Source organism: Adiantum capillus-veneris, chromosome 26 (genome assembly GCF_014529385.1).
Source record: "Adiantum capillus-veneris isolate H3 chromosome 26, ASM1452938v2, whole genome shotgun sequence".
NCBI classification, from domain to species: Eukaryota; Viridiplantae; Streptophyta; class Polypodiopsida; order Polypodiales; family Pteridaceae; genus Adiantum; species Adiantum capillus-veneris.
In genome coordinates, this window is record NC_140956.1 from 46,284,642 (window position 1) to 46,345,589 (window position 60,948).

General features: G+C 45.3%; 1 protein-coding gene across 1 annotated transcript; it reads left to right on the plus strand.

Moving 5' to 3' along the window:
- The first annotated feature begins 4,922 nt into the window (after nt 1-4,922).
- On the plus strand, nt 4,923-49,313 carry LOC147423367 (TLC ATP/ADP transporter). Its single transcript, XM_086501830.1, has 12 exons — nt 4,923-5,084; nt 5,421-5,585; nt 45,608-45,721; nt 45,819-45,881; nt 45,964-46,032; nt 46,104-46,200; nt 46,304-46,596; nt 46,688-46,801; nt 47,026-47,157; nt 48,223-48,303; nt 48,419-48,535; nt 48,679-49,313. The coding sequence occupies exons 1-12, from the start codon at nt 4,977-4,979 to the stop codon at nt 48,751-48,753; spliced, it is 1,428 nt and encodes a 475-aa protein (XP_086357956.1). The 5' UTR covers nt 4,923-4,976; the 3' UTR covers nt 48,754-49,313.
- The last annotated feature ends 11,635 nt before the right edge of the window (nt 49,314-60,948 follow it).

The window sequence follows — 60,948 nt, forward strand, 5'->3', positions numbered from 1 at the left end:
CCCATTCAATAATAAAACTGGTTTTACTCTGATCTTCATGAGCAATCTTTAGCTGATTATAACCACTATAGCCATCCATGAAGATATACATCTCATGGCCTGCAATCTCATCAAGAAGCATGTCTGTAAAAGGTAATGGAAAAGGATCCTTGATTGTTTGAGCATTCAACTTTCGATAATCTACACCAACCTTGAGCTTTCCGTTCTTCTTGAGCACAATCACAATTGGAAACAACTAGTCACTGCTGGCTACCTCTGTGATGAATCCAGCCTTCAGGAGGCTGTTGATTTCTTCTTTGACCTTCTTGGCGTAATTTGGATTCATTCTGTACCTTCATTATGTACCGTTGCAGACACATTGGTCTAGCATCTGGCTTCAAAGGTATTCTATGTTGACAGACCTCTAGATCTACATCTTTTAGATCAGTATGTTCCCATGCGAACACATCTTTGTACTTTTGGAACATGTGTCGAGCTTTTCTTTCATTTCTGGGTTTAAATGCTTGTTTACCTTGATCGATCGAGGATTTTTCTCAGAACCCAGATTCCACTCTTCGATTTCCTGGTCATCTGGAAGCAACCAGCTAGGCCCACCTCCCTTCCTTTTGGTTGACTCCTCAGCATAATTCCAGGACGATCCTTGTTCTAAACCGTCATTCTGAACTTCAGAAACATTTTCAGAGTGCATTTCTTCAGTGGCCACTACTGGAATCTAACAACCCTTCTTTGGAGTCAACTGGGCTCTTTGGCTGTCCAGTTAGCTAAACTGGTCTTTCTCCAGGATTCAGTTCAGTGAACTGATCTGGAAATTGTTTCCTTCGCTTTTCAGCTTGGTCCTTGTCAGATAATACTGCATTCAGATCTATCTCAGCCAATGGAAAACTATTCATTGCTGCCAACATTCTCTCAATTTTCTTTACCCCATACTTCTGACAAAGCTCCTCTGGTCACAATGCCTTCCTCCAATTTCTGGTGTTGTTTGTCTGGACCTGAATTCTTCAACTGGAACCCTGTATTGTCTGATTGGCATAATTGTGAACAACCTGTGTCGTTTGCAGCCACGGGCTTCCCAATAACATCCCATATGCGCCTTGCACATCTAGAACTAAGAAACTGGTCTTGAACTTTTCTTTTCCTACCCTTATTTGCATATTTTCGATCATCCCAGTTGCTTGCACAACTCTGTGATCGCGCATTTGAATATTGAATGGTGCTGGTTTCAAGTTTGTGATTCCCATTCTTTGCTGAAGGTGTGCCCCCAGGATGTTGACACCTGCCCCTCTATCCAGTATGACATCGAATAGTGGTTCCCATTGTTTCCTGAATTTGTAGTCTACCTGGATCACCGACACTTCATCATCCCTGACAGCTGCAAGGTCAACTGCTCTAGCGTCGGCTTCAGTTTTCCTTCGCTGTTTGATGAATTCTGCTGCTTCAAGCAAAGTTTTTTTGATGTCTTCTAATTCTACTGTTAGTTTCCGAATTCTCTCACAAATATTTACATGTATTTCCTCTCTCTCGATTGGAGTTATCCTCAAAACTTGAGGATACTGAACCATCTACACAGTGCCAATTCTCCGCTCTGATGTCATCTTTCCCTTCTGCATTGTTTCCTATTCCAGTTAGATCTTGACATTTTCTAGATCCTCCGACAGTCCTTGGACTGCAACTAGTATGGTCTCAAAAAGTCTAGATCCTAACTGATCTGGCTGTCCTTTCTTAGAAAACTAGGCTGGTATCTTCTGAATGACTCGAGCCTCATAACTTTCTGGTTGCTCTGGTAGCTTCTTGGCTAGATCTTTAGTGATCTTAGCCGCCAGTTCTCTCTGATCCTACCATTCGTCGACTACCTTCTCTTTGCCCTTTGCCTTCCATACCTCTCTATGCTGAGTCCATTTGCTAGTTTCAACATTGACTGGTTTTGCCTGCTCCTCTGGGATTTCCTCAAAGACTACCCCTTTACTGTGTGTAACTGCACTCACTAGAATTGGCTCTGGGACTTTTGCCTCAGTAGCCGCAGTAGTGGGTGTCTCTGGACATTGAGCCGCAAAGTGCCCATACTTGCCACAAGTATAACAATTTAGGCTTCGGTTTTGAAGATTACCACGACCCCGACCTCGGCCAATACCTCCCTGGTATCTGCCGCGCCCAGTACCAGTACCATTGGTACCTGATTTCCCTTCTTGGGGTACACTGGTTATCTCTACTCTGGCTGGTTCAACATTGGTAAATGCTACTACTGATAGATCCTTTTCCTTCTTGAAGTGATGAATGCGAATGCCACAATTGTTCCATGAATGACCATACGCTTTGCAATAGGTACATTGTGGACATTCATTGGAAACATGATCTTTAGATTTGCACCTTGAACACCAGGTTTCCATTCTTCTAATTGGTTGTCTGGTTTGGCTAATCTCAACAATTTGCCGAGCCATTTCATCAATCTTTCTAGTCCAACACTCCTTCTTGGCCTTGTCTTTTCTCTTTTCTTCTGAGCTACTTTCAAAGCTACTGGAGGTCTCACTGGAATCAAAATTCTCAGTGAAAGAACTACTACTACTTGACCTCCTCTTCTTGTGACTCCTTTCCTTCTTAGCCTATTGTTCAAGCTTCAGAGCTCGCTGCACCAAATCATTAAATTTCTTTGTTGGTGTAGGCACCTCTTGTTCTTTGAGCTTCTTACTACGAAACCCATTTAGAAACCATGCGCGTAGCCTCTTTTCTAATGGTGGCTCTTGCAACTGTTTGATTAACTCCTTGATCTTTTTAACATAACTTCTCACTGACAACTTCCCTTGTCCAATCTTATCTAGCTTGTAGAGGATGTCCTCATCACCCCTATTAATGAATACTCCAATCTGAAAGCTTTGAGCAATTTGTTGTATGATCTGAGTTGGCAGGCTGGGTAATGGTAGTACCATATCCTTGCTGCATCTTTAAGTGTTTGAGGAAAATATTCCCCCCAATCATCTTTATCAATATTCGTCAACTCAGCATACTGTTCAAAAGCTTGAATATGAACATCTGGGTCATCTTTCTTCCCTCCTTTGAACACTGGGAAAGAGATTTTTAAAGAAGTAGTATAATCATGCCGGACATCATCATCCCTGCCTCTTCTGTCCTTGGAAGTCTGACTTCGGCGAGAAGACTTTTTATAACGATCTGTATCAGCTTCCCAATCAACTTCTTCTTCAGTCTCAGTCACTGTCTCTTCTCTGGCCTTTCTACTGGAACTGTGACAACTGTCCTTACAGCCTTTGGCCCCATCTGACTTATGCGTGGACCGAGAACCCCTAGTTTTGGGTGTTCTTCTCGCTCAGCCCTTCTCCTTCTGGAATGACTGGAGTACTGAGAGTCCTTGGCCTCATCAGCATGACTTTGCTCCTCCTGAGCCTCAGTCTCGCTCTCCGAGTCTCTCTTATGCTCAGACTCTCTTTCTGAGACCTCAGGAATCAGGTCAGCGTGGTCGAAATCATTGCCTAACCGGGTTGATGGTTTACGACCACGATTGACTTGGGCGCCATGTGATCAGCTGAAAATTCAAACAGGGAGATAAGAGTTTACCGGTCAAAGAGCGAACATCTTTAACCACCGTGATCGCCAAAATGGAATTGGAGCTGATCTCTTCAGACAGCTAATTCCGGTGTTAGAATTTAAAGCTACTGGGTATGCCGTCAGTTCAGATAGTGATACTGGAACAGAATATTGACTGAACTGAAACAGATAACTTAACTGGAATATGATACTGGAACAAGAGACATAACTGGAAAACTAGGAAGAGTGTTGTCGATTCAGATTAATAGCTCAAGGTCAACAAGTACAGTGTGCAACAGTTCAAGCTTTGATGATTAAGAATAGATGATTACAAAGTGAAGCTAGAGACGAAGAGATCGAAAGTGCTAAGAAAGCTAAAGCCAAAATACAAACAGTTTGGAACCCGATTACAATGTAGCGGGTCCTATTTATAGCTCTCCTGAGGTACTACAGTAACTACCTGTGGTAATTACTGCTAGTCCGATTGCCTCTCACTAGCCGATCTTCTAAGGGATAGTTCCCGCCCGGCAGGACTGTCTTAGCCTTCTACACACCTTTTGATAGTTGTTGTTAATGTAAGGTATTCCTAATGGCTTCAAAACATATATATTCTCAAGACACTATAAAGAGAAGAAAACACTTAAGGAAAAATAAAGCATTATAAAAAAACAAATGTAGCGATGTGCATCCGACCCCCCTCTTTATAAAGACAAGAAAAGTCTTTTGACTTTCCACTTTCTTGGGTCTTTTTATTTCCTAAAGTCACCCTTCACTTATACACCTAATATGTTTTGAAAGGATTTTTATTTTTTTTGTGAGATTGGGGAGCCCAACCTTTATTCATTTGTATCTACAAAGATTCCTCCAAATCCTTATGCTTTGTGGAATGGCAAGCAAAATCCCCGTCAGATAGCAAGAATCGAGCTCTATACGTAATGGTGTCAAGCTCCCAATTAATGCGCTAACCAACCCAACCAGTTCGTTTAGTGGCGACGTAAGTCACCTCATTTATTTTAAAAAGAGTGTTTTTCTTGGCCTGTGCTCCTAAGCCCAACCCTGCGTTCTGTCAACTAGCTCTCCTGCAGTAGCTGTGTCTATTGGAGACCTTGCCGCATGGCTATGCTCTGTCGTCCCAATCCATAGCAGATGCATTTGCCGACGACCTCATTGTCATGGAGGCACTCATTTGTCACCCTTTTGTTTACTTCAGCACAACATCTGTTCAAGATTCACCTTCGATCTTTTTTACGAAAATGGGTATCACCTTATGCAATAAATAAATAAATAAAAGCTCTCCACTGGTGGGGGCACGCTCATGTCTTTCTTGACAAATCCAAAAATTTTAACGACCTATCTGACAAGTCGAACCCAAGACGTGACGCATTAAAGAGAAGACAAAACGCAAATTGTGTGAGAGGGGACTGATCGATCTGTGAAATTCAATGGGCTATGAGTTGAGGAAACGAGTTGAGACCCTTGTGGCACATGTAGTGACAGTGCAATCTGACGAGACTCCGACATTGCTGTATGCCTCTGCGTCTTTCTTTTTCGTAAGTCTCTCTCTCTCTCTCTCTCACACACACACACACACACACACACAAGAGCACGCAGTGGGTGTGTTGGATTGGTGGTGTAGGTATCCATCAGTGGCTATGCCAGTATGAGTTGGCAAATCGCAGTTATTTAGATACACAAAACCAAGAAGCATGATATTGATCTGATGGTCATGCTTGTCCTCATTACTATGCTTCCGGATGCACATTTATATGTGAAGTTTGTTTTCTACCTCATGTATTTAGTATTGGAGCCTTACCTGCTTATCAACGCACAAAGAAGTGATCTTGCATTAGCTGTTCTAATAGATTTTTCTGGTCAATTTTTGACAGCTATTGAGCGCTTATTTCATGGTCATTCCCTTTAGGGACGAGGCAGCCATTTCGTTAGGGACAGACATTTTGCCATTGCTCTTTGTTGCATCTCTGTTACTGACGCTTGTTGCAGCTCCAATTTGTTCCCACCTTCTCTCTCTACCTACTTTATCCAAATCAAAGGTATGAAAATTGCTTCTTATGCCACTTTCTTTGTTTCTTCACTTGGTAAAATTAATTTCTTGTTCTGGCCATATGCAAGAACATAGGAGTATAATGGGGTGTGAGTAATTTTGTGAAGAGAGAGAGAGAGAGAGAGAGAGAGAGAGAGAGAGAGAGAGAGAGAGAGAGAGAGAGAGAGAGAGAGAGGATCAGTCCATCCTCCCTACTTTCCAGAGATAGCTTTGTTCATGCATCTGGACCCTCCTGATCAACCGCCGGATATGTTTTTTCATGTGGATGATAGCACATGCAGGGTTGCCTGTTGGTATTGGGTCGGCAGTTACTTGTCATGATCTGGCTTGTCAGAGATGTACTTCAAAGCTGAGTCTTTGAGGCACTTTCTGGATTGGTCCTTGTGCGCAGCCAGTGTGGATGGCAGTTTTTTGTTTGTTGATTAGAGTGGGCATCCATGATGGGTTCTTGATGTGGGGGCAGCTGCATGGCTTTTGCAATTTCTAGGGTCACATACCTTTTTCAGGGCTCGCTAACAGATCCGGTCTTCTTGCTTACTCCCTTGGGTCATAGATTGGGCACTCAACAGATGATCCTGGTCACCCGTTGGATTTCTACCAACGAGAATTTTTCACCATGATATGCAGCATCACGTTTGTGGAAGGCTTGATGTGCCCACAGTTTGGGCTCACAATTTTCCCCTACGTCTACCATTTTGACCGGCATCTAGATAGAGCTGCTGCATACCATAACTACAGGTAATGACCATTTTCAAGTCTCCGTTCCCCATTTCCATTCCAACTTCTGGTTCTAGATCTTGGTTCTATGTTCGTGAGTATCTGAGACAGAGAATGGCATTTCATACCTGTTGTTGTTCCTCTTTCCCCGTTCTGAGAAACTATGCTGTACACTCTTCGTAGTCAGTGGGATTCTTCAAAGGCTCCTCCAAGGTATCGGAACAACGTCGATGCGTTTTTCTTCACACATGGGCGTCGTCGTCAGTTCTTTTCCGTTTGGATCAGGGTGACATACCAATACTCCAACGACCTTTAACCAAATGTGGGACAGGATTTTTAGAGAGTACAGATATTTTGTAGGCACTTTCTTTGATGACATTATTGTCTTCTCCAAGGATAAGGCAAAACATAGAGAACATCTGCTACAGGTCTTTCAGGCAATACGAGATCACAAGTTGGTGATTAATGCAAAGAAAAGTGATTTTTTCCTACCCGAGATACACTTTTTGGGACACATCATCTCAGTAGCAGGAGCGCAGATGGACCCGGCCAAGATAGAGACTATCCGTGATTGGCCCGATTTGAAGAATGTTCATGAAGTTAGAAGCTTCTTGGGCTTATGTTCTTACTACCGGTGGCTCATTCAAAAGTTTGCAGAGGTTGCTTCCCCTTTGCATATCTTGACACAGGAAGGAGTCCCTTTCTCGTGGGGACCCACAGAGGCGACTGCCTTTCAGACATTGAAAGAGAAATTGACTATAGGACCAGTTTTGACTTTGCCGGATTTGCAGAAGTCATTTGAAGTATGTTGTGATCAGTATGCCACGGATACAGATTTTGCAGACGTTTTCACACGGATATAGGATGGGGAGACAATAGCGGGATGTTCCATTCGGAATGGCTACTTGATAAGGAAAACCATGTTGTTCGTTACACAGCCGTTGAGGGAAAAGGTTATGACTGAATGTCACTGTCCGCCTTTTACTGGTCACCGCGGCATTGCTACCACCATGAAAGGGGTAGAGAGATACTTCTTTTGGTTGAGACTCAAGAAGGATGTGGACGAGTTTGTGCGCAGTTGCTTGGTATGCTAGAAGGTCAAGTTTGACAGGCATAAAGCATAGGGATTGTTACAGTCTTTCACTCGCCCCTTAGAAAGTATTGCAATGGATTTCATTTTTTATCTCCCGAGAACACAGAGTGATCACGATGATATCTGGACTGTTATTGGCAGATTTAGCAAGCAGGCTCATTTCATCCCAGTGAAGAAAACAGTCAAGCCGGACCACTTAGCGAGTCTGTTTGTGGCCCAGATCTTTAGATTACATGGCATGCCTGAGACGATTGTCTCCGAAGGGACCCCATATTTACGAGTTGTTTTGGAAGGCAATTTGGGAGAACATTGGTACGCGGTTGCAATTCTCATCGTCTTTCCACCCGAAGACTGACGGGCAATCTGACATTGCCAATTCAGTGGTTTTAGATTTATTGAAGTCTTATATCTCATATCAGAAGACTCAATGGGAAAAGTATCTACCTTTGGTGGAGTTTGCCTACAACAACACGATACACTCTTCGATGGGGAAGGCGCCATTTGAGATTATTGAACGTGCTGCGAAGGTTCCACCCTTCCTAAGCACGAAAGATAAGATTTTTGAAGCTGATGAGTATACGCGCGACTTAGACACGGCTTTTGCCAAGGTCCGCGAGGCTTTGCAAAAATCTCAGGGAAGACAGAAAAAGGCAGCGGATTGCCATCGTCACGATTTGAAATTGAAGGAGGATGATTGGGTGCTCTTACGTTTTGAGAAGGCACGCCTGTGAAAGAAAAAGGAAAAGGAGAGGCTTTTTCCAAAGCTTAGTATACGATACTACGGACCTTTCCAAATCTTCGAAAAGATCAATGATGTCTCCTTCCGACTGAAACTGCCTGACACTTGGAGGATTCACCATGCATTTCATGTACGTCAGACGTCTCTTGAAACCTTTCAAAGGTGATGCGCCTGATGATGGGGAGCCCGATGAGCAACCCGAAGTGGAGGAAAACGAGGAGATCCTTGTTCCTAAATAGATTTTGGCACATAAGGACACAAAGAATAAGGGTAAAGTAAGAAGGCGGTTCTTGGTTAAATTCAAGAACTATCCTCCATTGGATGTGAAGTGGATGGAGGAGGACCTAGCAGATACTCCTCAAATTGTGAACCTTTACCTTGAAGCTTTTGGTTTAGCATAGTCTATTCCAAATGGAACCCAGAATTCAGCTTGGCCACAGATCTGTGTAGTGGGATGCACAAGAGGGGAGTTACTCCGCTCCTTTGTCAACAGATACCTAGAATTTTTGAATAACTAGAGTCACTGATGTCTCTTTGAGCTTCAGGGATACTGAGAGTTGACAGTATTCTGCTTTATGACTTTATGAAATGGAATTTTTGAATATGAAACTGATTTGTTCTTTTGACTTGTTTTTAAGTGCAGGAACTGATAGACGAAATGACAACAATATTTTGGGGTCTGAATGATCTCGAATAGACATGGTTGTTATAGGGGTTAGTCAATCGGGCATCTATGAGGTCCTAAGTGGATCTAGATGCGATTGCTAACTGCATTGCCGATAAATCATGGTCTAAGATCTGAATGAATGTTGAATGTCATATGATGTCCTGTGATGTTGTATGATGTGATTGTCGATTGATACATGCTAGATGTGTGTTCCTAGTGCGTAGGTCATAGTTATCGGAGAACGCGTTCCGCAGGTCCTAGAAGGCCGGAACGCCGTTCCCTCCCCCTCTCCCAAGTTGGAACGCCCCGGAACGTTTTGCCGTTCCGGGTGACCACCTGATACCGGAACGGCTTCGGAACGGTCTAGAACGGCCTCGGAACGGCCCGGAACGGCCAACTCTCAAAAATGGGAAGAAATAGGCAGTTTTTTGCAAATTTGCAATGAACATTAGGTGTTTTTTTAGTGTGCAAGGACTCAAAAATTAAAATGCACCCCCTCACACCCATTCCCTTCTCAAGCATTATTTGGGTGTTTTTTATGCCTCCCGTTCCGTGCCGTTCCCGTTCCGGACCCCTGGCCGTTCCCCCGTTCCGCGAGGGTCCCCGTCGCCGTTCCCGTTCCGCGTTCCGGGTAACTCTGTCGTAGGTACTAACAGTCAGTGTCTGCTAAGGCAGTTTATGGCCTCTATCTGTTTTGCAGGCGTAATCGAGGGCGATTACAATGCTTTCAAGAGGGGGGTATGTCACAACTCTGTGACGTGGCATCCTAACACACACACACACTCTCGTGTAGGGGGGCAACTCTCGGAAACTGCGGATGTAGGCTGGCTGGACTGACACGTGGCTGACCTGAGATTGCTGACGTGGCTTATTGGACTGTCTGAAGGCAGCGTACGGAAATCAGTACGGCAAAATGCTTTTCAGCGTTGGGAAAGAAAAAAAGCTACGCAATTTTACTGGCAGCTTTTTGCTACACTGGCTGAAATTCTACGTCAGTTTTTGGCCTTTGCTTTAATTTACGCAAGTAGTTGAGAGAGAGAAAAACCAAAGTTGCTTTATTTTTAAGCCTAGTTTTAGAGGTAGTTCTTATGGGCAATTTTTAAGGAAGCTTTTGGGCTCTGCTTTTGGCATCCCTTGTACTCTTTAAATAAGCAGGCAGGGCCTCTCATAACTCAAAGCATCTGGAGGCAGAGTCTGAGTGTGAGCACTTGCCTGCACTCTTGTACTTTGAACACAGATTAATACAGAAAGAAATACCGAAAGGGACGCAAGTCTTTGGGGCCAATATCTCTAGGCACGGAACTCCGCCGGGCCAGTGTTGAATCAATTGTGAACTGTGAACTGTTTTGAAGTGGTTATTTGTGTTGCCGCGGTAGATTCTTGACTTGGAGTGTCCAAGTCTGTTACATGGTTGTCGATCCGTTATCCATAGCCACTTGTTGCTTTTGGTCGTTGTCGTCGTGTGTGCTCGAGCAAGGGGAGGCCATTTTGAAGTTGCAAGATCTGGTAATCGGGTACCTTCTCGCACTCCAAAAAATGGCCGTACAAACCAAGCCAAAAAAGATCCAAGCAGCTTCAACTCCACCGCAAAGGGAACTCCACACGCAATGGGCTCCGCACAATCTGCTATCCCTCTCTGAAATCTGAAACTCTGTCACCGATAGCCGCTTTGCACGTTTGCCTTGTGGTAGGCCTTGAACAAATCCAAAGCTCCACAATAAACTGTGCATACCAATGGCTAAGAATTCCATCCAAGCCGATAAAAATTCCCCAAGCCACTCCGCACTCACTGCAATCCGCCTCGATGTTGCCGTGTGGGAGCTCTTGAACCAATCAAGGCTCCACAGATCAAAACTTTGCCTCGCCCTCTCTGAGCTGCCAAGCCGGAACTCTTCTCCTCAAGTCCCTCTCTTTCCTTTTAGAGCCACCCCTCTTTGCTCACAGCCGTTGGCGTTTCAAAACGCAGGGGGTCGGGGAGGAGGGCTGTTGGCCTTGCGTTTTAAAACGCTGGCCTTATCTCCTTTGGAATTGGCAGACAAGGGTGCCACACAGGGCAACGTTTCAGAACGCCGCTGGCAGGGAGGGAAGCCGCCTAAACGCGCGTTTCAAAACGCAGGGAAGGGGAGGGTGGGGCTGTCGGCAGCAACGCAGTGGACTGCCTCTGTGGCGTTTCAAGACGCTAGATGCTGCGCCCAGTAGCACCACACTGTTGTGCAGCGTATTGAGACGCCCAACGGCAGGGGGGGATTGAAGGGGCTCGTAGCGTTTTAAAACGCAGGAGGGGAAGAGATCGTGGGCTGCAAAGGGACACTACCGACAGGGAAGGGCAGCGTTTTAAAACGCTGGGAGCAGAGGGGGGGGGAAGTTGAATGCGGGCCAACAAAGGGGGGAAACTCCTCAGCACTTCTCTTCTCTGGGCTGCTCCTCCACGCCAAGGCCTTCAAGGAGCACACAACTCTGATACCATGTCAAAGTCGGGGATGCAGAAGCGTAGAGACCAAGGAGAGAGAGAGAGAGAGAGAGAGAGAGAGAGAGAGAGAGAGAGAGAGAGAGAGAGAGAGAGAGAGAGAGAGAGAGAGAGAGAGAGAGTCTCCTGAACCAATCAATCTTGGCAATGAATAATTGAACGTGTATACAATGGAGGCAAGGGGTTGCTTATGTAGCAAGCCTAGTAAATTGCCCTACCCAAGACTTTGACAAATAAGTAAAATAAATACCTAAAAGCCAAACTAAATAATGGGATCACATTGGGCAGTTCACTTGAGATGCCTAAACTTTAACAAGTAGTCCCTGATTTTCTTGGGCAATCCGCAACAGTGCTTCTCAATCTGTTTTGACAATGGCACAAATCTGGAAGTGGTGACTGGCAACAGTGCAACCCAAAACTGTTTATCATACCCTTCCAGATTCGCACATTGTTTAGCATTCAACTCGTACCATTCTGTCATCACAAACACTTCAAAAGTGTTTGTCAGCCATGCAGGCACAAAAAGCTGTTTGAATTGGACCCATGTTGTTGGGGCTTGACCCTAGTTCAACAATGCGGTCCACCATTGAAGCGCATTCCCTTTCAAGAAAGTGGCAACCTTGCGTATCTTTGAAGATTCCGTGAAGTTTCCTCTAGCATAAGCTGCATCAAACTGCTGTATGAAGGTCAAAGCCTTCAGTTGATCTTCAGTTCCTCTGAAAGTTTCAAACTTCACTTCCTGCCCACCTTCCTTGTAATCCTTTGGTTGACTCAAAGGAGCCACGTTATCATAAACAGGTGCCTGCAAAAGTGGTGCTCCACGATTGCCCATTCCAGCACTCGCATCACCTGTTTTCCCTATCATATCTGCATTTTGGACGTATGGCTGCAAAAAACCAGCCATACCAAATTGTGTTCCAGGTACTCTAAATTGACCATAGGCACCCTGAAATCCTGGTTGGACACCCATGTTCGCGTACATAGGGTTACCCATGCCTGTTTGCATTGTCCCGAACACATTCCTTGGCATATAACCTGCGGCAGGTCAAGCCATAGCTTGAAACATTGAACCACCTCCAAAATAACGAGGATAAGTAATAGGTAATGGAAGGGTCTGACGCATAGCCTGTTCATTACTCCCTTGACCTTTAACAAACGGTTCCTGTCCAGCTAAAGCAAGTTGCTTTGGATCATTGGACACCGTTGGTTGCTCAACCAAATGGGCTTTCACTCAAGAGTCATGAGTCCTCTACGCATTGGAAATTTCCTTCTCTCGCAACGTCTCAGTCATGCCTTGTGTAGGAGGCCGAAAACCATGTGTCGGAGTGAAACCGGCCCGTGGGGCGGTAGGCTTTGGCTTTCACCCAAATTTCTTTACTTTAGACACACACACAGAGAACTTGCAAAGGTAACCTGCGATGGGAATTAACACTTAAGCACACACGGCTCGGAAGCTAGAATGCTCCAAGCAGGCGCCGACAACCTGTAGGCCCAAAAATTGGCGCTCCTTTCGGTATTTCTTTATTCTTTAAGAGGATAGATACAAAGTAGAGTCCTGGGAATTCTTTACCTGTATCCAGTTAGATACCACTTGTTTTGGCAAAATTTCGGCAGCATAACAGTCCCAAAACTTGCCCGAAACCAATTCCCTTGCTTGAACTCACTTCCATTGACATAAACCCTCTGATTTTTGCCCGAAACTGTAAATTCAGCACGCTGTATTTTGCCCTGTTTTCAGCCATAAACAGCACTGAAAACGCATAACCAGCACTGAAAACTCACCTGTACGGTGAGGTTATCACCCTCACTCGTGCCTGCGTTTGGAGCAGCAGTTAGCTACTCCTGTTCCTGCTCAAAGAGGCTCTTGCCTCAACAAAAGCGCATGTAACGACACAATTGTCCATGAGTCAAATGAAGAGTCCTCTTGTGGGGCATCACATTCATGCACGTAGGGGGGAGAGAGAGCAGTGTGAGATGTGCAGGACATGACTTCTTGCACCACATTGTACATGAGAAGGAAAGCTTGTAGTCAATAGCTCTTTACCTGTGACAGCTCGCAAATGAGCTCTCTCTCAGCCAGAAATCGAGCGTCCAGTTTTCTGCATGAGGCAAGTACACAAGAAGGTGCCACTTGGCACATTTACAAGCAGTTTCTCGCTTTGGAATTCCCGTTTAAAAATCTCCCGACTGGTTGCGTAGTAGAGCTCTAAAATGTTCCCCTTGTCATTCCGGAGATAATGACACGAATAGATTTATCATTTCGTGGCCCTAAATAGCAATTCCCTAAATTTTAGGAGATGCTTCCGTTGGGCTCTCACTGGTCTTCTGACCAACTATCCCCACTGGGACCGCATCCAAAAATGCAATATGGCCCAACTATCGGGTACTTTCCTTTGATGACCCCACCTTGGCACTGTGCCTTTATTGAGTTCACTTCTTAGTATCCACCAACTTGCTAAGTGTGACTGGGGGACCTACATGATCTTGAATTGAGCCTATACATCCTCTTACTATACGAATTTAGTGCCGACCAACTTCCCGTCTGCAGGTGAAACTACCGTTCACATTGGCCATACATTGTCTGACCATTTGCAACTTCAAAAAGAGGGTCTCAAAAATAAAACAAAAATCATTGGAAAGAAACCAACAACTAAGGTTAGCAGTTGCCACGTCCTCGTGACATGCAGCCTGAAATTCCCGTGTAGGAGCCTGTTAGAACTCCTGCATCCTTGGGTTGCTAGCCAACTGCTAAAACATGTCCATGCAGCAACGCAATTGAGCTCTAATCAATCTATCCTCTTCTTGAAGAGTTGAAGGAACACAACAATCCACGCTACACTTTTTGAAGAAAAAGTGACTATCCTGCCGATGGAACCATGTAATCGGCCTGTACAACGTAGAGGGAAGTACTATTTCAATTACCTGTTAACTTTACACAAAGCACTGTGAAGAAAAGAGAACACAGTTGCGTCTAGCGACTAGAATGTCACTGTGCACACGAGACCGACACCCTGTAGGCCCCAAAATTGGCGTCCCTTTCGGTATTTCTTTATTCAATTAACAATTGACGATTCGTACACTTAGGCCAAACTCTAACAAAGCTGTCCAAACCTGGCGAGGGCTGAAAACGCAGGTTTCTGACCTGATTTCGGCAGCACAACGGCGCAAAAAACCTGTAGGTCAAAAACACCTGTCTAGGACGGATTCCATCGCAATTTAGGAGCTTTCTGGTGAGCTGTCACAAAAATTCATCGTGCTATAGTTCTCTGTTTTTTGTTGTCGGGTGCGCAAAACCTTGTACACGCATCCCAAGGGTCTCATGGAGCTCCCATGGTGTTCCTCTCGCAGTTTGGGTGCGAAACCCTAAACCTGCAGAAAAACACAGCAGGCTGTAAATCTCTGTTTTGGATCGTTTTTAGCGGAGTGAACACGCCTACGCATGTCCCAAGGGCTCCTGCACGCAATGGGACAGTTCCCTTGTGAATTGGACAAGTTTTCACGCCAGAAAACTCTCCAAACTCGCAACCTTCCACTACGGAACTCTGCGTACCTGTGGGGGATTAGCAGTTCCCGTTCAGAAGGCTCTTGCCTTGGCAAACGCGCATAAACCCTCAGAACTGCACATATTCATCTGAGTAGCCCAACTAGTGGGGCATTACCATATATGCCAAAGAGGGGAGAGAGATGCACGAGAGCAAATCATCACGCTACATGAGACAGAGGAGAAGACAAGCTTTCCATTGAAGCTGTAGACCTGCACCCACTACTCACACACACATTGTAGGTTACTTTAAGCAAAAATCAGCCTCCTCTCTCAAGTTGGGCCCCCTCCATGCTGGAAGTGGCAAATATGCCTGGAGTCGCCATGTGTCCAGTTTGCCCCCTTTGAGTTAATTCTCTCGTTCCCACTGACTTATAAAGTTGTGACTTTCCGAGTGGTCCAGATTTCATTTGGTACGCACAGGCTTCCATACACATCAAAATTCAGTGCTAGCTGGCTCGACCAGTCCTAGACTAACCGACCTAGACTCTCGATGTGAGAAACCCGTTCGGCCACAGCCGTTTCACATTGGCCATGCAATGTCCACTTGCACCTTTTCAAGGGTTCCCGGGAAAACAAGTCAAAATAAAATAAATAAAAATCTATAGTATGAAAAAAACCACAAAGACAGGCGAGCTCGCTATTGCTGCCCACCTGCGCACGCCCAGCTTCACTCATCTCCCCCCCTCAGCCCGCTGCCTCTCCCCCCTCCCCCACTGCCCCGCTGCCTGTCATCCTGCGCCGCCCGCTGCCTGCCCTCCACCGCCCCCCCCGTCACCCCCTCCTTCTGTTGCCGCCAGCCTTCCCCTACCCCATCCACCCCCCCCCCCCCGCCTCGGTTTCTCCCCGTCATCCGTTGCAATTCGGCCTCCTCGGCATTGCTTCGTTTTTGGGGCAGTGTCTCCTGCGCCTGATTGCAGCGTTCGCCCGTCGACCTCTTCTTACGACACAGTAGTAGACACAGATGGAGGCTCCAACTTCCAGAAGCCCCCTCGCCCGACCCCGCTGAGCCCACCATTCGACTTGCTCTATCGCCGACAGAGCAAGCGAGCCTAGCCGCTGAGGTAGAGCATTTGCAGGCGACTTCGGTCATCTGCAAAATTCTCGGCACCCGTCCTAGCAGAGGAGAGCTGCGAGACCTTCTCCAGGCCCACCTTCTCGCAGAGGTGGGCAAGATCTTGAATGTCCAGATTCTCGGACGGGGGTACTACCAGATCGAGTTCGAAACCTCCGAGATGGCTTCCAAGGTCGTAGCTATGAGTCCACTGGCCATCTGAGCATCACGCGCCCACTTTCGACAGTGGCGACATGGTTTTGACCCGACTTCGGATGTGCTAGTAGAGGAGGCAGACATCCCCATCTCAGTCTGCTTTCCGGGTTTACGGAGGGAGTGCCTACCACTTCTTTCCAGGATTAGCTCCGCCATCGAGACTGTCTTGGAGACACCTTGTACGCCAGCATCAGTAGCTGCCAAGGCGGCTGGCATCCCCTCAGTTCGAGTTTTGGTCAGAGATACCCACACGCTCCCGAAGGTCATCCTTCTGCCTCGGGTGAGTGGGGGTTGGTTTAGACAGAGTGTGGAGTACTCGGGCCTCCCGAACCAGTGTTTCATTTGCAGACAGATGGGCCACCTAGCGAAGTCCTGTCCACGGAGGAGGCCACGACTTGCACCTCAGCCTCAGCCCCAGCCTGCCAAGGCTGGGCCGTAGCCGCAGCCACAACCACAGCCAGCGGCACAACGCAGAGATTCAGAGCCACCCTCCGAGCGTGGGGCTCCAGCGGAGGAGGGGTGGCAGCAGGCCCGTGGCCGTCGACGCCAGGGGCCACAGCGACAGCCTGGCACTCAGAGTGGCCCTCAGGTGCCTACTCAGCAGCAGTGGGTTCCCACGGGGAACCGCTTTGGTCCTCTTGAGCAGGAGGAGCCCCCTATGCCAGCCTCCACCTCCGCTTCACCCTCGCGAGCCGCCCCCCCTTCAGAGTTCCCCTCCTCCTCCTCATCCTCCCCCCCGCCCTCTGCTCCCGTCCCCTCTACCTCTGTCGCCTCACCCCGCTCCTCTTCCCCTCCGCGCCCCCCCCCCCCCCCCCCAGCTCCTTCTCCCCCCCCTTCTGCTCCAGTTCCACAGTTGACTCAGGAGACTGGTCCCTCGCCGGCGGCTAGGAGATCTCTTGGCAGCGCCTTTGCCACGAGTCGCCTAGCGAGAGAGGATCAGCCCTTCTTGCGGCCTCCTCTGCAGATTCAGACATCTTCCCTTGCAGCTATCCCTCGTGGTCTGACGAGCATTGACCTCCGACGCCACTGGGATTTCTTCGAATACGGGTTCACTCACTTTCTCCGCGATTCCGCAGTAGACCACGAGGCAGCCTGCTTCAAGGTCCATGCTTTGTTCCTCGCCGCTAGGGGGACAGAGGCCTTGTACTCAGCAATTGGTTTCTCCTTCCCCCTCTGTGGTAGGGCCGAGACAGAGTGGTCCCTCGACTCAGTGTTGGGATGGTTGCATACACAGGTTCTCGAGTTCTCTCACCACATGGGAGAACTTGGAGTTACAGATTTACTGCAGACTTTGTGGCCACTGGCCAAGTTTGCGGTGACACCCCCAGACTCAGCAGGATGTAGGCACATTGTGGTGTACTTTTTTGTTGATACGCAGTGTTTGCCTTGCTATGTATACATCCATGAGGACTCCTGGACAGTGGAGGTTGCACGGCTCGCTCTGCTTGGGCTTGGGCTAGGCACTCACTGCAGTCTCGCCTATCTAGAGGACGCTCAGATTACTCCCCATCCAGATTACTCCCCATCCAAGCCAGCCTCGAAGATAGCCCGTCTTGCTGCTGCGGCAGCATCTGTTCTCTCTCGCTCCCCATGAGGATCGTCTCGTGGAACGTGCAGGGACTAGGTGGGCCCTAGTTTCAGCGACAGCGGGGCCGATTGCGTCAGGAGCTTCAGCGTTGCCTTGTGGGAGGAGAGATTGATCTCCTTATGCTTCAGGAGCACCATCTGTCTGAGAGCCGCATTCGGCGATGTGGTCAGATTTTGTGTGGACAATATGATACCTTTTGGTCAGCTGCTTTTGGACCTAGAGGCATCCAGGGTCGGGTATGTATGACTATTGCGGACTCATTGCAGCAGGCCATTGTGGGCAGAGGGATTATTGTGCCAGGCAGGGCTCAGTGGATTACTATGCAGGTTCAGGGTGGCCTTGTGGGCTTCCTGAACATCTATGCGCCCAATGTGGCGAGTGCTCGTGCAGAGTTTTGGTCACAGATTGTTGAGTCTTTGCCACAGGCTGACCATTGGTGTGTAGGAGGGGACTTCAACATGTTGGAGGACCCGTCTGACAGGATTGGAGGCCGCCATGCTACTGTGCATGGAGTCGAGTTAGCAGCTTGGGAGAGGTTGTGTATGACTTTGAGGGTCTCATATACATGGCAGCACTCTGGCTTTGTGAGGCCTCCAGCCAGTCTTGCCTTCTCTAGATCGGACCGCAGAGTGGGAGGAGTGAATCTATCGCGGATAGATCGCTTCTACACTAGTGACCGCTTCAGTGACTTGGGGGGATCAGTGGGCATCCTGGCAGGGACATCCTTCTCGGACCATGCACCAGTGATCCTCACAGTGGCAGACAGGCAGAGGAGCGGGAGCATTATGCTTCGCATCCCAGAGCGGGTCTTGTTGGACTCAGCACTCAGAGAGAGGGTAGAGGCTCTCTGGACAGAGGGCATGGACAACCAAGCTCTACCTGCAGACAGAGTGGCCTTAGGCCTAGCTCAGCTTAGCCACTTTTTTCTCCAGGAGTCTCTTGCTCTTTGGGCTGCAGCGAGAGAGGAGGAGCAACGTCTCTGATGAGGCATTGCTTCACTACAGAGGATGCAGGAGCAGCATCCAGACAGTCCATGGTTGGAGGAGCAGTTACAGCAGGCTCGACAGGAGCTTGCTTGCACAAAGGAGAGGCGTCATGAGTTTGCTTTTCACCGACAGGCATCTCAATGGACTCAGGTGGGTGACAGAGTGACAGGTGCTTTTTTTTGAGACAGTGGGACCTCGGCACTCGCATGCCAAGGTCAATCAGTTGAGGAGACCCGATGGGTCAGTTGTTTGTGATCCCGAGGATATGCGTGCAGTGGCTACTGACTTTTACCGTGAGTTACTGTCGGTTGAGCCCAGTCAGAGCGGTAGGATGCATGCAGGGAGCAGGTTTGGGCACAGATGCCTTGTCTTGTTATTGAGGAGATGCGCCAGAGGCTAGAGATGCCACTTCAGCTTGAGGAGCTGCACAGAGCTCTTAGGGCCCTCCCTCGTGGTAGCTGTCCAGGTGAGGATGGGCTGACTCCCAGCTTCTTCTTGGAGTACTGGGACCTGCTTGGCCCAAATCTTTGTAGTGCCTTTCAGTACATTCTGCACACAGGAGTGATGCCGGATAGCATGAGTGAGGGCCCGATTTACCTCATTCCAAAGGAGGGTGGCTCGTTGGATGAGATTCGACAGTGGCGCCCCATCACCATCCTCAACTCAGCCTACAAAATTCTTGCCAAGGCTCTGAGTTTGAGGATTCAACCACTTTTGGAGAGCCTTATACATGGGACTCAAACAGGTGTTGTCAAGGAACGCAGTATCCTTGACAACATCTTCACTTTCTGGGAGGCTTCTGCCCCGGCACGGCTCCGTGGGGAGGACCTTGTGATTCTTCTTCTCGATTTTGAGAAGGCATACGACAGAGTTGACTAGGACTTTCTAGAGGGCACTCTACGCAGGATGGGCTTCTCAGATGCTTGGATCAGAGGGGTGTCAGCTTTGTACAGACAGACTCACAGTCAGGTGCTTGTGCCAGGAGGTAGAGGTGAGCGCTTCATGCTCACACGCTCGGTCAGACAGGGTTGTCCTCTTGCCCCCTTTCTCTTTCTGTTCTATGCGGAGGCGATGAGCAGATTTTTGGTGTCACAGCAGGTTGGTCTGAGGGGCTTAGCACTCCCTATTCGGGGAGATGAGCTTCTGTACGCTGAGTTTGCCGACGACTCAGCCTTGTACTTAGAGGGCCAGGAGGCCAATCTACACTGATGTGAGCAGGCTTTGGAGACCCTCTGTTGTGCATCGAGCACATTGATCAACTGGAGAAAGACAATGGCTTTCTTGGTTGGCAGTGCTCCTGTGCCAGATTGGATGCCAAGAGAGGGTTTCAGGTGGATTCCCCCAGGGACTGCAGTTCGATACTTGGGTTGTCAGGTTGGTTTGGACTTGTCACCCGAGCAACAGATTGCTCCTCTTCTCCTGTCCATCAGGAGAAAGCTGTTACATTGGAACTCAGCACGACTTTCGCTGGCTGGTAGAGTAGTAGTTGCCAACCAAGTGTTGTTGGCGACTATGTGGTACATCACTTCTTGTTGAATCTTCTCGAGTTCTTGTATCAGCCAGGTAGAGAGGCTGATCAGGAACTTCCTTTGGTCAGGTCGTGACAATCAGATTGCCCGACCAAGGTGGCTTGGTCGGCATCACACTTCCTTGTTCTCAGGGAGGGCTTGGGATCATTGATCCAGCACAGCAGAGCAGAGCCCTTCTTGGGAAGTTCGTAGTCAGAGGACTTCTTCCAGGAGAGGAGCCCTGGAAGGAGTTCTTGCTGCAGAGGCTTCGTGCCAGGGTGCCTCAGTCAGGAGGCCCTTGGCAACCTTCGACCAGATGGATCTTTACAGAGTTGCGCCAAGTTGGTTTGAGCAGGAGACTGGAGGACCGCTTCGCTGTGAGTTTGCTTCGATCTTGGGAGCTCTTACGGCGTGGCCTAGAGTAGAGATAGCTGACGTGCACGGAGGAGCGCCTACGGCAGCCCCTCGTCTGGAACCCCATGGTTAGCACTCAGAGAGGCCACTTGGTTGGGAGTCGGCCTCATGTTTCTTAGGGTCCCATGGCAGCAGGTCCAACACGCTCTCTAGGTGACTGGCTAGAGTTCACAGGTTTGTCAGAGGAGGTGGAGGGTTTCCAGCTACAGGGCATGAGAGGGGTGCAGAGCATGTGTCAGGACATCTTAGAGTCAGTTCCAGCTGAGTGGCTCACGCCTCTCGAGCCAATAGCACCCCGGTGGATGGGAGCCTTCACACGACTGGAGGTTCTCATTTCAGTCAGGGCCTGCTCAGAGACTGTCCCAGCCCTGTTCTTCGAGCTTCAGGGTGGGGGACGATTACAGCGAGTTGCAGTAGAGGCCCCGCAGGTAGCAGAGTGCTGTTTCCAGAGGATCCGAGTTGTGGGCATCTGTGGGAGGACTTGCGTCATAGACCCTGACCCAACAGCTCTTGAGACTGGACACTGGAGGCTATGGGCTTGGGAGTGTTGTCCATTGGCACGAGTACAGTGGGATCCTGGTGAGTGGCTATGGAGGGACCCCTTCTCTTCTGCAGACCGCCCAGGAGTCCCCTTCTTTCAGTACACTGTTCGGCTTGGACGTCATATACTTGCAGCACAGAGAGGCCCGCCCCATTGCGGCACGTCATTGGCAGGAGGAGGGCCTCACAGTCAAGTTCTTGGCAGCCTTTTGGCACTTCTTTTGTGGTGCAATTTCAATTGTAGGAAGGGTAGGGAAGGAGGGTGTGTGTGTTGAGAAGAAGGATTTTGTGTTACTACTGTGTATTTTTTTGTTAATGAAGTTTTGAAAGATTACTGTGTTTTCTCTGTGTAAGATGTTAGTATTAAAGTTGTTAGTTTTGTATAATGTAATGTACAGTAAGTAGGAAGTAGATCTGTGAGAGCTAATGAAGTGTGTTAGTGTGTAACAATAGGTGTATTAGTTGTAAGTAGGTAGGTAGAGTGTGTGTGTGCTCTTGCGCAGGCCGCGACGATCTTATCCTTTAAATATAAATATAAATATAAATATAAATAAATATATATATAAAATTAAAGGTAGGATCGGGATCGAGAATATCTCCCAGACCCAAGCCCAAGCTCACGCTCAGGCTCAGGCCTCGGTCACCTTTTGAAATTACGTATTTTAGCTTCACAAGTAGCTAAAAATCGACTTTTTTGAGGACCAACAGAGCTTCAGGTGTCCAAACGTTGTGCTGTAAAGCACACCGCGACCCTTTGAGTGATATGCTTCTTTCAAGCTATCACATACTTTAATATAAAAAAACCGATCATTAAAAAACATTAAAAGATATTTAAAAAAGAAACGAGTGAAAACGGAGGCCTAAAAAAGTAAGCGGTTAACTTTCGAGGTTATTCGCCGACGCTTGTAGGGTGCCAAAGGCACATGCATCTGCACTCTGGTCGTGTGCTAGAGACGGAGCAACTAGAGAGAATTTTGACTTACGTGAGTTCTCAATATCCACTTACCTTAGGTTCCGGACCCTCGGCGGGGACCCAAGGTAGTACAAACCAAGACCCGAACATAGCAGCGGCTAGTGACTCTTCCTCTGACTACGACGTCATGGAGGGTTTCCCAATGCCTAATCCCGATAGCTCAAGCCAAGACATACATGCCATGGACCCACGGTCCGGACCGAGCGTGCTTAGCCACTTGAAGGAAACCTTTAGTAGAGCCACTCGCTCCGAACATGGAGTTAATGATGTAGGGGGTGTGAGTGTATGTCTGGGGGCCAGCCACGTCACCAGTTTGTGACATAAGAATTGTCATCGCCCTGGATTACGCTTGCAAAACAGACAGGGGCCATAAACTGTCTTAGTAGACACTGACTTTTAGTACCGACTCACTAGACACAACACATCTAGCACATGTACCAATCGACAATCACATTACCGGACACCACAGGACATCACTGGACAAATCACATTCAAATTCATTCCAAATCTTAGACCATGATTAATCGGCAACGTATTTAGTAATCTCATCTAGATCCAGTTGGACCTCACAGATGCCCGATTAACTAATCCTTATTGTAATCATGTCTATAGAGATTTATGAGACCGAAATGCTGCAGTCATTTCGTCTTTCAGTTCCTGCACTCAAACATCAAGTATAAATCAATCAGTATCATTTTCATTTTCGGGAATTCCAGTTCATAAAGTCAAACGGCAGAAGAGTCAACCCAGCAGTATCCCTGAAACCCAAAGGGACATCAAAACTTTCCTCTTGTGCAAGCCCGTTGGACTAGATTCACCCATGCTGAAATTAGGGTTCTATCGGAGTAGACTATGCTAAACCGAATGCTTCAAGGTAAAGTTCCAAAATCTGAGGAGTATCTGCTAGGTCCTCCTCCTCCATCCACTTCGCATCAAATGCAGGATAGTTCTTGAATTTAACCAAGAACCGCCTAATCACTTTATCTTAATCTTTCTATCTTTATGTGCCAATGTCTGTTCCGGAACGAGTATCTCCTCGCTTTCCTCCACTTCGGGGTTGCTCATCTGGCTCCCCATCATCAGGCACATCGCCTTTAAAAGGCTTCAAGAGACTCACATGAAAAGCATTGTGAATTGTCCAAGTATCGGACACTTTCAGTCTAAAGGAGACATCATTTATCTTTTCTTTTATCTGGAAAGGTCCATAGTATCTCATGCTAAGCTTTGGAAAAAGCCGCTCCTTCCCCTTTTTCTTTCTTAGGCGTGTCTTCTCAAAATGTAAGAGCACCCAATCGTCTTCCTTCAATTTCAAATCGCAACGGTGTCGATGTGCTGCCTTCTTGTGTCTTTCCTGAGATTTTGCTAAAGCCTCCCAAACCTTGGCAAAAGCAATGTCCAAGTCTCTCGTGTACAAGCGGCTTCAAAAATCTTATCTTTCATGCTAAGGAAGGGTGGAACCTTCGTAGCACCTTCAATAATCTCAAATGGTGCCTTCCCTGTTGAAGAGTGGATCATGTTATTGTAGGCAAATTCCACCAAGGGCAAAAAAAATTCCCAGTGAGTCTTTGATAAGAATTGTAAGACTTCAATAAATCCAGTACGATTGAATTTGCTCTCTCCGATCGCTCATCTATCTACCGGTGGAAAGATGATGAGAACTGCAATCGTGTCCAATGTTCTCCCAAATAGCCTTCCAAAACAAACTCGTGAATTGGGGATCTCTGTCAGAGACTATTGTCTCAGGCTTGCCATGTAATTTGAAAACCTGTGAAATGAACAGTCACGCTAAATGATCCGGCTTGACTGTTTTCTTCACTGGAACGAAGTGGGCTTGCTTGCTAAATCTATCGATGACAGTCCAAACGCCATCATGCCCACTCTGTGTCTTCGGGAGAGAAAAAATGACATCCATAGCAATACTTTCCCAGGGGCGGGTGGGAATGGGTAAAGGCTGCAACAATCCCTGTGCTTTATGCCTGTCAAACTTGACCTTCTGGCATACCAAGCAACTGCGTACAAAATCGTCCACTTCCTTCTTGAGTCTCGGGCAAAAGAAATAACGCTTCACACCTTTCAAGGTGGTATCAATGCCACGATGACCCGTAAAAGGTGGACAATGGCATTCAGTTAGAACCTTTTCCCTCAATGGCTGTGTAACACACAACATCGTTTTCTTCATCAAGTAGCCATCCCGTATGGAATATCCCGCTACTACCTTCCCATTCTGTATTTGAGTGAATACATCAGAAATATATGGATCTGTGGCGTACTGATCGACCATGTCCTCAAAGCTTCTATGGTGAATCGTGGAAATTGCCAAGACTAACGGCTTTCGGGACAAAGCATCTGCCACCAAGTTCTTCTGTCCCTATACATGGACAATCTGGAAGTGAAACTGTGACAAGATGTTAGCCCACCTCATTTACTTTTCCGAAAGCTGCTTTTGTGACAAGAAGTAGCGTAAACTTTGGTGATCAGTGAAGACCGTAAAATCGGCTCCGAGTAGGTAATGTCGCCACTGAGTAAGAGCATGGATAACCCCCAAAAGCTCTTTCTCATAAATTTGTGCTGTCAATTCCGGCCTTGAAACAATCGGCTCCCATAGGCAATGGCTAAGACCGCGCCCAGACTATGACCACAAGCATCACAGTATACTTCGAATGACTTTTGCAAATCCGGCAAAGTCAAAACTGGTCCCGTAGTCAATTTCTCTTGCAACATCTGAAATGCAGTCACCTATGTGGATCCCCACGAGAAAGAGACTCCTTTCTGTGTCAGAATGTGCAAAGGGGAAGCGACCTGTGCCAATTTTCAAATGAACCGCCGGTAGTAAGAACATAAGCCCAAGAAGCTTCTAACTTCATGAACATTCTTCAAATCGGGCCAATCACGTATAGTCTCGATCTTGGCCGGGTCCATCACTCCTGCTACGGAGACGATGTGTCCCAAAGTGTATCTACGACAAGAAAAATTCACTCTTCTTAGCATTGATAACTAGTTTGTGACCTCAAAGACCTGTAGCAGATGGTGTCTATGTTCTGCCTCATCCTTGGAGAAGACTATAATGTCATCAAAGAAATTGCCGACAAAAGATCTGTACTCTCTGAAAATCCTATCGATCATTCGGTTGAAAGTTGTTGGAGCATTGGTAAGGCCAAAAGGCATCACCAAAAATTCATATAAACCGAAGCTCATCAATCCTGTTGAAACAAGAGGATCCTTGTAGTCGGTCAAGAATATCATCGATCCTCGGAATCGGAAATATGTTCTTGATGGTGATTTTATTGAGAGCTCTGTAATCATTGCACATTCTCCAAGATCCCTCTTTCTTTAAAACCAACAACATTGGAGAGCAGTAGGGTGAAGTACTCGGTTGGATAAGACCCTTTTCCAAAAGGTCTTTCACTTGGTTCATAATCTCTTCATTCTAGGCTCGGCTCACACGGTAAGGTGGCCAGTTTGGTGGTGTGCCTCCCTTAAAAAGACCTTCTTAAATGAAGAGGTTGGTAGAAAAGAGTACCCGAGAGGAGAAGTGTAAGGTGGAGCGGAAGTGAATGTTGAACTTTGCTCAAGATGAGTGCTCCGAACTGTGCTCAAGGGTTCCTTTTACTTACGGAAGGGAGAGCATTCCGTTCCTTTAGTGAGAGAGTGCAATGGACACAAACAAAGTGATGAACACTGTGAATGAAGGTGCTGAGACTGAGAGATAGAGAGAGAAGATATTAGAATGTTGTCAAACCCTCCTCTGAAGGCCCCACTCTCTATGGCGAGAGCGGTCTACTTATGATTGCACAAATCTCTACAATGCTTGGACTTGCGACGATGAGGACGACGACGAGACGGGCTGAAAACTGAAAATGCTAATGGTTGAAATCTGCAAATCTTTATCTGCTGAATTCTAACTCTATGTCGGTGGCGATGTCGATGACAACGATGTGACGACGGCCCTGAAATGCTAACTGCTAGGGGTGCAGGATCTGCTATTGTCTATGCTACTGAAAACGCTGGTTTCATGCCGTGCAAAATGCTGTATGGCTGGTTGTAAAACGCTGATTGATTGCTGTAGGAAAAGCTGGTCTTGGGGCTTGAAAAATGCTGAATTGAGAGGTTTCACAAACGCTGATCTAAGGGCTGAGAACGCGAGTGCACCAATGCTGAAAATGCTGAGGTTGATGGGCTGCTTGGTGATGAGACTGTCTGCTGAAAACGCTAGGCTTGCTTGTAGAAAACGCCAGGTCTTCAGGAGTTCTTGCTTGAGAGAGAGAGATATGCCTGCGCACACTTCCTCTTCTGCCAGAGAATCCTAGCGTTGGTTTTCTTATATATTGTCTTATGGAATTTGCCCTACCCAGTTTCCCACCAAAAGTCACTTAAATTTAATAAGTGAAAAATGCCAAAAATAGGGGAAATAGGTCTATGCACTGTAAAAATGCTCTTGATGGGTTCTGACTGAAATCTGATGATCATGCTGTGTGCAACCAGAGGATATGCATCTACTTTAAGTGTCTGTACATGCACGGTCTGCGAACAGACTCACAAAAGTGCCAGATCACTTCCTATTCTAGACTCATTGAACTGAAATGAACCCATGTCATGAAGTAGCTTGTCCACGTACACATAGGGTTAGATGTGCACGTGACATCCCCTCCTTTTCGAAGTGAGGTACTGGTACCGAACTGTATGGCGTCGAGGGAGATCGCCAACAGGGTCTGGAATCTTGGAAAAGACTCTTCGCCGGCCCACTCTGATGTGTGGGTCGTGCGATACTTAAACTTCATAAAGGTCTGCAACGCTTGCTTCTTTGGACCGCACCAAAAGCGACACAAAGTCATCTGTAGCTCCTTCAATGCTTCAACTTCGTCTATAGTCATGCGTCTACTTTCTCCAAGAATCTCCAAGGCTGAAAATTCTTGAAACCACTTCCAACACAAAAACATGAACATACCCATTCCATGTGAAGTGACTGGAAAAATTCTTGTCTTCTTAAAAGACTGTGCATGCAATGTAGATGAACATAGAGACGGAGTGCCAAACCGTTTATCAAACACACGCAAACAATGGGGTCGAATCTTGACTTTTTGATCTAAATCAATCAACTGTGGCAAATCACAATGGAAATGCCGATGCTTGATGCTCAATCCTTCTTGTTCTCTTTCTGATACTGTGTCATGCCAAGGAAGAGACATGGAATGTGAATTCCTTGTGTGCAAGCACGTCATCTTTTCATGAATCATCCGCATTCATGAATCTTCGCCACTCCCATGCTCACCACCTTCATGCGAAGTATCCATTCCGCTTCGGGTGATGACCATCCACTGAAGTCTTAGGTTCTAAAATTCACGAGGAACTTGGGTTCTTGTGGGTCTTGGGTTCTTGGGTTCTTGAGTCTTGAGGTTCCTGAGTCTTGAGGTTCTTGAGGTTCTTGAGGGTCTTGAGGTTCCTGAGGTTCTTGAGTCTTGGGGTTCTTGAGGGTCTTGAGGTTCTTGAGGTTTTGGAGTCTTGAGGTTCTTCTTTAGCTTGCAATCTGTGTTAGAGAAGGATCTTCTCTTCACCTGAGTTCTGCTCTTTTCTGCGTGCGCACCCCTTGGCGGCCTTGCGCTCACACCAAGGTTGCTTTTTCCCACGTCACGTCGATTGGCCGGCCGCTAAGTGCACGGTCCGCTCTCAATGAGTGAAAAGAGGCACAAGGGGAGGCTGGACAAGCCCTTCTTTCTTGGGTTTCCTGTCACTCTTCAAAAATACAATTAAAAATCGACACGCCCAAGAGGACTTGGGTTACGTGCGACCGCAACAAGCAAAAAAAATTATGTGGTTCTTTCTTTGAGTGATACAGAACACTGCCAAAGCTCTGATACCAATGTATGGTGGAGTAGAAGTTAATGTTGAACTTTGCTCAAGATGAGTGCTCCGAATTGTGCTCAAGGGTTCCTTTTACTTACGGAAGGGAGAGTCTTCCGTTCCTTTAGTGAGAGAGTGCAATGGACACAAACAAAGTGATGAACACTGTGAATGAAGGTGCTGAGATTGAGAGATAGGGAGAGAAGAATACGACACCAGAATGTTGTCAAACCCTCCTTTGAAGGCCCCATTCTCTATGGCGAGAGCGGTCTACTTATGATTGCACAAATCTCTACAATGCTTGGAATTGCCGACGATGTCGACGACGATGAGACGGGCTGAAAACTGAAAATGCTAATGGCTGAAATTTGCAAATCTTTATCTGCTGAATTCTGACTCTATGTCGGTGACGATGTCGTTGACGACGATGAAATGCTAATTGTTAGGGGTGCGGGATCTGCTACTGTCTATGCTGCTGAAAACGCTGGTTTCATACCGTGTAAAACGCTGATTCATGCTGTCCAAAAAACGCTGTATGGCTGGTTGTAAAACGCTGATCTTGGGGCTTGAAAAACGCTGAACTGAGGTTTCACAAACGCTGATCTAAGGGCTGAAAATGCGAGTGCACCAATGCTGAAAACGCTGAGGTTGATGGGCTGCTTGGTGATGGGACTGTCTGCTGAAAATGCTGGGCTTGTTTGTAGAAAACGCCACGTCTTCAGGAGTTCTTGCTTGAGAGAGAGAGATATGCCTGCGTACACTTCCTCTTTTGCCAGAGAATCCTATCGTTGGTTTTCTTATATATTGTCTTATGGAATTTGCCCTACCCAGTTTCCCAACAAAAGTCACTTAAATTTAATAAGTGAAAAATGTCAAGGGAAAATAGGTCTATGCACTGTAAAACTGATGATCATGCTGTGTCCAACCAGAGGATATGCATCTACTCTTAGTATCTGGACGTGCACGGTCTGTGAACAGGCTCACAAAAGTGCCAGATCACTTCCTATTCTAGATTGACTGAACTGAACTGAACCCATGTCATGAAGTAGCTTGTCCACGTACACATAGGGTTAGATGTGACGATGAGGACGACGACGAGACGGGCTGAAATCTGAAAACGCTAATGGCTGAAATCTGCAAATCTTGTATCTGCTGAATTCTGACTCTATGTTAATGACGACCGCGATGACGACGACGCACTGAAAACGCAGATGCTAAAATTTGTGCTGAATCTGCAAACTACGTTGGGTCTGACCGTGCGACGAGGATCTGTTGCGGGAAGGTGAGATCTGCGAGGTTTGGGACTTCTACTGCGGAGTCTTGACGTTGAAAACTGAAAACGTTGGTGCTATTCTTGGTTCTGTCGCGATGGAACTGCAAAACGTTGATCTGCTATGCTGCTCCAAAAACGCTAGGCTTATGATGGTCCTGCTGTCGCCAGGGAGACTGCAAGTGCAAACTATTGGCTGATTTGCACTTCTGAAAATGCTGGCCATGTCTTGGCTAAAACGCTAGGTCATCCACCCGGGGGGGGGGTGGTCTTGCTGAGAAGGTGTACTGTGGATGTCAGGTCCCTGCTGCCTCTTCTGCCAGAAAGTGCTAGCGCTAGGGTTCCTTATATACTTGACTTGCTAAATTGCCCTACCTAGTTTCCCAACAAAAGTCACTTAAAAATAATAAGTGAAAATTGACTAAAATAGGGAAAATAGTTCTATGCACTGTAAAAATTGCTCCTGATGGATTCTGATCAAAATCTGACGATCATGCTGTGTGCAACCAGAGGATATGCATCTACTCTAAGTGTCTGGACATGCATGATGTGCGAACAGACTCACAAAAGTGCGAGATCAACCTTCCTATTCTAATGACTGAACTGAACCCAACCGAACCCATGTCATGAAGTAGCTTGTCCACGTACACATAGGGTTAGATGCGCACGTGACAAGAAGCAATGGCCACACGCATCTCGAGTAAATCTTATCAATCGGGTAATTCTTCAGGTGTTTCGCCAACCTTGGGTCCTTGGAGTACTTAATCATTTTGTTCACACATGTGTCAATTTGCAGTTGACGTTTGTACTCCTTTCTGGCAAACTTGTCCGGGAAGAAAAAATTGCCCAAATCTTCATTCTTTTCTTCAGTTCCCGCGTCGGATTTTCAACTTTTCTTTGCCTTCCTACTAAGAGATGTTATCTCTGTCAGATTCTTCACAAGAACCCATGTGTAATCTGGGATTCTTTATGGCTTTATGTCCTATAAGACAGAGCAATGAAGATGGGAGTGCGCCCGATGCGCGATGTATGAAGGGTGGGAGTGGTAAGTCCGGGGTCAGGGCACGAAGATTCTTTCCCAAAAACTGTGTGCGTTGCAAAAAGGATCGGATCCTCAAGTCCAGGGTCGGGACACGAAGATTCTTTCCCAAAAGCTGTGTGCACTTCAAAAGGATCAAATACTCCGTAAAAGAAGAATCTTTTTGTGCTCTGATACCACTGTAACAAACTTGGACACCCCAAGTCAATTTTCTACTGCGACACAACGGAGATTCACTTTAAAACAGTTCACAAAGATGACATGGCTCGACGTAGTTCCGTGCCCAGAGATATTGACCCCTAAGACTGGCGCCCCTTCCGGTATTTCTTTTTATATTAATTTGTGTTCAAACTACAAGAGAGTCGGTGGGTGCTCTCTCAGACTTTTCGTCCAGATGCTCTGAGAAGTGAGGCCCAACCAACTTATTTATTGATACAAGGGATGCCCAAAAGCAGAGCCCCAAAAATCTTTTATATTAAAAGCTTCTCAAAATTAAAGCATAATGCCCAAAAGCTGGCCAGCATAATTTCCAAAATTCTGTACGGTCTGTCAGCGCAAAAAGCGGAGTGTCCGTACTGTTGTCCGTACAGCCTGCCACGTCAGCATGTCGGCATGTTTTGCTGTGTATTTTCCGTTGGCTGCCACGTCAGCCTATCAGCGCATTTCAAGCAGCAGGGTGCGTGAGTGTATGTCAGGGGCTTGGCCACATCACCAGTTTGTGACACAAACAATTGTCCTCAACTGTAGCGGTCCAAGTGAATTGCCCGGGGAGAACTTAAAATGGCGAGTTGAGGTCGTGCTTTCTCAGAAGAGAACTTAAAAATTTAATTGAACAGAAACTCAATAATTCAATACTTACCTTACCGGTTCGTGCCCTTGCTCCTATTACCTCGAGGATATCCTTCTTTCCAATAGATCGGAAGTTTCCTTATCCGAGAATCTATTCACGTAATCCGTGACTTGCTCGTGCTCCTATCGGGCAAACCAATCCCAATCTTCTTTTATGCCTTCCTTAAAGCGTAGAGGAAAAAAATTAATCGAAAAATTCAGCCTTTAATTGAATCCAAGTCTTGTTGTAAGTTCCTTGCAGAGCTTTGGTATACCACCAAGTACTTGCAATCCCCTTGAGGAGTTTGGTCACATGCCTAACCTTCGACGCTTTTGAGAAATTGCCGTTTGCAAAGGCAACTTGAAACTGTCGAGTGAAAGTGGTAGCTTTCGGAACATCTTCCCTTCCGTCAAAAGTATCAAACGTCACTGGAGTGTTCTAAGGTCTAGAGACCTTTTTCATATCCTTCCGAAATGACGGGATTTCTTGGCTATGGTTTTTGAATTGATGTTCATGGATAGCTTCTGGGTTCTGAAGGATCTTGGGCATTTTGCTCCTCGGATTCTCTAGGTTCTTAAGCATCATGCTCTTGTTGCCTTCTCAGAGAATCCCAAGTCTTATCGACTTCTTGTAGAGAGAAAAAAAAAAATCCCAACTATGCGGGCTTTTCCTACAGGGCTTAGGGTTCCGCGTGCTTGCTTCTCTCTCAGCTTGTCATGGCTTCTTCCCGTATCTTCCCAGTGTCGTCCACCTTTACAAAGAAAGAGAGGAGACGATGCTTTGATACCACTGTCACAAACAAGAGCGCATAGCAATATAGAATATACTCGGATAAATAGAATTTATCACTTAATACTGACGCCAGAGGATATAGAGAGAAATAGAGAGAGAGCGAGAGATAGAGAGTGAGAAGATCGACACAGTACTGCGGACCAGAAAATGGGCTGGTCCCCCGCGTAATAGTATCTTTATTACTAAGGAGAATTCTATACAAGCACTTCAACTGAACTGTCACGTGACACATCCCAATCGATCAAGTTAGTCCGATCAAGTTAGATTAGCAGTGATCTGGCACTTTTGTGAGTCTATTCGTAGACCGTGCATATGCCCAGTCACTTAGCATAGATGCATATCCTCCGGTTGCACACAACATGATCATCGGAATTCCCATCAGAATCCATTAGCATCAGTTAGGAGAATTTTCCAGTGCATTTAGCCTATTTTCCTATTTATTGGGATTTTCACTTATTAATTTTAAGTGACTTTCCAACAAAAGTAGGTAGGGCAATTTTGCTAAGTTAATATATAAGCAAACCCAAGTTAGCACTTTCTAGCAGAAGAGGCAGCAGGAGCTTCCCGCTCAACAGGCAACTTCTCAGCAGTACCCCCCCTCATGACCCCATCGCCATAGACGACCTCTCCCTCCCTGGCGTTTCCAAGATCTGCCCTCTCCATCCCCTTGGCTGCCCTAGCGTTTCCTCCCCTGCAAGAATCGCCAGCAAGCAGAGAAAAGGCCAGCGTTTTTACCTTGGGATCATCAGCGTTTTTGACCATCCACTAACGCCAGAGAACTGAGCCCATGCAGCGTTTTCCTCAAGCTATTTGCAGCAGGTCATCATAGCCCGGTAAGGAGTTTCTTAAGCACTTGAAAACCTGCAGTTTTCAGCCAGAACCTCTCTGCTGTCCCAGCGTTTTTCAGCAAGAAATCTCGCCCCAAAAACGCAGCCAAAAGCAGAGGACATCAGCGTTATTACTCAGCCCTAAAGTCCCTCAACAAAAACAGAGAATCTCAGCCATTAAGACAACAAGAAAACAGTCATTTTCAGCCCCAAGGAAGATCCCGAATTCAGCCTTAGCCGTCGTCATCACCGTCGTCGTCATCGGCATAGTCCCATTGCATCAGTCCATTGCATTTGCATTGTACGCATTTGTGCAATCAAGTAGACCACTCTCGCCGACGAGAGTGGGGCCTTCGGAGGAGGGTTTTACAAATCATCTCGGTGTCGTATCTCTTCTCTCTCCTTCTCTCAGTCTCATTCATTTGCACGCACAACATCCACTCACTTTGTTTGCGACCACAACACTCTACAAGACGGAAAACTCTCTCTTTCCCTAAAGAACTAAAAAGGAATCTTGAGCAATAAAGATCACTAATCTTGAGAAAATACAACATTCATTCCGCTGCACCTTACATTGGTATCAGAGCTTTGGAAGTGTTATGCATTACTCAAGGAAAGAACCACAAGAATTTTTTTTGCTTGTTGCGATCGTACGAACCCAAGTTTACTTGGGCGTGGCGATTCCTAATCGTGTTTTGTTGAAGAGTGACAGGAATCCCAAGAAAGAAGGGCTTGTCCAGCCTCCCCTTGTGTCTCTTTTCACTCATGGAGAGCGGACCGTGCACTTAGCGGCGGGCCAATCGACATGAGGTGGGAAAAAGCAACCTTGGTGTGAGCGCAAGGCCGCCAAGGGGTGCGCCCGCAGAAAGGAGTAGAACTCAGGTGAAGAGAAGATCCTTCTCCAACGCGATTGGCAAGCGGAAGAACACCTCAAGAACCCAAGACCCTCAAGAACCTCAAGAACCTCAAGAACCCTAGATTCTCACGAATCAAGGACCTCAAGAAACTCAAGACCCTCAAGAACCCAAGTTCCTCGCGAACTTCAGAACCCAAGATTATAGTGCATGGTCGTCACCCGAAGCGGAATGGATACTTCGCATACAGGTGATGAGCATGAGAGAGGCGGCGAAGATTTTTCCCCACCAGGAGACTTTTTCGACCCTCCCCCTTCGACATCTACGCCACGAGTTGCACTCACTCCTATGGAGATGATGGTCAAGTCGATGTTGGACATGATGGCACAACAACAAGAAACGAATCGAGTTGCATTGGCACAACTCGCAAGCAAAGCAAAAGCACAAGAAGCCAAGGACCGCGAGCGCGATGAAAATCGCCTTGCTCAAGAACGTGAGCGCATTGCTCTTGCCGCAAAACAAGAAGAAAATCGGCTTGCTTTCGAACGCGAGCGCGATGAACGAGAGGCTCAAAGGGAGATTCGTCATCAAGAATTTCTTTCCCACATACTAGCCTCGAAGACCGAACCACCCAAAGATCGTGGAAGTTCGTCAAGTGGCGCAAGCCACGACGCGGATTCCAACCATCCAGTTACAGAAAAGTTGACTTTCAGTAAGTATGACGGTAAGATGGATGCTACAATTATTCATTCTTGGTTGCATCAATTTAATGCTTATTTTGCGACAACTAAGAAGAGAGGGAATAGCAAAGTTTTGACGGCAACTATGTACCTTGCCGGTGATGCCATCAATTGGTACCACGCATGGCAAGAGGCACAGCTAGCCGTGCACCTAGAGGCAGCCGACAATTTCACGCCCCTCTCTTTTAGTTGGGTTGATTTCCAAGACAAGCTCAAGGCGCGGTTTATGCCACCTCAGTACCTTCCACGATTGAAGGACGATTGGCGAGCTCTCAAGCAAAATGGTATGCCGGTTATGTCTTTTTCTAATCGTGTTTTGCAGTTAGGCACCCAATTACGCATGTCGGATGATGAGCGCAAAGAGGCTTTTCTCTTTGGATTGGACGAATATATCAAGTACGATGTGGAGGTATTCGATCCAATTGATCTCAACAAGGCGGTAGCGATTGCTCTTGCACAGGAGATGAAGCACAACAAGGGAAAGCCTAAGGAGAACAAGACTTCCACAAGTACCTCGCAGACTCCTCAGAATGGTAAGAACGGTAAGAATGGTAAGAATGATAACTCTTCTAACCAATCTACCAACAGTATCTCATCAAAGAATTCTTCCAATGATCTAAGGGTAAGGCTAACGCAATTGCTAAACCTAAGCTTACTCCATATGAAAAGGTAGCACAAGGAATTGTAGGAGGTTACATCACTTCGGAAGAACAAAGCACTTATTCTAAAGAAGGTCGTTGTTTTCATTGTCACATTAAGGGTCACATAAAAAGAACATGTCCTAAGCTTGAATCGAATGAATCTAAAGAACCCACAGCACCCACTACATTTGTCAATGCAATGAATGATAACACGATTGTGCCCACAGTTTCTCAGGACCCTCCCATTGATAATTCTCTCATTAAATGTTATGGTTGCACGTCGGGGCACCGTTTTGTCATATTGTTTGATCCAAGTAGTATGCATGATGTGATCAGCTCCTCTCTTGTTGAGAGCCCGCCTCGAAGTTAGTCCGCGATCTCCTATCGAGGTCTCTGGCTTTCGTCCTGGTATGGACGCTCTCATCATCGAGGAATGCCTTGATGTGTTATTTGCAATTAAACAGACTGCCTTCACTAGAAGATTTGTTGTTTCTCCTCTCTCAGGATGTGATATGATTTTGGGCATTCGATGGTTTCGTGATAATGACGCTCTCATGGATTTTCTGACTAACACTATAACTCTCAATGCCAAAGGTGATTCTCCTATTGTCATTCATGGCGAGGACATTGCTCATTCTCCATCTCTCATTGCTAATATGCAGGACAAGATTGAAAGGATTCGGGATAAGGAGATTCTCTCAGTCTCTCTTTCTCCACAGCACGACACACTGGATTTGCATGATTGTGTGAAGCATGATGATGATTTGATTGACCATGATTTGCATGATGATTTGGATGAAAAAGACAAGCATGATGAATTGCATGAAGAAGATGTGATTGTTCACAAGGATGATGTGTTAGTAGATGCTTTTTCTAGCGAAGCTAACCTCATTGTAGATTCGATCAATCACCAAGAATCGATCTTGGCTTTCGAGTCGAGGTCCACAGATCTCCCACAAGAAGATTCGATAGATTCCGAAGAAGCGATCTTGGCCCTCGAGCCTTGGTCCAAAGAACCATCACAGGAAGTATTGTGTGTTCACATGATTGATATGCACGCATTGTTCGAGTGTTTCATTCGTGAAGGTTTTCTGTATTTTAGTCACCATCGTTATGTGATCTCTTTTCCTAGGCATGACATATTGTATGTTGAGCACGTTTCTCTCATGGATGAGCACGAATGTATGCGGATTGTTCATGAAAAGCTGTAAAATTGGTATGTCAGGAAGTCACATTCCATGTTTCTTCCGTGGCATGACATAGTTTCCGAAAGAGCACATGATAGTATGAGCACCAAGCATGGACATTTCCATTGTGATTTGCCACAGTTGATTGATTTCGATCAAACAGAAAAGATTCGAACGCATTGTTTGCATGTGTTTGATGAACGGGTTATCACTCCGTCTCTATGTTCATCTACATTGCATACAAAGTCTTTAGAGAAGAAAAGATTTTTTTTCTTCACTTTACATGGAATGGGTATGTTCATGGTTTTGTGTTGGAGATGGTTTCAGGAATTTCCAGCCATGGAGATTCTTGAAGACGAAAGAAGGAGGACTCTAGACGAAGTGGAAGCATCAAAGGAGCCACAGAAGACTTTGAGTCGCTTTCGGCGCGGCCCAAAGAAGCAAGCGTTGTGGACCTTTATGAAGTTCAAGTACCGCTCGACCCACACAGCAGGGTGGGTCGGCGAAGAGTCCCTTCTAGGATTCCGGATGCTGTCGGCGATCTCCCTCGACGCCATACAGTTCGGTACCAGTACCTCACTTTGAAAAGGAGGGGATGTCACGTGACACATCCCAACCCTATGTGTCCGTGGACAGCTACACCACAGCAGGGTTCAGTCAGTCCAATCAAGCTAGATTAGCAGTGATCTGGCACTTTTGTGAGTCTATTCGTAGACCGTGCATGCCTAGTCACTTAGCATAGATGCATATCCTCCAGTTGCACACAACATGATCATCGAAATTCCCATCAGAATCCATTAGCATCAGTTAGGAGAATTTTCCAGTGCATTTAGCCTATTTTCCTATTTATTGGGATTTTCACTTATTAATTTTAAGTGACTTTCCAACAAAAGTAGGTAGGGCAATTTTGCTAAGTTAATATATAAGCAAACCCAAGTTAGCACTTTCTGGCAGAAGAGGCAACAGGAGCTTTCCGCTCAACAGGCAACTTCTCAGCAGTACCCCCCCTCATGACCCCATCGCCATAGACGACCTCTCCCTCCCTGACGTTTCCAAGATCGGCCCTCTCCATCCCCTTGGCTGCCCTAGCGTTTCCTCCCCTGCAAGAATCGCCAGCAAGTAGAGAAAAGGCCAGCGTTTTTACCTTGGGATCATCAACATTTTTGACCATCCACTAACGCCAAAGAACTCAGCCCATGCAGCGTTTTCCTCAAGCTATTTGCAGCAGGTCATCATAGCCCGGTAAGGAGTTTCTTTAGCACTTGAAAACCTGCAGTTTTCAGCCAGAACCTCTCTGCTGTCCCAGCGTTTTTCAGCAAGAAATCTCCCCCCAAAAACGCAGCCAAAAGCAGAGGACATCAGCGTTTTTACTGAGCCCTAAAGTCCCTCAACAAAAACAGAGAATCTCAGCCATTAAGACAACAAGAAAACAGTCATTTTCAGCCCCAAGGAAGATCCCGAATTCAGCCCTAAAAGATCCCAGAATTCAGCCTTAGCCGTCGTCATCACCGTCGTTGTCATCGGCATAGTCCCATTGCATCAGTCCATTGCATTTGCATTGTACGCATTTGTGCAATCAAGTAGACCACTCTCGCCGACGAGAGTGGGGCCTTCGGAGGAGGGTTTTACAAACCATCTCGGTGTCGTATCTCTTCTCTCTCCTTCTCTCAGTCTCATTCATTTGCATGCACAACATCCACTCACTTTGTTCGCGACCATAGCACTCTACAAGACGGAAAACTCTCTCTTTCCCTAAAGAACTAAAAAGGAACCTTAAGCAATAAAGATAACTAATCTTGAGAAAATACAACATTCATTCCGTTGCACCTTACATGAACGTATTACCAGATTCGTTCTAGAATAAGACTTGATGATTCCTGGAAGCCTTAGCTTTTGATTCCTAGGGCAAAACCCTATCTCAAGGAACTTCCGTTCCTTATCTAAATCCTTGAGAATCAAGGTTCTCGCCTTTGGATCTCACCTTCCAGACTCGGGGCATGGCATCCTTGCAACTCTCTTTCGACTCGGTTTCGAGAGTCCTCTTCCTACAGAATAACTCTGCTTTCCTAGACACGAAGTCCTTCCCTTGGGAATCTCATCGAGAGTTTACCTCTCTCGGATCCGTGGATCTACTTCCCAAACTCGGGTACGAAACCCTTGGGCTGATGTGGCTCTAGTTCCTTAGAGCACTTTTCTCCTTCAGAGGCTCAGCCCTTCCTCTGTTCCTACTCCCTCATGAAGAGGAAGTACACGTGCAATCAAATACTCAGAGATCATAATATGAAAATCGTTACCTTCACAATCTCGATGCTCGAAATGCAACTCGGTTCTCGAAAGAAATTCCCAAAAAGAAAGAGTCCTCGTTGCAGAGAATCCTCTTCCAATCCTGCACACAAGAGAGGTGTGCTCTCGGGTTCCTTCTCGTGAATAAGCCCCGTCTACAACGTTTATGGGTTGAAAAGCGATGGAACTTGCGCACTAGGCCTCGGCGACTTCTGGTATATTCGGGCCAGCCATGGGCATCACCGGCGGCGGCATCTTCGCGGTTGAAATCTGCAGCAGCCTCCCCTTCTTGCTAGCGCTGGCTTTTTCTTTCTATGTCTGGGAGTGGGAGAAAGCCTGCTTTTATTGCACCTGGCAGCCGGCAGGAATAGGGGGGTTCATCTTGCTTTTCCTAGCAGGAATAGGGGAGGTGGGGGCGCCTTAGTTAGAGGGAGGGAGAGATCGCTTCTGATATGCCTAAAAGAGAGAGAGAGAGAGAGAGAGAGAGAGAGAGAGAGAGAGAGAGAGAGAGAAAGAGAGAGGAAAAGAGCTGGCTGATCTGCTGCTTTATTAGTCAGAGGCCGCCTACTTATTTAGTGGGCGATTGGTCACTTTTTAAAAATGGTATGAACCTGCCCAAAAACTTAATAAAACCTTACAAGTTGAAAACAATGCTTACACAGCACTTCCCAGGCGTCCCTAGATGCAATCACATGCACAATTGCAATGCAAGACATAGACTTCCTCGCGGGAAAGCATCTGCTTTTCCAAAAAAGCAACCCGCTTTCTCAGAAAGCATCTTTTTTCCCTCAAAGTTTCTTGTGGTCACTTCTTAAAAATGGTCTAAATCTGCCCAAAAACTTAATAAACCTTATAAGTTGAAAATAATGCTTACATAGCACTTCCCAGACGTCCCTAGATGCAATCACATGCACAGTTGCAATGCAGACATAGACTTCCTCGTAGGAAAGCATCTGCTTTCCCAAAAAAGCAACCGGCTTTCTCAAGAAGCATCTTTTTTTCCTCAAAGTTTCCTCTACCCATGTTCATTCAAGTGCTTGCTCATTCTTGTGCACAAATCTATTGCTGTTCGGAAATTCCTCCTGACTATGGATATTCCCTTTCCGATGCACCCGTCACCCACCTTGTGATGCATCAAGAATACCCATCACCTAGTCCTTTCCTATCGAACTTACAATACAATCTTCTTCACGATGCTCTATGTCACCCATCCTATGACGCATTAGAGATGTTTGTTCCTCAATGGTCAAATACTTCTTCCCGATGCTCCGTGTCACCCATCCGATGTGACGCATCAGAAGTACCCGTTCCTTGTGGCCTTACAGATATTCCCGTTCACAATGCTCCTGTCATTACTCTGAATGACGCATCGGAAATATTTGTACTCGGATGTCTCCAGTGAGAAAAACCATCTCACCTAAAATTCCAATTATTCATTTAGAATTATTTTCCCTGGTGTCCCAAGCGATCTCACTTATAAATCCTGTAATTCATCTATAATTATTTTTCTGTCAAATAAAGCCAATTTAGCAACTCTCTCTCTCTCTCTCTCTCTCTCTCTCTCTCTCTCTCTCTCTCTCTCTCTCTCTCTCTCTCTCTCTCTCTCTCTCTCTCATTGCTCATGTGGCCACCCCTGCTCTCCTGCTTCTGCTACCCCCTGCTCCTACGCGCTCCCCCTCCCCCCCCCTTGCTGTTGCTCTCTCTCTCTCTCTCTCTCTCTCTCTCTCTCTCTCTCTCTCTCTCTCTCTCTCTCTCTCTCTCTCTCTCTCTCTCCTCCCGTGCCCCCCCCCCCCCCCCCCCCCGCTCGCCCTAGCCCTGTTGCTTACCTGGCCTGCCCGCCCTACACTCGCTGCCGCCCCTGCTCCCACGCGCTCCCTGCCCTGCTCGCCTTGCCACCCCTACCCCCCCCCCCCCCCCCCCTGCTGTTGCGCTTCCCCCGTTTGCTGTCCGAGCGTAGAGAGAGAGAGAGAGAGAGAGAGAGAGAGAGAGAGAGAGAGAGAGAGAGAGAGAGAGAGAAAATGTTGCGTAGAGAGAGAAAGAGGGCAGAGAGAGAAAGTTGGTCTTTCCAAGCGTAGAGAGAGACAGTTTGCGAGCGTAGAGAGAGAGGGTTTTTTATTAAAAATCAAATTAAAAAATTAAAAAATCCGTGCATAGAGAGAAAAAGCCTATTCGCGTAGAGAGAGAGAAAGCCCCCCCCCCCCCCCCCCCCCTCCCAAAAAAAAAAAAAAAACCGTGTCTCTCTCTCTCTCTCCCCCCCCCCCCTGTGGCGTCCCTTCGACCATGAGGACGCAGAATGGCAAGGATGACCCGATGGAGGATGCCATCCAAAAATGCGAAGAAGAGCTGAGCGAGTCCATCAGCCAGATCAACCGCCACCTCTTAGGTACTATCAACATTCTCGACGCGCGCGTGACAGCACAGGAAAGCACGATACACACACTCGAGAATCGCGTGAAGGCTCAAGATGAAGAATTGCACTACTCAAGAACGAGCTCGCAGAGGTGTGAATGCAGAATGTCCTTAAAGAGGGAGAGCTTCAACCTTCAGTAATTGAAGAGCTTAACACGATTAAGGAACAAGTGCGGGCCATTAAAGAAGGTGGAGAGCAACAAAAAGAAATGACGACCTCGTGGGTAGATGTCATCACAAAGACCCAACAAAAAGCAGAAAAGGCAGAAAAATGGATCGAGATTGTCAAGAAAGGGAAAGGCAAGGAAATAACCCCCATCCCCACACCAACCATCATCAACTTGACACTAGAAGAGGAGCAAAGGAGACGTGTGCGGGCCTTACACATAAAGATATGTGGCCTGAAAGACCAAGATAATGTGGATGAAGAGGTGAAAGAACTCATGACTCCGTTGGGGGTCAACGAGCAGACGCATACAAGGGCCTGGAGAGTGGGCACTAAGAAAAGCGGGAGCAACAGAGAAACCTCGAAGGAAAGGGCACTAATTCTCCGCTTCCCCTCCATGGAAGCGAAGGACTTCCTGAAGAAGAGACCAACCCTAAATAAGACTGGCATCTTTCTTGGAGATGACCTCACCCTCTCGCAGATTGCTCATATGCAAGAAGTAATGCCGGAAATTAGAGCGGCAAGGGAAAAGGGAAAAATTGCTTTTTACATGGTGATACTGGAGCAACGTCCCACACGACGGTGCGAGACCTATGGGACCACACTAAAGATGTCAACCTGGAATTGTAACGGATCACTTCGTCTTGATGTAGGGACCTTTGAGGATAGCTTCACAGGGAGAGAGATCATCTTCTACTTTGAGACGCATCAAGCCCCTGGGTAATCCATGCCACAGGTGAGCGGATATAGATGGGATACAGCCTACAGACAGGAGACCAGATCGGAGCATCGGGGACGAGGCTCAAGGGGAGTGGCAGTTCTATTCAGGGAGAGGAGTTGCAGCCATTGATATATATAGCGCGCAAGGATGAGCATGCTAGGTACATGTGGGTGAGGCTCAGGGCAGAGACGGGCAGATACCTCTACATTGCTATCTGTTACTTTCCTCCTAGTACGTCAGTATATGCATCACCTACAGGACAATCCCCCTTTGCTATTTTGGAGAATGACATATGGGAGTTTTCTAAGGACGGTGACATTATCATACTAGGGATCGTCAATGCTAGGACTCGAGCGAAGCATGGAGGCTATTCCACGAACATTCACCACCACCAACGATCACCTCCACTGAGACATGGAGGGAATATGCCACATCTCTCTACACAGCTTCAAGACAACCACCTCTGTCGGACCCACTAGAGACATGCCTGGAGACGTGTTCTTTCTTTACTGCCGAGAGGGTAAGGAAAGCTATTGACAGGATGAAGACAAGGAGAGCACATGATCATAATGGGCTGGTAGCAGAGCACTTCATCCATGCCAGAGATATGCTTGCAGAGCTCCTGGCTATGATGTTTAATCGAGCCATGTATGAAGGCTTCCCTAAGACTTGGAGTATGTCCACGATTGTGCCTATTTTCAAGTCAGGGGATCCCATGATTTCCGGGAATTATCGCACCATCATGGTTGGTCACACATTAGCTAGGCTATATGCATCCATTCTTGAACAGGAACTGAGTAGATGGGCAGAACGAGAAGGCATAAGAGCACCAGGGCAAGCAGGTTTCAGGAGAGGTTTCTCCACTCTTGACCAGATTCTAACACTCAAAGCTATTATTGAGGAAGGTAGACACCATGGCAAGAGGATCTATTGTAGCTTTGTGGATTTCCACAAAGCTTTTGACACAGTGCCGAGAGCCAGACTTATACGCAGATTACAAGACATGGGTGTGCCTACAGAGCTGATATGGCGGATTCTGGCTCTCTACAGGACAGTGATGGGGCGGGTGCGCACCACTGAGGGAATGTCTAACATGGTCCTCTCCACTATTGGAGTAAAGCAGGGATGCCCCCTATCCCCGACTCTTTATGGGATGTATGTGGATGAGTTTTTGGACTATGTAGAGCGTCAAGGAGACAGGGAGGCTCAGCTAGCAGGGAAATGGATTCCGTTGTTACTATATGCTGATGATATTGTGCTGATTTCCGACTCTCCAGAGGAGATGCAATGTCATTTGGATGCTTTGCATGCATTTGCTCGCGATAGTGGACTGTTTGTCAACCTGGGGAAAACCAAGGTTATGGTGTTCAACACCACACCACAGTGGGTCAGGAGGTCAGCGCCCATTTTTACGTATGGCCAGGAGATTGTGGAGTACACATATGCGTATACTTATCTGGGGGTAGTCTTCGTTGGACTGGTGCTTTCACTAAGAAGAGCATCAGAGACCAGACTGACGAGAGCATATGCAGCTTTGGGAGGACTGGAGAGGATGTGTTCGCAGGTTCAGTTTCAAGAACCGCGAACAAACTTATGGCGTTTTGACACTCTAGTGACTCCAGCTATGCTCTATGGAGTTCAGGTATAGGGACCCTCAATAGACCACCATGGGAGATTTGGCAACACAAATGGATGGAGATGTATGGAGAGGCCTCTGGTCTCTATGATCGCTCGGATGATCCAGGCTAAGGTCTCAGTGCCGCATGAGATTATCCGAGCCGAGCTAGCCGCCCCCCCCCCCCCCCCCCCTCGTGATGGAGGCATTGACTAGGCCAGTATCCTTTATGCACGGTTTATGGGATCTCCCCAGGGCAGATACGCTCGGCTCGCCCTAGAGTCATCTTGACAACTAGCTCTACGAGGCGATACAGCATGTTGGTATGGACAGATGACAGCATGGTTTCAGTCGCATGGCTTCAACATGGATAGATTGCCTCCGTTTCAATACTCCCTAGATGCACCCTCCCTGTCTCTCACATGGACAGAGATACCAAACTCATACGCCAGGATCTGATTCAGCTAGATACTAGGAGCACATGGATACAGCCGACAAAGGAGTGGGGCACGAAGATGGCCTTCTACCGAGAGCATCTTCTCCAACTCACGGAGGACGGTTTTGTGACTAGGCCTGCAATACATGGATACGCACTTATCTCATGGGATAAGATGCGCTATTGGGCAGATATGCACATCCTCACATCAGCTCGAGATCGAGACTGGCCGATTTCGAGGGGTGCCGGCAGGAGCCAGGATATGTCATCTATGTAACTTAGAGCCAGAGACAGAGCTACACTATACATGTCATTGTCCGATGTACTATGAGATACGCGGCCGCTTCCACTGCTTGTTCAGAGAAGGCTTCGGACCTTTTTCTAGAGTCATGAGATACAAGGATCAGAGATGTCTCAGATTGTTCCTACTAGAGCTGCGCACACTTAGGGAGAGCTTGCTGAGGACATCAGGGGAAGACAGTCTCAGAGACGGATCACAGATTTCTTTACACCGGCCAGGAGAGAGCCAGAGGAGCAGTCAGTACAGCAGATCTCAGAGCCCACCCACACCAGAGGTACGCTGCTTGATCGAGCCACTGAGCTAGGCAAATCCAGACGCCCACGACCTCGGGCGGTCTCTTACCATCGACGAAGGCTGCAACAGAAGATACAGATCACTCTAGCTCGACATGCAAGACGCCCAACTAGAGTACTGACCATGGAGGAGGTTGATGAGATTCGACAGCGACTGATGAGGGATTTCATCTGAACCCACCAACCCCTCCCCCCCGTATCTCGTCTCAATTCTAAGTCAGCTTCAGATTTATTTCCTTCCTCAGTGTTCTAGTGTTTAGTTCTTAGTTAGTTTAGTTCTTTTAGTTTTAGTTTTAGTTTCGTACTCAGACATGATATCAGATTCACCAGTTGTAACTTTTTGGTCTCATAGGTCATTTTGGCCTTTTGAAGACGTTAATATAACATTTCATTTCTCTCTCTCTCTCTCTCTCTCTCTCTCTCTCTCTCTCTCTCTCTCTCTCTCTCTCTCTCTCTCTCAGTTATTCAAGTTGTTTTGAAGCTAAAGTGTTGCCAAGTGTGTAGATTGCAGTGTTTCCATCTGATTCCTAGCCGGAAGTGATTAATTACATACCACACTGTGAAAGAGGCTATATTTGTGAATGTTTTAAGAGTGAGCATAACTGATTGGTAGGGGTGGGGTTTCAGAGGGGTAAAGAGAAGCGAGTTTGTCTGAACCCTTTTGTCTCCATGGTCTGGAAAGGTCATCTACTACCGGGACAAATAGCCTCCATCAACAGAGAACCTATCACGTTTAGGCTAGCTTTTGAACACAGTAAATAGTTGTAGCTTGTCATCTTCAGGCTATGTTTATGCTCAAAACCCTTTTAACTGTGTCCATTTTAGTTGCTGAGATGAAGAGATGGCTTTTTGACAGGGGTTTAGCTATAAATGGAAATTTCTTTGTCCTGCTCTCTAAAAGTTTTGCAGCATGTAAGTAATTATCATCTATGAATATGACATTTTAATTGTGCAAATTCTGAGTAGTTAGACACTGACCTGGGCCAGTGTCCAAGCATTAAGACCACTCCATAAACACAATAGGGGACAAAGACTTAGAGAAATCTAATGGCCAAGGCTTCCATACCTCGCAGACAAAAATGAGGGTATATTATTTGGTTGACATTCTCAGTCCTAGAAGTAAAAGCTTGCTTTATTATTTTCATTCCGAATTGAGGGCATGAATCTGAGTGGTCTTTACACTCCAAGCTGTTTACTAGCGCTTCCTTCTGTACAAGTTCTGCACAGGCAGTTGTTGTTCAATAAGACTCCTTATTTCTGATTGCAGGCTCTTCTCATATTGTTCAGATTCTTTGGTGTTTCCTTGGTTCTTTTTTTCCTTTTATATGTGGGGGAGTCCTCCGCGCCCTCATCAATGGCCTCCTCATTTGTGGCAATGGAGGTAGAACATAATTTGTTATTGAGAGGCTCTCATCATGAAATTCGCCTGTGTCAACAAACAATCTATCAAATTTTTTATTTCTGGCTTCCTCCTACAGAGCTTGGAAGGCAAGAAAGGTTCATGGACGTTCAAAAGTCTGCGTTTTTGCTTCTATATTTGGGTCAGTCTGTCTTTGTACACATGTACTGCAAACAAAGAGTTGAGTTTGTAGAAGCTTGTTAATTTTTTGTTAATGTGAATAGATTGCACTGTTGAATCTCTTCACAACATCAGCATTATGGGCACGACTGACCGACATTATGAGTAGCGAGGTGATTTTCGATGGCTATTTCAAATTGTTGGTGCCTAAACATGGAGTTGACTAGAAGATGCCAATGTACAGGCTGGTTCAAGGCTCTTTGGCTTTGTAGGCGCAGGGGCCACTTTGGGCCAATTGGTTGGATCGATTTTCGCAGTTATCCTAGCTCCATTTGGACCATGTATTAGAGTTTTCAAGGTTTTTTCAGCTGTCTTACTGTGATTTAGTGGACATCGTTTTGCACATTCTTGCAGCACTAAAATTCTTCCTTTTTGGTGGTCCAGTTCTGCTTCTTTTATCTGCTCTTTTCATGGAATTTGGTGCACAATGTGCATTAAGAGTAGGGTGTGATCCTACATCGGACAGTGTAACGGGTAGTGATTCTATCAATTCACAAGAGCTTTGTGTGTGCGACATTGAAGCAGTGCAGACCAGTCAAAACCTGTGGGGAACTGTATGCAGCAAGTTTTTCTTTATGGCTGAAGGTTTACGCCTCACCTTTGCCTCCAGCTACCTCCGATATGTATGCAGCTTCTTGTGGCTGACAGCTGTCGTGTCATCATTTTTCTATTTTGAGGTACTATTAGATATGGTTTGATTTGAGGATGAAGAAGTTTGACTGCAATTGTTGGGTCGTGCAATTTGTTAACAAACTCTGTTTATTTCAGAGGGCAAATGTGGTGGCGCAAGTCTCACAAGATCCCTTAGGAAGACGTGTGGTTCTTGCAAAAATTAATAGTTTCACTGCTGTGTTCATCCTCTTTGGGCAGTTGACTCTCACGGTACAGATGTTTATCTTGTTCTCTGTGCAATTTTGATTGTTCGAGCTTATTCTATTGCACACTTGCTTCACGATCAAAGCTGTTAAGATGGGCAGAAGTTGCTAGAAGTGTATTTGGGTAGGTTGTATCGTAAAATATTGTTTTTGTGTTCATGATCATTCAAGTGTAGTTCCAAAACAGTGTTGGCAGATGCAAACATGTGTTGTTTTTGTCTGTTCTTTTAGGGGCGCTTGCTGGCCTACTGCGGAGTTCCTTTTGCTCTTTGTGCATCTCCAGCTGTTGCACTAGTCAACATGGCAGCAATAAGTATTTCACCAACACCATTGGTGATTGCAATTTCTGAAGCAGCTCGCAAGGTTGGTAAATTATCATTGAAGAAACCTTTTTTCTGCTGTAATAATTAACAAAAAAAATTTGATTTTCATTTGCAATCACTATTTTTTATATAAAATCTAGAAAATTGTTTCCTGCCAAGGATTGTGAGAATGTATGTAACTCACATTTGAGTGGCACGTGGCATAGTGTATAGCACTAAGTTGAGGGAGGGAACTAAAAAATATGCAGGTTAGCCCAGGGATCAAAAGTGTATTCATATGGTGTTTGTTAGGGAACTTACACTTGTGTTACGTGCACGATGTTGAGCATGGTCCATTAAGTGGGATTCCAGGTATTGTCATGAGAAGAATATACTTTGCCGAACACACTCGTCTTCCCTCCAATTGCGTTGACACTTATTTTTAAGCTGACACTAAAGGAACCATCAGAATTTTATGTGAGCATCAAGCAATAAAGTGGATTTTCCAAGTGACAGTATCTGGAATGATATGGTGTGCAACTTGTGCCAATACAAGATTTTCAAATCTCAAAGAGGTGGAGTCTCTTTCAAGCTTACATGACAGGAGAAAACATGTAATAGTGCATGAAAACATTGGAAAATCTATCACAATGGGGATTATAAACTGGAGAGTGGTCAGCCTGTAAGCAAAGACATCACTCCAAATGTTTTCCATTGTGTTCAAGTATTTGCATGTGACGAAGAGAAAAATACAAGGATGCAACAGGAAATGACTACAAGTCAACTCTCGTTACATGACTGCTGGAGGCACGTTTGTATGGTGCTCGTTACTCCCTCACGGACATAAAGTTATGCCGTCACTTATACGACCACGAACAACTAGACTTTATAAATAGACCTCTTTTTTCACTTCAAACTGTTATCCAAAGAGCGTGATTGTGGTCTCTGTTTACTGCTTGATGTGGAAATAATGGCGATGTGACCCTCTGAGATTGTTAGCTGCTCTCCTTACTCTAGCTCTTTGATCATGCCTTTGATGATCGCAAATTAGCTAAAGGCGTGAGTGCTTGTTTATGCCTCAGCAAAGTAGGCACTGAGGCTTTTGGTGGTATGATGCATCATGCAGGTTACTACATATGTGTTGACAAAGCCAGGACGTGAAGTTCTTTTTACGGTAACAAGTCAAGATGAGAAGTACAAGGCCAAGGTACTATCAATTATTTTGTGTAAAAGAGTGTTCATAAATGCTTATAACAAGGCTTGCACGGTTGCATTTGCAGCTTCATTCATGCTCTGAGTCATGGCAACTCTTGAATTTGCAGGTTTTTATTGATACATTCGTACAGAGGTTGGGGGATGCTACTGCTGCTGGGATGTATGAACTCATAGGGTTCTTACTCCCAATGGAACCATCAACCATAGCTGTTTGTGCTTTACCAGTTAAACCTCAGCACCATAATCTTGATAATTTAGGGTTTAAGGTTTAGGGTTGTAGGCTGAGGGTTTAGAGCTATAACCATTATTGTTGTTCGTCTCTGTTGCTGTTGATAGATGGTGTTAAGTATGCCATGCCCATTTGCAGGTTTGCTTTGTTTGGTTCGTTGCAGCTTTGAGTTTGGGATGCCAGCATCAACGTCGGGTCCAGTGCGAAGTTTAGTGCTTAATGAAATGGCAGGTCAACTGCTGGTGTGTGGAAGCTGTATATGTGCTGACAACAGCACGTGCGTCATCTCCATGCCGATTTTCAGCAATGATTCAAAACCTCTTGAAACTCATGGCACGGCTCCAGCAGAGTTCCTGGACAGTAGCTATTATCATTGATTCTATAGGGAAATAAATATACTGGGCATATGGCGGTCATCTGCTGGAGGCAACAACTCATTTTTGATCGGATGATTCAGCAGGAATACTGCTCTCACGAATGGTATTGGATGCCAGACGAGGCCAGCTCCTCTTCATTGTTGGAGGAAAGGCTGCATCGTCTTTTGCAGAACATTGATTTAGTTGTTGGGGGGTGGGGGGACGGCTCAACTTACTGAAGTAAAAGAGAAGCCCAGATACGCCTTTGACCCCAACTCCCATTGTTCATAATAAGGAGCAAAAGTCTCAGGGAGGTTGTGCTTTCTATGTATCATACATAATGTAACATAGTGTGCAACTACTTAAAAAAGGCTGTATTTGCTGTGCCTAAATAATTTCAGTGATGGTTTGCATCAACACAGCTGTCCACTTCCGAGAGTGGATGGACATTTTGTGCATTGATGGTTGTTGTTGAGGGTACATCCTTAATTCTGTAGGCGACTCGAGTCTCGACTACTCGACTGTTGATGGAAGAGCATACATAGAAGCAGGTGATCCTTATGAATCTGGACTCGCTGGACATGATGCAAGAACTGCATGACATCTTCACAAAGCAAAGACAAAAGTCCAGTTGTAATAATACGCTGGTCAATGGTTTTGTGGCTGGGCCTACCTTGCAAGCTTTGGTCATTGTCATTGTGGGACGGCAACTGATATCGGGGTCATGTGAGACGGACAACGCCATCAAAGCCAAGTTGTTGTAACTACAAAGAGGTTGTGCCTGTCATCTCCATCAATGTGGTGTGCACAAATAAAGACCAAGAACGAGTGTGTCCTCTACTCCATGAGTGGTGGGCACCTCTATTTATCTTACACTTAGTTACATCATAGGTTCGCACCATCAAAAGTCTCGGGCTCACGCCCTGCACACCACAATATATTAGTAATTAGCAGATGCTTCTTGCATTGCAATATGAAGTTATGGATATCTTGAAACAAAGTTAATCTATATAATTAGCTTATAACCAGTGGACATACCTTTTTAATTTCTAAGATGATAAGCACTTAGGCCATTATTTGTCATCAAAATTTTGGCCCTGAAGCATTGACAAACAACAGTCTACCTCGTAGGAAGCTACCAAACATCTCACCTCCATAGCAAATTACTTACCCCCAAGCATTGCTCAAAAGATGTGAATGGTATAACTGTAAACCCTCTAGCTTACTATTTCACCCAAGAGACTCATCTAGGGTGAATGAAATATTTTTACTCTCATCCTATTTCAACTCTCACCAATTGCTTAAAGATTTCAAGGCTTAAGAAGCCCTCCACTTGTTATTTGAGATGTGAATCTCCTTTTTCTTTTCTTTCCTTTCCTTTCACCAACAGTGAGTAATAAATTATAAACAGAAAAAATTTACAAGACTAGCCATTGCTCAGACCGAGCCAGGGCATCAGAAGAGAGATCATCACCAATCGATGGTCTTTTACAAGGGAGCCCCCCAACCCATACACAGAGCTACACATAGCTAAAAGAAAAACATAATCAAAAAGCAGAATTTGCCAAGGGGATCCCACCATGCTGGGTGGCCTCTCACTCCAACCACCAGGTTCACTGTGCAAGATCAACCCGATCAAAGAGCCACACACTGTCTCGAAAAAGGAGGAACCCTCAGTCTCCTTCACCTTCCATGCCTGAAACCGGGAGGCCAAAAAAAGAATATCCAACATCACGGACTGCACCAGAGCGAGCAACACAGAAATAGACTAGATCGTTCACCACAGGATGGGGGTGCCACCAGGAGACCCCAGCTGCCATCGTGGGGCTGTCTGCCCTCGAGCCACAGCAACCAGCAAACCAAATAGGCAAGGCGTGTCGGGTTTTACCCCCAAATGAGGGAAGGGTTTCCGCCAAACCTGCATGTACAAAAATTTGTTGTGCGACTAAACCGCAAACAAAGCAAGGCATAGAATGGCCAGGGCCGGGGAGATGTAGATCCCAGCTTCGCAGATGCCGATGTCGCCATGCCCAATCACTACCTTTATCAGTGACACGCCCGAACTCATGGGATCTACGGTGAGGGTTTCATCCACCGTTGATCCCAGCTACGGTGGATAAAAAAGGTAGGCTCCTCCCCTGCTGTACTGCATCTCGAACTCCCGACCTGCCCCTTCGCGCTCTCACACCCTATCCAACTCCCCTACCGCCACTCATTGATGATAGTGTGAGTTCAGCACTATATAAATCCTGCCCCCCCCTACTACGAAGATCCGACGGCCCAAATCGTGTGCCCGATCATGAACTCGCCCGTGCCGTAGATCCCGCGAGTTGGACCCCGTGTCACTTATAAACCCCCCCCCCCCCCCCCCCCCCACCCCAAAATCCCCTACCGTTGATGCCTGGAGCCCTCCCTGGCTCATTCATACAAGGCACAGTTGATAGCGAGCGCAAGACGCCTAGGGTTCCATGGCACCTCACCTTGACTCTCCTTTCTAAGGAGAGCATACGGAATCTCCAACTTGAAGGGTGACTCTTTTCCTTTTAAGGCTATTGGGTGGCTCTACTTTGTCTTTTGAAGGCAATAAAGATTTCTTTTCACACAAATTGGCACATATTCCTCAAATTTGAATTGTGCCATCTTAACTTCTATATTTTTTTCTTTGTGAAGAGAAGTTGGCTTAGTGGTGAAGGCAAGGGGCTTAAGCATGCCTGTTATGAAAAACTTTTATACTTTATTTTAAAGAGCTTTAAGAAATGTCCAACTCTTGACGCTTTCGTGTCGAGTAATGTTGAGCTCAAACCTTGCACTAGGCATCTTCATTCATTATTGTCATGTTAGCTTTGAGGATATGCCCATTGTACCTTGCTATTGTGTGTAGAGAGGCAGATTTGGATAGTCTTGGGATTCAAATTAGCATTACTTGTATCTCGCCTAGGACCATGAGCGCACTGAGAGAGAGAGAGAGAGAGATTTTTTGAATAGGGCTTGCCGAAAAAAAAAATCCTAAGCACACTAAGAACTTTCGGTTTTAGGTCAATTTTTTGAAGAATTGCCGCTAAGAACTTGCAAAAAAAAATCTAGCCGGAATTTTGCAATTACCCTAGTTTTTTGTGAATACTAGTCTTTAATTGCCCAAGATGGAAAGTCATGATGTGCATAGAAAAGTTGGATGCTCAATACATCCACGATCACTCTCTCACTACCCTGACGACATGTTATGCACAGAGGAGAATTTGAAGAATTTACGATAAAAACTTGCAAAATTTTACCGATTCCAGCTGCAATTTTGCCATTTTAGCAAGTTAGAAATACACTAAACCCTATTTTTTTGCGAACACTAGAAATAAATAAGTGTACAATAAAAAGTCTTTTGATTTTTAGGTTGAATTTTGAATAATTTCCGATGTTTATAGTAAACCTTATAAAATTTTTCTTCAATGCAAGCTTGGAATCTAGCAAAGATTTTGCAAATTTAGCTAGTTAAAAATACACTAAACCCCGACTTTTTGTGAATATTGGTCTCAATGGAAGGGCATCATGGATGTAGAAAAGTTGGATGCTCAATACATCCACGATCACTCCCGCCACCCCGAGGGCATGCTATGCAAAGAGAGGAGGGGTGCACCTATCAAAAATTTGTTCCACCCTCACGTGAGGTATTTGCACCTGTGAGAGAGAGAGAGAGAGAGAGAGAGAGAGAGAGAGAGAGAGAGAGAGAGAGAGAGAGAGAGTTTTGACAACTTGGCAACCCTCCAAAAGCAATTACATCATGTTTTAGGGAAGAAGGGAGTCAGAAGTTCTACGACGAGAAATGTTGTATCTACCTATAACATTTTTCCTAATTGAAGTAATTTAACAAATAAGTGCACATTAAAAATCTTCTTAATTTTAGGTCAAAATTGGAAGAATTCTTGGTAATTACACTAATACTTGTAAAATTTTGCTAGTCTTTTTCAATACAAGCTTGGAATCTGGCCAAGATTTTGCAATTTTAGTCGATTAAAAATATACTAAACCGTGGTTTTTTTGTGAATACTAGTCTAGCCCCAAAATGGAAGGGCGTGATGGACGTAGAAAAGTTAGATGCTATGTTCATCCATGGTCACTCTCTCACCATCCCGAGGACATGTTATGCAAAGAGAGGAGAGGGGTGCACCTACCATGAAGCTGTTCCACCCTCACGTGGGGTACTTGCACGTGAGAGTTAGAGGGGGGGGGGGGGGGGTTCTTTGGAAACCTCATAGCCCTCCAAAAGCAACCACATGCCATTTCAGGGGAAAAGAGAAGTGGGAGTTTTACATTGAGAGATTATTTTCTACCTATAACACTCACTACTCTTGCTTTCGACACTGCACAAAATAAAAGAGTGAAGCCAAAGACGAAGTGTCAGAGAGTCTGGATTACAAGTCAAGAAAATAAACTCCAAAAGAGGGTGAAACTGCTGTGGTGAATTGAGATGGTTACACTACTGTCTATTATGGTTGTATTTTTTAGGACCGAAACAAAGCAAAGAATGGTTCATTAGAGGGAAATGATAAGTGTTATTTGAGAATTTTGCTTTGGACTCGTGAACTTAGGTGGTGTGCTCAAAATTATATCACCACCAGAATTTGAATATCTTGATAATAATTTCAACAAGAAAGGCTCAAAGCCTACAACTTTCTCGGAGCAAAGGGCTCTTGCATTTGTGTCGTTGAACCAAAATCTAGTTCATAAGACATTGCTTGTTAACCGTTGAAGGTTTCTTCCACATAGAGGCATCAATTGCTTTGAAGGATTGTCTATCTTGAAGATTTTTTCCATAGAGGCACCAAGGCCATGCAACTGAGCATACCTTGAGTGAAGAAGATATCTTTTCATTGCTCAACAAGGATCAACTATCAAAATTGTATTTACATGTACATTTTTGTAGAGACAGTTCATATGACATGCTTTTAATTACAATTCCATAAGTTTTAGAGAGAGAGAGAGAGAGAGAGAGAGATCTAATTGATGAGTCTTCTATTCAAGACGTGAGAGGGGCAAAATAAAAATAATCGAGAGAGAGAGAGAGAGAGAGAGAGAGAGAGAGAGAGAGAGAGGAATAAGAGAAGTTTTAACATCGTTGGAGGCAATCCAAAGCGGCACCAAAGATCTACCCAACGAGAAATCTCTCTCTCTCTCTCTCTCTCTCTCTCTCTCTCTCTCTCTCTCTCAGAATACGAGATTTCATGAGAGAGAGAGAGAGAGAGAGAGAGAGAGAGAGAGAGAGAGGTTCTAACATTGTAGGAACAATCTCAAGCAAAATCTTGAACTCAAGGCCTATTATTTCAAGAAGGAATTGGGATAACCAATTAGAAAGGTTATCCTAGTGGCATAATTCCAAGATAAGGATACAAAGAGGTCAGAGCCACAATCTTCCCTCAAGAGTTATAGCAACTACACAACCAAAAAGAAGTGCTCAAAGTAGCAAAGTCACTCCAACTCAACAAGTATTCAGATTGATGCCATGGGGGACCGCGGACCTCAAGAAAGCACATGAGCTCATGAATACAATTTTATACAACAAAGAGGCCACCTTCACTAACAAGGATGGAGCCCAAGTTTTGGTAAGATTACAATTGAAACCATTATGGAAGCACTATACACTCTTGCAGGAAGCCACAACTTGCTCACAAAGACCACGAAGACTGACAATGATAGAGCATTTGTTAGATTGAAGGGACAGGATTTCACTTACAAAAAATTATCGACAGAGATAGCATTAAGCCTTATAACATTTTCAGATCTCCAAGCCACCTAGATACACTTAGCCGCTCATACATAGTAGTGGTCATGGCCTCGGGCTCTCAGAGCATAGAGTGGTCCGTTGCGATTTTGGAAGCTATCAACTTGATCGCATCATTGAAGGAGGTAACTTGAAGGGGAGAAAAAAATACTAGTCTTACATGAATATAGGACCTATGCTTACCAAAATAACCTATCAAGCACTAGAGATTATAGTCAAGATCGCACCAGCCTTGATGTAGCTAGAGCTCATACGAAAGATCAAGCATCATACTACCGAGGTAGTGAACACCACCCCTATCGAGAACTTAACCCAAGGATCCAGATCACAAGCTTCAGCAGATGACAACAATGAACCTACCTCTGAGGAAGAGTCCGATGAAGGGCGTGTGGACAACATACCCTCAAAATATCTAGAGAGCTCAAATGAGGGCACCAAGTCAATGGGTGAAGAGAAGTAGCCTAAGGAGCAACAGCTACATGCACATGGAAGCCATGCAACAAATGGAAGTTACTATAAAAAAAAGCTAGAAAGAGAAAAGCTCTCGTGCCGCAGAAGAAGTTTGAGAAGAAAAGGTACAGGACTCTCGCACCAGACAAGTGACTTCCATTGATATCAAAATAATATGTACAATATGTTAGTTGTAGGCAAAAAATTGATACAAACTACAAACAATATTGGAAATAGAGTAGGGCTCTAGCTAGGGAGTAGGTTTTAGCTTGTGGAAGTAGATGCACAATCCCTTCTAGCACTTCCTGGCATAAAAATTTCTTTTCAATCCCTGTTGAGGCCTACAAGCCATATTATAAAAAAGGAAAAGTAAAACTATGACTGACAGAAGCAACGAATGGCAGAAACAAATAAATAATTATATATACATCTTTTTTTCATCTATCTCAAAAGCAAATGTTGCAAGCAAATCTATCAATTTATTGTGTAGATCCTACTTCATGTGGTGCAATGTGCACATGAATCTTATCTTCAAGGTGGACATGTGCTCACTATTCATCTGCACATCAATGTCTTGGATGGGGTTTTTGTGATAATCATCCATGTTTTGACCAATTCATCAATAAAGACTTGGGTATGGATCATGTATTTATTGCTAATGGAGCCACAATGCACTTTGGAAATGACTCCATCCATTGTTTTTTGAGCTCAGCATTCATCCACAATTTCTAATACATCTTTTGTGTTTAAGCACGTACCTGACATCATTGTTATAAACACTTTCAAATCTACCTTTTTCAAAAAAAAAAATCAACAAATACAATGATGTGTATAAAAATTGAAACTTTCCTCTATTTGCTTGGAATGTTAGCCGTTAAACATTTCTAGATTTTATTAGAGATCTTGTGCTTGTAGATTTCATTGTTGTTGAGCTCAGTAGTAGCCACTCTCCACTCCTAAAATCAAGCAAAGCAACCTTGGAGACAATACCCCAAGCCTTCATGGATTTTGGGAGAATTGTAAAAGAATACTGCCTTCTCTACCAAAGACTCATGATTTCTTCCTTTGTAAAGCCTCTCCCCAATGGAGCCATGCTAGACATCCAAAATGTCAATGAAACACTCCACCAACTACTACCATTCCTAGGGATAGAGCTCTATAGAAAGCATAGTAGCACAAAATAAGCACAAAAATAATGACAACCATAGGAGCAGAGTACCATAAACACGCCAAAGCAAAGTGGGAATAACAATCAATAATCTAATGTGAATATATGAACCACTACCTCTGCACACTTTGCTCTATGCGCAGAGGAAGATTGAAGCTCTTGAGACGGAGGTAAAGCTCCTTGTGCATGTGAATACACTACACTAAAACTTCCTTACTGTCTTCTTGGCCTTTAGAAAGCTTGAAATCTTTTACTCTTCCTTTCCAACATGACAAGAACTAAAAAAAATTTAGGATGCTTTTCTTCTCTTGCTCCACAACATTATAATCTAGCTACCCTTGGTTATGGATATTGGGATCCACTGATTGTTCCATATGTGGGGATGGTTTCAATAAATTTTTTAGGGTGTTTAGATCGTGCAATGAAGATGGAAGCTTCATGCACCAAATTATGCTTAAAAGACACACCTATATCCCTAGCCTCAGTCCCAAGACCTCACACGCCTTCAAAAATGGTGAGAGCTAGCAGGGAATGAGGATAGATTGAGAGGAAGAAGATGTATCTTACGAGAAAGAAGTATTCTCCTCACATAATCACTCTAATAGCATATCTTAGCTTAGTAATTAGCATGGTAGAAGATGAGCTTGCCATTGAAGCTTGGCTCTTGGTTGGATTTGGATTCCATAGCCAAGAGTTGTTGGTGTATGCCTCTACTTCTCAATGCTTGGAGAAGGAGATGGAGTTCTTGCTCAACATGTAACTTGTGTGTGTGTGTGTGTGTGTGTGTGTGTGTGTAGCAATGTGTGTGAGACTAAAAATGCCAAGCTTTCTCTCTCTTGGTCGACCCCTCTTGTTTTTTGCTCATGATGGCCTCTCATTGGCTCTTTCAAAGCTTAGCCAATCACAAATTAGAAGCATAATTGATAGAATTGTGACATGTGTTCCCCTTTCCCCTTTTATGAGAGCTTTAGGTAATCAAATAATTCATCTAAACTCTTATTGGTTATTGGACCTTTTTGTCTTTTGGCCAATAGGAATGAGGCAAGCCATTGGGCTGTTGGATGCTCATTGGAACCCTTGGTAGAATGTCCAAAAGTCTTCTAGGGAGCTTAATTTCTATTGGTTCTTTTATCAAGCATTTTTCAATTGATTAGACTAGATTTATTTTAGCCTAATTCTCATTGGTCCACCTCTATGGCCATCCAATAGGATTTGAGGGGAGATTGGGAGCAATTGGGCTAGAAGCGTGACATATGTCCAGTATTTTCTTTGTGTAGAGAGGGATCTTTGGAGTATGTGTGTGTGTGTGTTTCTCTCTCATCCCCTACAATAAGGGCTCGCCCCCTCCTTCCTAGGGATGTGGGAAGACTTTTTAGTCTTCGCCATGACCATCCATTATTTCCCCTACTTTGGCCTTTGGACAATACAATTAAAATTAGAAACTTTAACCTATGGAAGTCTTAATGGGGTTGAACCTTAGGTCTTTTAAGCCCCATTGAAGCACATTGCTCATTTGCAAACTGTCCCCCTTTGGATCCCTATTTTCCCTTCTTTGGATCCCTGACAGAGACCGGTCTAGCAGTCTTACCAATATTCTAGCTTTTACTCCCTTGGTACGTCCCCATATTAAATGATCAGTTTAACATAAGAAAATCATTTGGGAGTATTATATATTAGTTTTTATGACATTACCTCTCTCTTGAAATCATAATCGTCCTCAACTATGAGGTAGAGAAGATAAATCCTAGTCATTAGTCTGTTTGCTAGCGGGTAGAGGATCCCTATTTTACACTACGACACCGTTCCAGAATGGATGACTAGTCCATTTGGTGCTTGAGAGCCTTAGCTGCCGCAAGCATGTCTGCACATTAGTTCGTATCAATCTTCCATAGGAAAGGGACAAGCTCTACTTGGTGTTTGAGAGACGTAGTCTCTACAAACATGATCCTAAGCATGCATATTTATTAACATTTGTGCACAATAAAGAAAAAGAGTCTTATAAGACAAAAAATTTGTTCATTTAAACATATTTACATTTGCTTACTCTAGGGAATCGTTGTAAGCATTGAAAAGGTTTAGGTTATCCTTTAATTGTATGCCTAACATCCATCTAGCTTCTTCAAAAGGATAATTTTAAAACTTGATAAGGTATCGTCGGATAGTCTTACCACCTCGTAATACTTTGTCTTCGTGTCGGAGAATGGACTCGGGCTGCAGCACCTCTTCTTGGTCCTCGATCTTCGGTGGGTCTTCAATGGTTTCTTCTTGAGGTGGCTGTCCTTTGTAAGGATTTAGTAGGCTCACGTGGAAAGCATTGTGCATGAACCAATGGTTGGGCAACTTGAGTTGATAGGTCATCTCATTGATTAGCCTAAGAATTTGAAAGGGACCATAGTACCTTTTTGCTAACTTAGCATATTACTTTTGGTGTCATGTAGGATTCTTGCCCATTGTGTGCCTTAATTGAGCCTTGGGAAACTTAAGCAAGACCCAAACATTTTATTTAAAGGTTAGGGCTCTTCTATGCTTATCAGATGGATATAGCATCCTTAATCTTTTGGAAAGATTCTTGCAGGTCTCGGCTATATTCTTCTATAGTGAAGATCTTCCCATGTACCTTGAGTAGTAGGGGACTTTTTTATCTTCCCTCTATCACCTCAAAAGGTGCTTTTTCCGTGGAAGTATGTATTGTGTTATTGTAAGCATACTCCACTAAGGGTAAGTACTTCTCCCATTGGGACTTTTGATCTACTTCTGTGACATAAGCTTTTAGTGGATCAAGAATTGTTCGGTTAGCTATTTCACTTTGGCTATCCGTTTGGGGACGATAGGCCAAAGAGAAGTTTAGCCTTGTACCTAAATTCTCAAAAAGACCCTTCCAAAAGTTACTGGTTATTCTAGGATATCTATTCGACACTATAGACATTGGCAAGCCATGGTATTTGAAGATTTGTGATATAAAGAGGGTTGCCATTTGATGGGCCTTGATAGTCTTTTTGACAAGTGTGAAATGTGCTTGTTTGCGAAACCTGACTACTATTGTCCATATCCCCGTATTCCCATGGATAGACTTGGGCAATCCATGGATTTGCTCTCCCATGGTGAATTAGGGATTGGCAACGGTTGAAGCAGTCCAGGTCACTTCCCTTCGTCTTTCGGCATACCACACATTTTGAAACATACTCTTGTATGGTTGCTTTCATGGCAGGCCAATAGAAATATGTTTATATCCCTTTTAGGGTAGACTGAATCCCTCTATGCCCCTCATAAAGAGGGCATGAGATTCATACATTACTTTCTCACGCAGTGAGTTAGTAACATATAATCTATTGCCATAGAGAAGATAACCATCTTGTAGGGTAAATGGTTCTTCCTTCTTCCCTAGTGCAAGGGCTGAAATCACATCTCTAAAATAAAGATCGATAGTTTACTCATCTATCATAGAGGATAGATCATTGTGAGTTGCTATGGATACCGCATTCACTTTCGGTCGTCTTGAGAGTGCATCGGCCACTTGATTATGCTTGCCAGCAATGTGAGCAATATGAAAATGAAAATGCAAAAGGAAATTTGTCCACCTCATTTGTTTGTCAAAGAGCTTGGTCTGCGTCGTGAAGTACTTAAGGCTTTGGATTTTCATATATGCCTAGATTTTGCTCAATAGGGTCCGAGCCTTTGACTTTCATAGGCTATGACGTGCCCTTCTTGGAGCAAAACAGCTCCAAGGCAATCACCACAAGCATCGCATTGGACCTCAAATGGCTTTAAGAGATCCGGCAGTGTAAGCACAGGTTGAGAGATAAGCTTCTCTTTAAGATTTTCGAAAGCATTGTTCTCTTTGGTGGACCATAGATACATAACATTTTTCTTTGTTAGGTCATGTAATGGTCCCGCGATTTGTGAGAACTTTTGTATGAAGCATCTATAGTATGCACACATACCAAGCTTCTTAATTCATGCAGATTCCTTGGATTAGGCCATCCTTTTATTACCTCTAACTTTGATGGATCCATTTGGATGCCATCTTGAGAGATAATGTGACCTAAATACTGAATCTCTCATAAGAAAAAATCACTTTTCTTTCAATTTTTATGTAAAGCTTATTCTCTCGTAAAACTTGAAATATTACCTGGAGGTGTTGTTTGTGTTCGTCTAATGAATAAGAGTAGATGATTATATCATCAAAGAACACTCCAGTAAAGCTTTGGTGAGGCTTGAATAGCTTCTCCATCAGACGCTTAAATGTGGTTGGGGCATTAGTCAATCCAAAAGGCATGACAGTGTACTCGTAAAGACCAAATGTAGTTCGGAATGTGGTCTTTACAATGTCTTGATCAACTATCCTTATTTTATGGTAGCCACTTTTTAGGTCAATCCTATTGAAGTAGGTTGAACCCTGTAGCTTATCAAATAGGTCTTCTACCCGTGGAACGGGAAACCTATTGTTGATAGTGATCCTATTTAGTGCTCTATAGTTGACACACATACGATATGTGCCATCTTTCTTTTGCATTAATAACACTGGTGAACAAAATGGAGATGAGCTAGGCCTAACCATGCCTTTCTCAACTAACTCATGCACACTGCATAATCTCCTCTTGTTGAGCTTGAGAAACTCTATAAGGAGGTTTATAGGCGGTGAGCTTCTTGGAAGAAGCTCAATT

Bases quoted from the DNA above. Each gene is read 5' to 3' on its own strand.
- LOC147423367 (XM_086501830.1), top strand. From the start codon at position 4,977: ATGGGCTATGAGTTGAGGAAACGAGTTGAGACCCTTGTGGCACATGTA. The intron at 46,597-46,687 runs GTACTATTAGAT...TGTTTATTTCAG, and splicing joins CATCATTTTTCTATTTTGAG to AGGGCAAATGTGGTGGCGCA. The intron at 46,802-47,025 runs GTACAGATGTTT...CTGTTCTTTTAG, and splicing joins TTGGGCAGTTGACTCTCACG to GGGCGCTTGCTGGCCTACTG.